At 38.4% G+C, this 64,364-nt stretch overlaps 3 protein-coding genes across 4 annotated transcripts; all 3 read left to right on the forward strand.

Annotated features, from left to right (window-relative positions):
- Positions 1-3,152: 3,152 nt before the first annotated feature.
- LOC121807218 (increased DNA methylation 1-like) lies at positions 3,153-13,468 on the forward strand. 2 transcript variants are annotated; one of them, XM_042207434.1, is made up of 9 exons: positions 3,153-3,717; positions 4,617-6,878; positions 8,800-8,923; positions 9,365-9,447; positions 9,969-10,213; positions 10,879-10,965; positions 12,055-12,154; positions 12,319-12,520; positions 12,831-13,468. In XM_042207434.1, the coding sequence occupies exons 2-9, from the start codon at positions 4,665-4,667 to the stop codon at positions 13,370-13,372; spliced, it is 3,597 nt and encodes a 1,198-aa protein (XP_042063368.1). In that variant the 5' UTR covers positions 3,153-3,717; positions 4,617-4,664; the 3' UTR covers positions 13,373-13,468. The 2 variants fall into 2 exon arrangements, with proteins under 2 accessions (XP_042063368.1, XP_042063369.1); XM_042207435.1 differs by having other exon boundaries at positions 3,153-3,549.
- A 952-nt stretch (positions 13,469-14,420) lies between these two features.
- LOC121806293 (probable beta-1,3-galactosyltransferase 13) lies at positions 14,421-22,249 on the forward strand. Its single transcript, XM_042206284.1, has 7 exons — positions 14,421-14,928; positions 15,326-15,478; positions 15,555-15,637; positions 15,725-15,824; positions 20,456-20,569; positions 21,675-21,817; positions 21,971-22,249. Exons 1-7 carry the CDS (start codon positions 14,597-14,599, stop codon positions 22,063-22,065), a joined length of 1,020 nt encoding a protein of 339 aa, XP_042062218.1. The 5' UTR covers positions 14,421-14,596; the 3' UTR covers positions 22,066-22,249.
- A 24,956-nt stretch (positions 22,250-47,205) lies between these two features.
- LOC121807200 (TPR repeat-containing thioredoxin TTL1-like) lies at positions 47,206-50,998 on the forward strand. The gene is made up of 7 exons (XM_042207418.1): positions 47,206-48,197; positions 48,329-48,524; positions 48,614-48,798; positions 49,205-49,538; positions 49,628-49,832; positions 49,915-50,021; positions 50,388-50,998. The coding sequence occupies exons 1-7, from the start codon at positions 47,425-47,427 to the stop codon at positions 50,538-50,540; spliced, it is 1,953 nt and encodes a 650-aa protein (XP_042063352.1). The 5' UTR covers positions 47,206-47,424; the 3' UTR covers positions 50,541-50,998.
- The last annotated feature ends 13,366 nt before the right edge of the window (positions 50,999-64,364 follow it).

Here is a 64,364-nt window from a genome sequence, read left to right on the forward strand (position 1 = left end):
AACACGAGTATTGTTTGATTTATATGAATGTCTACGGCTCTTGGCCAACGCACGGGTTTCACAATACATATCTTGACTGAATTTAGGAAAGAGGATTTTTAAATAACCCGTAGAAGGATGTCCCAAGCGTCGATGCCAGAGCCAGGCCTCTCTATCAGTAGTCCCGTGGGTTAGTAGAGCAGTTCCTCGTTGTGTAATTTCATCCACGTAATACAGCCTGTCCCGTTCAGTGCCACGTCCAATAATTTCCCCTGTCCTGATATCCTGTAACAGACAGAAGTTCGGTTGCATCAGTAAAGTACAATTTAATTCCTTTGTTACATGACTGATTGACAACAATTTATGTGACATGGACGGAACATATAAGCAGTTAGATAACGTCAGAGCGGATGAAATTGTGATTGTTCCTGCTCCTTCAACAGGTGTAAACTCGCCACTGGCTGTTTGGATATGACTTTTCGGTGCCCTATGCATATTAGATATATCAGAGATGTCATAGGTAATAGTGTCAGTGGCTCCGCAGTCAAAAATCCACTTATCATTTTTCTTTTCAGATGAGACGTTTAAGGCATAAGATTCGGGTAAACTGTCAAGTATTTGGAACTGATTTTTACAAAGTATAGAGGCTATTTCAGAATTTTCAGCAACTGTCGGGGGTTTATTTGGGAATTTCTGAAGTGGGGTGGCTATTTTGCAATTTCTGGGAACTTTAGGGTTTCCTTGCAAATTTCGGGGTCTAATCTGCAATATACCTGGATCTGGGGGGTCAGGATAAGATTTAAGGAAAGGGTAAGGGTTTGAGAATAAATTCTCAAACCCTAATTTACCATGTAATTGTTCCGCCTCCATTTCTTTCTCGGCAGTTCCCGAATTCGCGACTCCTCTGGCGATGGTTGCTACGCCGGTTGTCATCTCCTCCGTTTCTGGGTTGCCGCCTCGGTTGTAAGCGGCTCCCGAGTTGCTCCCGATGGTGGTGCCCGGTTCACCTTTGCCTATCGCCGTCGCTGCTCGGCCGGTTCCTCTAAATGAGGCTGGTGGCGGTGGTTTGATTTTCTTTTCTTGCCACCATTCTGGGTAGCCGTGGATTTCAAAGCATGTTTCCCTGCTGTGTTTCTTCTTCCCACAATGTGAACATACGAGCCTTGATTTGTCTTCTTCAGGCCGTTTGTTCCATCCACCGCCACTACCGCCGCCGCTCCGTTGAGGATGGCTTCGATGCTGCCATTGATGAGTTACTGCCAGGCCTGCCCCGACTCCTTGTGTACCGGAGTCCTCTGTCTGGAGAATGCTTGACCGGACGTCTTCTCGTCGGAGGATGGCATAGGCTGCCTCGGCTGAGGGAAGTGGTTCTGTCCTGAGAATCTCCTTCTTGGTGTTCTCGTATTTGCTGTTTAGGGCTACTAGTAATTGAAATAGCCTCTGTTCTTGCTTTTCTGTGTTGTATATGTCGATGTCCTCTGCATACTTCATTGGATTCGGATGTCGCCGATCTATGGAGATCCATATGTCGTTTAATCTGGTCCAGATCTCCTCTAGTGATTCCTCCTTCTGTTTTAATGTGATTGTCTTTGCATACAGTTCGTATACTTGAATTTTGTCGCTCCCGCTGGCATAGGTGACCTCGATGCTCACCAATATGTCTCTGGCCGTAGGTTCCACATTCTGGGTTAACCATGTGAACACACAATGGTCGGCTTATTGCCATTTTCCGAACGCTTGGTCGGTTTTGGCCGGGGGGTGGGACTCCAGTGATGTGAGACATCATCCCCCTTCCGCCATTCGCCGCTTTCATGAGGATAGACCATTGGGGGGTAATTGTCACCATTTAGCTTCTCTGCAATAACCAATGGTGAGGAATCAAGTCTGTAGGTTTCTGGTGGTGATTCTGGAGGCTTGGTGGTAATTATTTGGTTTTGATTTTGCGCGATACTTGTACGCATGAACTCGGCAAACATTCGAGCGAATTGCTCTGTTTCCGTTGGTTTTGGTGGGTCGTCGTTGTCTGACATGTTTTTGTTTCTGCAGGATCTGCCGGGTTTTGGCTAAAGGGTTGAGATTGGTCCGAGACAGTGATGAGACTACTCTGAGTCTCACCCATGCTCTAATACCATCTTGAATGGTGTATTAGGCATAGATTAGGGATAGGGAACGAACAAGAGAGATTGTAGAATTGATACTTTGATGATTTTCATTACTGCATAGACTACCCTTTAAATAGGGTTGATACATGTATAATTATGGTATGATATTAATCAAATATCAATCTTGCTATTCTATTCTTAGTGTAATATTGTGGAGTATAATTGGTGTTATTCTTTGATATCTTTTCCTTTCTTAACATATAGTTCAATAGTATAATATACTACTCTGTTCGTCACTTTATTCTATAAATGTATAAAGTTCAATAGTATAATATACTACTCTGTTCGTCACTTTATAGTTGAGTCGTACTTTTTTTAACTGTCTCATTATATTTATGTCATTTTTTAAAGCAAAAAACAACTCATTTTTTTCTCTTTTACTCATTATGTCTTACTTTATCCTCTCTTCATCTTTATGTATTTTCTTTCTAACTTTATGTTCCTTTCACTTTTAACACAAATTTTAAATTCCATACTGAAAAAACGCTTTCATTACAGAGGGACGAAGGGAATATGAAATGCGTAATATTACCCATAAAGAAAATACTACTCTCCCGTTCCTGAAAAATATGAACATTTAGTTCGATACGAGTTTTAATATATATTTCGTAAAATAAGATAGAGATAGGTAACGGCCTCCGAGCTCTCCAGATAGAGATAGAGATAGAGATAGAGATAGAGATAGATATAGAAAGAATAATTAAAATATTGATAATAGAGAATAAGTCTCACCTTATTAAAAATTGAAAATTCATACTTTTCGTCCGAACTAAATGAGTCAAAACTTTTGGGTACGAAAATTAAGAAACTGTGTTAAAAATAGAAGAGAAAAATAAAATTGAAAAGATAAAGAAAGAATAAAACATGTGATTGAACAAAATAAAAGTGATTATATATTTTATATTTTTATTAAAAAAATGAAAAAAAAACTCAATTTGGTCGAAACAAAAAGAAAGAGAGTATTAAAATAAGGACAAAAGAGGTTAGAGAGTGTGGGCTGCAGCTGTGGGTGCTGTTTCATCTCATTGCTTGACAACTGTGTGAAATGTTATTGCAGCACTATCCCGCCATCCCTGAGCCCCCTTTTTCTTTATTCTTTCTCTTACACTTATTTTGGCATGTATGTGCGTGTGAGAAAAGAGTGTGGGCGACCCAATTAAATCCACCCATTTCTTCCTCCGCGATTTTAAATTGTGGATTCATTCTACAGCATTTTCCTACCTGTCCAGATTCGGACGAACCCTAATTTTCACCGCGCCTGATGCAAATGCAGTGGCGAATTTTCTTATTTTGAGCTGATTTTCAGCTCGACGCGCCTCCGCGAGCTGGAATTTTGCTTGGCTGTGTTTATTTATGATCTTGGGGGATTGCATTTGTGTGCTCTGATTAGGGAAGTCGGAATCCTGAGGTGATGAACCCTAATTTTCACCGCGCCTGATGCAAATGCATAGGTGAATTCTCTTGTTTTGAGCTGATTTATAGCGCGACACGAGCTGGAAATTTTCCCAGCTTTGTTTATTTATGGTTTTGGGGGATTGCATTTGTGTGCTCTGATTAGGGAAGTCGGAATCCTGAGGTGAGACTTACTGGTTTTTTCCTTCTTTATGTGGTGCCATTTTGGTAGTTTTTTCTTAAAATTATCTTCGTTTTGTGTTTTTGTTTGTTTGATCTGATGGTTGATTGCGCTAGTGTATGCATGGAAAGCCGCTTGTTTTTTCCCTATAAGATAAAAGGGGGGAATTAGTGTTAATTAGCTTAAGAAGGTAAGCATTTCATGTTTTGGCAGTTCAGTTTTGCCGTTGTAAATTGGATTGTCTTCCCTGAATTCTTTAAATTTTTTAAATAAATGATCTTATATTTGAAATATTTGCGGTGGTGATGATGATTTTATTGGTGATTGGTTACTTTAGGATAAGAATCGAAGCACATTGTACAGTACATTGATGCGAGGGTCCTTCGAGTGCTAGAAAGTTTGTCACGGGTTCAAGCTTTCATTTCTAGCAGATTAGTTAAGCAGGTAGTTAGACATATATAAACACCGACCAGATACAGAAACCCAATAAGTATCATGATCTCTTCGGGGAGACAATGATTATGATTTGTAGCAAAGTGATTCTCTTGAGTCATAAAGTTCTCTGTTGTATAGTGGGATTGTGAGGATTTATGTTGGTTCCCCATTGGCAGCAGTCCGTCTAATTACTTTCGTATGCTGATTTAATTTTTCTGTCTGTATGGATAGGTTTTAGAATTTTCCACTTTTGTGATTTAACTAATCTCAATGAATAAGAAAATAGTACTGTCTTCTTTTCTTTTTATATAAATTTTTTACTCTGACTGTTCACATCCTCCACATTTTCTGATATTTTCAAAATTTTCCTATATAGCAAGAAAGATTCAATTTTTTTATGAAGTTATCAGTGTTGTTCAACATTCTTAGTTTGGTTAAATGTTAAGAGAGTTAATGTAATCTTGCAGTTAAGCAGCAGTTATTTATCTCCAAATAGCTATTTACTGGAGATAAGTATGATAGACAAGATGATGGTTGATTCCGCAACAATGTTATTCAGCAGAGAATTCGAGGATTTGCATGATGATGGTTTTGATGGATCTACAGATGAGCAAAAAATTTTCAGTGAGATCTTCTTCGGAAGCGATGGTAGTAGGAAGAAAGAATATATGGTTTCTGAGACTACTATCGTACATTGCGACTGTATTAAAGGAACAGATATGTCTCTTTGCTCAAACAGTGGAAAGTCATCATTAACCTGTCATAATGATTATGCAGAAGAGGAATTTTCTGGAAAATGTCCTTTGGAAGATTTATTATCAATGAAAAGTAACCATGAGGTGAAATCATCCGTTGAAGATCATCCATATGTGAAACGAGATTTGGGGGATACATTGTGCACTCCAGCTCCCTCAGAAAGAGTGGTTTCAGGCATATCTCTAGACAGCTCTATTTCTGCACGTGGCACAACATATAGTGTAGTCGAATCATCTGGTCAGGGTGTTACATCTGGTAGTTATCAGCTGAAGCTTTTTCCCCATCAAAGCAAAGTATTTGGAATTAGTGGTAGAGGTAGCTGTAAAAATAGGGTATCTAGCTTAGATCAAAGTGATCAGAAGGAAGCTGCAAATAGAACTGTTACTTCTCCTATTTCTCAAGAGAGCTATGCAAGCAGGCTCCTAGCTACCGATCCATCTACATCTGTTGCAATCAGAATTGGTACTCATCGATTTACTAAGCCTAAATGGAAGGATGCCTGCTTTTTGCAACTAGATGAAGATGAATTAGCTATGCCAAAGGACATAAAAAATGATCCTCGTCCCCTTCTTCGGTATCACATCTATCGTTTGCTTAGAGCAGCAGGATGGCTGATTGGGAGGCGTAGAAGGAACAGTAAATATAATGGGATTGGAGAATACGTCTATAAGTCTCCAGGAGGGAGACCGATTCGTGAATTTCATAGAGCTTGGAATATGTGTGGCGAGAGTCTATTGGCTGTTGCCAATTCGTGTGTTCAGACAAGTGATTGTATTCAGTGGGCTGATATGACTGAGTTGTGGGCTGATTTATCTTGTATAATACAACAAATTGACGATAAACTAAATATTTTAGAAGATACTTCTGCTATGGCTCATTTGTGGTGCCTTCTGGATCCTTTTGCGAATGTAGTTTTCATTGAGAAGACAATTCGTTTGCTGAAAGAAGGAATTACAGTAAAAGCAAATAGAAGTTCGGTAATTGCATCAGATGCCGGGTCCGTTGCCAAATACCGGAAAATCACCACATCAGAAAGAAGTTGTGTTGACCCAGTGCCCCTTCTTGATTATGATGAGAGTAATCAGAGTGATGTTGGTCTCTTTGATGTTCCAATAAGTTCTGGACAACTTCAATCACTTGAAGAGTTTGAGACTGTTTTCCCTCACCAAGATTGCAATGCAAGTTCCCCAGTGCTTGACCAAATAATAGATAAGGAAGAAGTTGTTTTTCGCCAAGTGAGAAAGAGTCACAAAAAATCTAGAAAACTATCTGAAATGAAACTGAATGGTTCTCTCTTAAGAGGTCAGCCTACGGATGAAATAAATAGTGTCCGATGTGGATCTAAGAAATCAAAAGCTTGTCACCTTAATGACAATGATCTCCTAATTTCTGCCATTATGAAAACTAAATTATGTCGAACCCCAAACAAATGGTCCACGCGAAAGTCTAAACCTCTGAAGAAACGCAAGACCCGCAAAGGCAGCTGCAGATTGCTGCCAAGGAGCCTCAAGAAGGATGCAAAGCATATTCTAGAAGGAAAGTGGTCTGCTGTTGGATCAAGAACAGTGTTATCATGGTTAATTTTCTCTGGTGTTGTTTCATTAAATGAGATAATCCAGTACAGGAATCTAAAAGATGATACCGTGATAAAAGATGGTCTAGTTACCAGGGATGGGATATTATGCAAATGTTGTGACATGATGTTTTCCATCTCAAAGTTCAAGATTCATGCTGGTTTCAGGTCAAATCGCCCTTGTGCCAATCTCTTCATGGAGTCTGGTAAGCCATTCACCTTATGCCAGCTCGAGGCATGGTCAGCTGAATACAAGGCAAGAAAAGTAGCTCCTCAAACGGAGCAAGTTGATGAGCTGGATCAAAATGATGACAGCTGTGGGCGCTGTGGTGATGTTGGTGAATTAATATGTTGCGATAACTGTCCATCAGCATTCCATCAGGCATGCTTGTTTGAACAGGTTTGTTTGCTTTTAATGACAATGTCTTAATACAATGAATATTGTCTTATTTATTTTAAATTTCTATAAATGTCATGTTTTGTTTCTTACGGACTGTGAAAATGTGCGATATTTTATTTCAGTAGTAATAATAAAATTTCATTTGTTTTTTGGAACTCAAAACATAAGTACTTCCATAATTGAAATGATTAGGTACAATTTCAGTAGTGATAATAAATTTTCAGTTGTTTTTTGGAACTCAAACATAAGTACTTCCATAACTTAAATGGTTAGGTACTGTCAAGCATCTTTAATGCCAAGTATCTTAGGTAATATAATTCCATATATATATAGATCTCTTTTTTCCAGGCCGTGAATGCAATTTCGATCCTTCATTATTTGAATATTTGGTCATATATTTTGCATTGACATTTTTTTGTTGACTTTTCTCTTCAATTAGCTATCATTTGAATTGAAATGGAACGTGAACTTTCATATCATCATGGTTTCCAGCCATGGAATTCAGGATTTGGCCTCTTATAAAATAAAATTAGTATTAAAAAGTAAACATATTGTCATGTAAATTTGTTGAGAACAAATGATGCATGCAATCTTTGAAATTGTTGGAGCTCTAGAGCTTTGCATTACTGGCATGCTTTAGGAGTCCTTTAGAAGTGTTATACCGATGACCTTTAGGATTTTCTCTCTTACCTGCTTAACTTCTTATTACTATCTCCTTGTAATATACTAGTACTTCTTAATTCCTCCCGATATGATGGCTTAGAAGAGCTCAACGTTGTGATGGGTGTCAATCTGCCAAAATAACCTTTCTACTCTTAAAATGATTATTGTTATTATGATCGTTGCACGCATAAATTAAAATGTGTATGAGCAAGAATTTTTAAATGCAACTTAGTTTAAAAGAGAAAAAACTTCGAACCAAGACTAAACAATGGATACACAAATTCAATAGTTAAAAAATGCCCTGGTTAAAGGAAGTTTTCACCCGGATCAGTCAATCAATTGTTGATGCAAAGATAACTCATTTGATGTGAATTGGTTTTATTGTCCAACGGCCTCTAAACAACAAAAAATCCAAGTCTTTTACGTATTGGGTTATCTGAGATTGATTGTCTATTATCTTGGTGCGGATTAGATAATTTGACGAGGTGATGAAATTATGTTAATTGCCACTTCATGAAATCTAACAGGCAATTGCATATTTCAAGCTTTAATTGGCTATAAATATAATAGGACTATCACATATTGACCAGGTACTTAAAACCATAGAATAATCGATACACATTAAATACAAGAAATTGATAAATGTCTAAGAATCATACAAGAATTGGAAAAACTACTAGATTTCCCACTGCGGTGAATAGACATCTCATAAATCCGTATAAATGGCAAAAAGAAATAGTTCCTAATTAATTCTTAAAATTCTTCTAGGCTTGTTTTTTCTATTTTCCTTGCTAGATATATTTTGAAAATGGATATTCCTTCAGCCTTTATTATCAACTAACACCCAAAGCCCAATGTATCTATCTTCTTCCAATCAACCATAACAATTGATTCTCCAATTATGATTCACATGACCCTGCTTTTAGCCCTAACTGTCCAACTTTGGAAGATATAAAAAAATATTGAAAAATGGGTTGATTAAGCGTTATAAAAATACAATAAATATTTGGGCAATTGATGATGAAATAAGCCAAAATGATGCATCGTGCTGTTTATTTCCTGAGATGTTTTTCTTTTTGGTTCATAGATATTTCAGTCATGCAAATTCTATCCCTCATTTTATAAGCATACCTCTTGGTTGTATAATTTGTCATCATTCTGCATAAGGAACTTCATTTATCCTTCTTTTGTGTGCTTGTTGTGCTAATGTAACTTACAATATAAACATGAGTAAGCTGACTGCTGCGCATTTCTTCAGGAGCTGCCTGAAGGAAATTGGTATTGTCCCCAATGTCGATGCCAAATTTGTACAGATGTAGTCAGAAATAAAGAATCTTCACAACTCCATGGGGATCTTAATTGCATTCAGTGTGAAGATAAATGTAATTTTCGTTGGATCTTGTGGGTTGTTTCTTTATAGATTAGCCTATGCAGATTTACTCAATGATGTTGTTGATATCCATCATTCAGCATAAACAAATTTGGAACTTCTTTAAATTGGCGGCTGTAGTTGCTGACACCTGTTTTTTTTTTCTTTTGCATTTCTTGATCTTTGGTTTGGAAGAGATTGCAATTATATGCTTGTTGGAATAGGTTTGTATATATGGTTATTTGTATAACACTTATGGGCTTTCCTAGTAGGACTCTTTTGTATATATAGGTGCATTGATCAGTTAATGAAAATACCGAAAAACTTTTTCACCGTAATGTTTCTACCTCTTTATCACATGTCTTTTGGTTGATCTGTTTCAATATGTACTTTTGTTTTTCTATTCGACTTCAGTTCAATTCTGAGAACATAATAGCTTAATGCTTCCAAACAGATCATGAAACTTGCATGAAGAGGAACGGTATTGAAATTGGATTGGTCTCAGACAACTGGTTTTGTGGAGATGGCTGTAGCCAGGTAAAAATATCTTCATTTAAATCATAGTCTGATGGTGGGTGGACATTGTGTTTGGAGTGAAGCTAGTAATAATAATTGATACTTTTTGCTTCACGAACAACAAATTGAGAATAACTAGACTATATGAAGGAGCCACTAGGTCGTATGGCCTGTAGACATATCAGACATGGTTTCTTTGTAACCAAGTATATTTTCATCCTCCTCATACTTTCCAATTCCATTAACATTAAACATTCACTTGGAAATCTCTTCAGAATTGCTGTAATAAAAACTAATTATTGTTAGCTATGAATGCATTCTATATGTGTCATTTTTTGACAGCCTGTTGAAATATCCATGCCTTATTTCTGGCTGAAGTTATCATAATTTTTAGCGTAAGATCGTATAGCATTTGTAAAGAAATTGAAAGTGTATTTAATGTACTTGAACTCTGACCCTGCTTGCTCAGACTATGTTTACCAAAGAAAGAAGCAAAGTTTTATATGGTACATCACTAATCCTGTTTTGATTGCTCAATGCAGGTCTACAATGGTCTCCAGTCACGTGTTGGGTTGGAAAATCTTCTCTCTGATGGCTTCTCTTGGACGCTTCTGCGATGCATTCCCAGTGACCAAAAGGTTCATTCTGCACAGCAAGTTATGGCTTTGAGGGCAGAATGCAACTCAAAGTTGGCTGTTGCAATCACGATCATGGAGGAATGCTTTCTCCCCATGGTGGATATAAAAACAGGGATTGACATGATACCTCAAGTAATATACAACTGGGGGTAAGCTCTAATATGGCCATGCACCCATCATCTGCAATCACACATTTTGTTTTGCTTTTTGTCCAGTTATCTGCACCTGCCTTAGCCACTCCTCTGGTATATAACTAGATTCGAGAATCTCATAATATTACAAGTGAACTGAAGAGTGAAGATAAATGAGTTTAATTATGTTACTATTATTGGTCCATCACTGCTACTATTACATCACGAGATGTTCTCAAAATTTTGTAGCACGTGCTATTTAAGATCTGTATCCTTAAACTAATTAGATCAGGCTGTCATGCTATAATGCACTGTAACCATTATTTTAGGTTGTTCTAGGTAATCTCAGACCTTAAAGATATCATCTTTGGGTGGTGCTCTTCCTTGAGTAAAAACATATACTCCCTCTGCTTCGTCCCACAAAATTAGTCCCCCTTCCATTTTCATATGGATTAAAAACTGTAGTATTTAATTTTCTTTGAAAATGTAATTTATATATGTTTGTTATATTTTCCCCTTATTTACTATTCCACACAACATTTTCATAAACAATGAGTAAGGTCATTTCAGTAAAAGCAAGTTTTAACGTGGACATGCCGAAAAAGAATCAGGGACTAGGTTGATGGGATGGAGGAAGTATTATCATTGAAGTTCAAACTGAAAACTATGACTTCTTCTTTCAGATCACAATTTGCACGTCTTAACTACAGCGGCTTCTTTACTGTGGTTTTGGAGAAAGATGATGCTGTCCTGTGTGTAGCATCCATCAGGTAAAACTCTCTGACTTCTTTGGTTCTGGCATTTTCCCACCTGAAATTTTAGCTTGGAGTGATTTTGACTGTATTTTAGGAATTTAGACTGTTCGGCAATGGTTATTCATGCAGCAGCAAAAATGATCTATTTCTCGGTCATCATTCCATTATGTGCTACTCCTTTGGAAACATAGTCTATTTCAATTACGTTTCTCATTCCCACTGACGTTAAACTATGGGATACCGATCGTATTTACATTAAATATTAGGTCCTGGGAAATTTGTCCATCTTTATCTTTAGGATATTTTATGTTTATCTTTATTTCCCTTAATGTTTATCTTTAGTAGATTTGATTTAACTTCTTGTAATATTAGGAGTCTTTGTAATTCTCTATGAATACCTCCTTGAGGATTAAAGAGAGGTATCCAAGAGATCATTATTTTGTCCGGCAAGTGCCGTAGTTAGGATTTTGTTCCTTTCTTGTTTAGGGTTCATCACTTCTTTTCTTTATCAATTTCTGTATCCATGGTTCAATATGTTTCAGTCAAACGCATTCGGTGCTTCCATCTTTCACTCCGTATCACTATGTCAACTTCCTGTATTTTGAGACAGCAGCTGCTGTTAGTTGCCTATACATGAATCCATTGCAATGCTTACACATTGATGAACTTCAACTTTTACGTTGTGTTTCAGTGCGATTCTTATTTCCATTCTGACGAAGTGAAACCAATATATACAAGCACCTAAAATATATGGCAAATGTAATTAGTAAAAGTATCTTGAGAATCTAAAACCTTCTTCCTTTCTGTCCCATCGTCAAATAAAAAAGATCAACCGTTGCATGATCAATTTGAATTCTTTCAGAAAGTGGATGCTCTAGAACATACCATTCCTGTTGTAGACATCGCTTTGGCTCCTGTGCTATCAGAGTTATAAAACAGTCATTTCCATATATTGTCTGCTCAATTAAGGGGGAAAATAATGCCATTTTTGATATTGTTTAGAACTCATCTTTGATACTTTGCTAATCATGCACTGATTAATATAGTTCTATTTTGTTTTTTACACTATGATCACAATTGCTATCTTGGACAACCATGGTGTAGAATCCATGGGGTGAAGGTTGCAGAACTGCCTCTAATTGCCACTTGCAGCAGATACCGTCGACAAGGATTGTGCCGCCGCCTAATCAATGCTATTGAAGAGGTAAGTTGGTGTATTCCACATTATTCTCAATGAAGTCCCCCACTAACTCAGACTTATATACCCAGCACTCAGCAGAGTTAACACACCTTGTGCACTCCAAAATCTTCATTTAGCACCTTGACTCGAACAAACATAGACTAACTGGACTCAATTTTGGGATTTAGATGCTAAAATCTTTGAAGGTTGAGAAGCTTGTAATATCTGCTATCCCCGATTTGGTGGATACTTGGACCCTGGGGTTTGGCTTCGAGCGTGTGGAAGAGGAAGAGATGCAAAGTCTCAGTAAAACCAACCTTATGGTGTTTCCTGGAGCAGTGTGGCTGAAGAAGATGTTGTATGACAACCACAGCACGGATGAAAGAAACGGTGAGTTATACTTCATCAAGTTCTCTAGAGTATTTTATCTGTCATTTGCTACGGGTAGTGCTAAAATGCAAATTCTATATATTGTACAAACTCCAAACTATGATCTGGATCATTAGAAAATGTCAAATTACAGCTACAAAAAATGTCAACACAACATCAACCGTTGACACTGCGTTGACATTTTTTGTTGCTGTTATTTTGTTGATATTTTCTAACTGTCCAGATTATAGTTTAGTGTTTGTACAATATTTAGAATTTGCGTTTGATTACATCCCCATCTGCAATTTGATTTCTCATTAATACAAATCAGGATCATGCGATGATTTGGATTCCATCGACGTGGGAGCTCATGAAAGCGGACCAAATGCAGAACAAGAACCTTCTGTTGATAGCTTTGCTACTATAGAAGACTGCGACACCACATCAGAGGCCTTGCAGTTTTGCAAGGGAAACATTCTAGACATTCTGCAGAATCCACTCTATTTCAAGCATCAAGATTCAAAGCCACCGGGCCATAATTCTCTTGTCGAAGGAACCAGCGATGAGGCTGGACCTAATCAGGAGACAGAGCGCTGCATCTTGCCCAATCAACCTTCGAGGCTCGATGAACTGGGTCATGAGCAGCAGCAACCAGATCACAACTCATGCCCTGAAGATGCGAATTCTGGATGGAGGCAGAAGCCGGTGGCTTTTCTTGATGAGTTGTCGTCGAGTAGCATTTTGGGTAATCCAGTTTTGAGAGTTTCGGCTGAGGATCCGGTGACCGTGCCGCCGGGTGGTAAAATAGATGTAGGTTTTGGGACAGAAGCTGAGGGAATTCATTCAGTTAGACAAAATATTGTCTTTTTGTAAAAAAAAGTAGTGCAGTAGAGGTTATCAAAGCAAAAAAAAGCCTATGAGTATTAAATTTTTTAAAAAATGGAATCTCCAAACAGTCAATTTCCTGGATTTATACTTTGTCGAGGCAAATCACTCGAATTCCTGTTCTGCATCACATTTCTGTTGCATATTTTCATTTGGAATCGGAAAATCCACTTAGATCTGACGTGGAAATACATGTATATTGCTACAAAACCTAATAATTTCGTATCTGATATTGGTTACTACTTTCCATAAAGTTTGAAAGTGGTCTTATAAATTACTCTCCTTTCCATCCTTTCCAAGGAAGAAGATGAGCTCTTCTTAGTACGGCACGAGATTTTATACTCCCTCCGTCCCCTAATAGGAGTCGCTCTTTGACCAGGCACGAATTTTAAGAAATATAGAGAAAAGTTGGTTGAAAAAGTTAGTGGAATGTGGGGCCTACTACCATTTATGGTAAAAATGAAGAGTGACTCTTGGGGGACGACCCAAAATGGAAATTAGCGACTCTTATTCGGGGACGGAGGGAGTATAATTTTATTTTGTGTGTTGGGTGGGGAGAATAAATTAAGCGGGAGGGAATAAAGTAGAGATAAATAAGTTTCTATTTTTAATAATGAATTATCTTAGATGAGACAAATTAAAAAAGAAAGTGGATCATCCTCGGTGAAACGGAAGGAGTATAAACTTTATGATTGGCGCCAATTTCCCATCAGACAGACGTACAAGACATATTTATCATGTTAGAAACGTCAAATTCAAGGATTAGAGCATCGAAACGACATCAATTCATGCATAATAACATAGATTTCTCGGCTAGTCACGTGAGAACAAAATTTGCCAAAATTTTTTTTATTTGGAATTAGCCCAAAGTTTATATGATTTTTACAACCAATATTCCATTTGGCTTTTGATTCGAGTAATTTACCTCATTAATCGGTCTATTGCGAAATATTTACGTTTTATCTTAAGTCGCTATTGAGTGAATGTGATTTTTACGTTTTATCTAAAGTCGCTCAACTTTTGAAAACGGTCTTGTCTTCTCTTCTCTTCTCTTCACTTCACTGCAATTTGCCATTTCCCTGAGTTTGTGATCCCAATTCACAGATCAGGGAAATCAGCAACTCAATCAACAAAATTCCACCATCAAAAACCCTCCCAAAACCTCCAACACACACAAATTCCCCTTCACTAGCTTCACCTTCGACCTCCAAAATGCCGTCGTCTCCCAAGGCATTCTACGCGCGCCCGTCTTCCAACCCCCGCAGATCGACGCTCGTCATCGTTCTCTGTCTGCTTCTCGGCCTCTCCACCGTTTTCGGAATTTACGGGATAATGCAATCGGTCCGGAGCAGTGGATGCGGCGATGTTAAGCCACTGTCAGTCTCTGTGGCGTGGGATAAATCTTCCTCCGCCGATAGCTCCCCACCTCAAAAGCGTCACAAGGTGATGGGATTCGTCGGTGTTCAAACCGGCTTCGGATCGGCGGGCCGGCGCCGGGCTCTGCGCCAGACCTGGTTTCCGTCTAATCACCAGGGGCTTCGACGGTATTGACTCTCATTCCTTTCTGTTTTTATCTTCGATTTGCATTTTTTCCTCTGCAATTGAATTCTTGGTGTTATGGATGAAGATCGGATCTGAGTAATTTTTAGCCAATTCTATGCAAATGTGGTGGAAGATATTAATCAACTCTGTTTTAGGGATTGATAAACCCTAATTGGATCTGAGTAATTTTTATGCATGAAGATCGGATCTGAGTAATTTTTAGCCAATTCTATGCAAATGTGGTGGAAGATGACTAATCAACTCTGTTTTAGGGATTGATAAACCCTAATTGGGATTGCCATTGGTGGAGAACACTCTGATTTTTCCTATTGAGAGTTGTTTGTCTTTATTTTAAGTATAAAATGATTGTTTTGTTACTCACTTGGGATTTAATGGTAGGTTAGAAGAAAGCACCGGTTTGGTTTTCAGATTTATTATTGGTAGAACCAATGATAGAGGGAGGATGTCAGCACTTAAGGAGGAGGTGACCAAGTATGATGATTTCTTGTTGATAGATATTGAAGAGGAGTACAGTAAGCTCCCGTACAAAACGTTAGTTCCGACTTGTTACAATGAATTTTGAGCTGGTCGACTGTATGATTGATCTGATTTGTCTTTATTTTTACAGTTTGGCTTTCTTCAAAGCTGCTTATGCTCTTTATGACTCTGATTTTTATGTCAAGGCTGACGATGACATATATTTACGACCAGGTGAGTAGTTTCAGGAAGCTGGGATAGACATTTCAACTCTTGACTTGGTGTAGACAAGTTCAACTATAGCTTTTGCTTTTCACGCAGATCGTCTTTCCTTGCTCCTAGCTAAAGAGCGGTCCCATTCACAAACATACCTCGGTTGCATGAAGAAGGGTCCTGTGTTTACTGATCCAAAGTTAAAATGGTTTGTTATATATTCCTTTTTTTGAATTAATATGAAATTTTTATTATCAGTTGCTCTTTTGATCTGAATGCTGCTCTTCTTAATAGTATTATAATACTGTTTCGTTGTTACTAATAGTAATGTATTGTGTTATTCAGAATATAATGCCCATACTAGCCTAGTTCTTTGGTTAAGTATCATAGTTAAATTTGATGAAGCTGCGTAGAGAAGAATATGAAAGTTGAACAACTATTGATTATTGAAGTGGCGTATCACTATGTGAATGTTCACTAACAACTATTGTTGTAAATAAGTTGGTGTGTTATGATAGAGATCAAGCTAATGATCTCCATTATCTCTTGAGATTATTTTCATTATTATGGAGATTGTTGAAAGATTACAATTGATAGAGATCAAGCTAATGATCTCCATTATCTCTTGAGATTATTTTCATTATTATGGAGATTGTTGAAAGATTACTTTAAATGTTGAGGATTTGTTTCATTGTTTATCTATAGGTTGATCCCTATAAATAGCTCCTCTTTAGAATAGCTAGATATCTCGGAAAATAGTGTATTAGGACGGTATCAACTGTAGGCCTCTTCGGAGGATTATCTTGGCCTCTTTGGAGGATTGTTCTTCTTTTATATTTATTGAATCCCAGTTATTGTTTTACTTCCGCCTTTCACTCCATATCAATTTGGTGCGGTGAACGTGGATCGCATCATGGTGAACACTCAGAGCACTGAAGAACGTCTTAACAGATTGGAGAAGGCGGTTGCGAACATCAAAGTGCAAATGAGCACATTCGAAGCCCGGATCTCTAACTGTATCAATGATGCCTTGGCACCATTCTTGCAGGATCTGCAGTCTCGTGGCTTCATTCGGGAGCGCAGGCAATAGATCGCATTCACTTTAGATGATCAACCTTTATCTCACACCAACAATACCAAGTCCCACAACTTCAACACTGAGCCAACGCCGTCCCTACTTCCTCTTGCACCTAATCCGCCCCCAACCAGCCCCCTTGTGCAGGAGATACAACCAGTCCAGCAACCAGTGACTCTCCCACGTTTGGATGCACCATCCATCCCTGCAAATCAACATCTCCATAAGTTGCCCATCACCCAACCTAATGTTGCACTTTCACCATCCATTTCACAATCAAAACTGCTTGCACTCTCTCCGCTCTTCACTGTACGTCCAGTTGGGGCTGGCCATCTCTCTTCACTCATGTTTTCCTCTCCCAATTCCACATGTGCATTCAGTGAAGCTAGTTGTAGGCGTATGACAACCAAACATCTTGAGTATGAATGGCTACTTGCAAGCCCAACAACAAGGATATCCAAGCAATGCATTAATGTTGTTGGTCGTTCTCTATTGTTTGGCAATCTGGATTCTCTTCGAAAGCACGAGTACGAGCCTCCACCGATCAAAGCAATGTGTTTATGTTTCAACTCCAGCCTTGTGGGCAAGGCTGTTTTGACAGCGAGACAATTGATAGAGATCAAGCTAATGATCTCCATTATCTCTTGAGATTATTTTCATTATTATGGAGATTGTTGAAGATTACAATTGATAGGGATCAAGCTAATGATCTCCATTATCTCTTGAGATTATTTTCATTATTGTGGAGATTGTTGAAAGGTTACTTTAAATGTTGAGGATTTGTTTCTTTGTTTATCTATAGGTTGATCCTTATAAATAGCTCCTCTTTAGAAGAGCTAGATATCTCGGAAAATAAAGTGTATTAGGACGGTATCAACCGTAGGCCTCTTCGGAGGATTATCTTGGCCTCTTTGGAGGATTGTTCTTCTTTTATATCTCAGAGCACTGAAGAACGTCTTGACAGATTGGAGAAGGCGGTCGCGAACATCAAAGTGCAAATGAGCACATTCGAAGCCTGGATCTCTAACTGTATCAATGATGCCTTGGCACCATTCTTGCAGGATCTGCAGTCTCGTGGCTTCATTCGGGAGCGCAGGCAACAGATCGCATTCACTTTAGATGATCAACCTTTATCTCACACCAACAATACCAAGTCCCACAACTTCAACACTGAGCCAACGCCGCCCCTACTTCCTCTTGCACCTAATCCTCCCCCAACCAGCCCCCTTGTGCAGGAGATACCACCAGTGACTCTCCCATGTTTGGATGCACCATCCATCCCTGCAAATCAGCATCTCCATAAGTTGCCCATCACCCAACCTAATGTTGCACTTTCACCTTCCATTTCACAATCAAAACTGCTTGCACTCTCTCCGCCCCTCACTGTACATCTAGTTGGGGCTGGCCATCTCTCTTCGCTCATGTTTTCCTCTCCCAATTCCACATGTGAATTCATTGAAGCTAGTTGTTGGTGTACCTTTGTGATGCATATGACTACCAAACATCTTGAGTATGAATGGTTACTTGCAAGCCCAACAACAAGGATACCCAAGCAATGCATTAATGTTGTTGGTCATTTTCTCTTGTTCGGCAATGTGGATTCTTTTCGAAAGCACGAGTACGAGCCTCCACCGATCAAAGCAATGTGTTTATGTTTCAACTCCAGCCTTGTGGGCAAGGCTGTTTTGACAGCGAGGCAATTGATAGAGATCAAGCTAATGATCTCCATTATCTCTTGAGATTATTTTCATTATTATGGAGATTGTTGAAAGATTACAATTGATAGAGATCAAGCTAATGATCTCCATTATCTCTTGAGATTATTTTCATTATTATGGAGATTGTTGAAAGATTACTTTAAATGTTGAGGATTTATTTCATTGTTTATCTATAGGTTGATCCCTATAAATAGCTTCTCTTTAGAAAAGCTAGATATCTCGGAAAATAAAGTGTATTAGGACGGTATCAACCGTAGGCCTCTTCGGAGGATTATCTTTGCCTCTTTGGAGGATTGTTCTTCTTTTATATTTATTGAATCCCAGTTCTTGTTTTACTTCCGCCTTTCACTCCATATCAGTTATGTCCGTTCCCCCAATTTCTGAGTCTTCTAGCTAAAGTGTCCCTTTTACCTATGAAGTTAATAATAAATAATAGTACATAGTATTTCATTATTTTTGTGTTTTTTAACTCCAGTGGTGATTATTAAGTTTTCCTGTTAGTATGACTTTCCTCTGAGTACAAAGACATATTCCTCTATGAATTGAAATCTTAATGAGGTTGGCTACATGTAAATCATAAAAGTCAGAGAATAAGCATGAGGGCTGGTGAAGGAAAAAATCCAGTGTTATTAATAGCGTATGGCGGCTTATGGCGGTCGGTCAAAAAACCGGCATAGGGATATGGCGGTCGGCATGGCGGTATTATGGCGTAAATGGCGGTCGATAAATTAACAAATAAATAAAATATAATACATAACATAAGATGCAAAAAAATTAGAATAGTTATAGGAAAATTAGAAAATTAAATGGTGGAAGACAATAATTATGGAGACGCTTTCATCAAGTAGAATAGTTATAGGAAAAGAGAGAGAATTATACAGTGGAATTAATCCATGCATCGAGTAGACCAGTTATAAGAAAAGAGAGAGAATTAAATAATGGAATTAATACAAACTGAGCATCCACAATAGTGGTTTAGTGCCCGCCCTAGCCACAGGCTAGCGGCTAGGGCAGGCGTCTAGTCCACTATTGCAATCGGCTAACGGTAAGGACGAGCGCGGAGCGGACGAGAGGTTGGGCATGGACTAACCGGCTAGCCGATCGCTGGCCGCCTAGTTTGCGGCAAGCAATAGGCTACCTGATTTATTTATTTATTTATATTTTTTTATTTATACTCTATATTTACAACTCATTCCAATTCATTTTTTTAATATTTGATAAACACCAATAATTAAAATGAATTAAATTGTATTTGTCAATTTATTTGTTGGGCTAGGGCATTGGCTAGGCTATTGTTAGCCTATTGCTAGGCTGTTACTTGGCTAGGACAGTGGCTAGGCTGTAGGAAGGGCATGATGATGTGGCAGGAAGAGTTTTTGGTTAGACTATGCTAGTCTGATGCTATTGTGGATGGTCCAAGTAGTAGTACATAAAAATTTTCAGTTATCTTGAATCGTGAATGAAAATCTAGAATCCGGAGCCTTGTGCGTGTGGAGACTGGAGAGACGATAACTTGGATTGACAGCAACGGTTATGGTTTTGAAGCCAGAAACTCCCATAAACCCTATAAATAGACTGTTTATAATGGCCAATGGGCTAGGTTACATGTCACGTGGGCCGGGTAAGTGGGGTAAGTGGGGTCGTTTTACAAGGCAAAAAGGCATCTCGACCGCCATGAAAGCCATATCCTGCCACGGCGCTTCGCGAATGGCGGCCGCCATTCAAAAAAGGGAGTAAACTGCCATATCACATGGTGGCGGTGGCGTTGAACCTAGAAACTGCCACCGCCATCCGCCACGGCGCCGCCATCTCCGCTTTTTAATAACATTGAAAAAATCTCAGTGTGTCAGTGATATGGAACTTTGCTAAGGAATACTCCTATTATTTACACATCCAAAGTCGCTATGCCTTTGTTGTGGACCTCGAATGGATTTGTATTTATACGACAGATTTACTTTTTTCACTACACTCGTAACATAGTTTTAAGGAAATAATTATAACTTTTTCACTGTCAATATGATTAGTTTGATCTCTTTGGTTTTACAGGTATGAACCTCTCGGGCATTTGCTTGGGCGGGAGTACTTTCTTCATGCTTATGGTCCAATTTATGCCCTTTCTGCAGATGTTGTTGCAAGCTTGGTTGCATTAAGAAATGACAGGTTAGTGCATTTCCAATTAATTTTCATTAATACTTTTTTTTTTCAGATAAGCTTCTAAATATTTAGTGATTAATGTCAAGGGGAGTGATCAATTGCTAACTCATTATTTAATTGCTAACTACAACTAATTTAAGACCATAGGATTTTAGAAATCTTGTGGTTTACAATTTGCCATGTGTAATTTCGTTTTTCATTTTTTAAGATTAAAAAGATAATAGCAACTATCAAATTTAAGGTTTAGAAACACAATGTCAATACAGTGTATGAAATATGTCAACACAAAGATATGACAATGTCAATACAATTTCATATTGACATATTACAAGCATTGTATTGACATATTATGTGGTGTGTATTGATATAAAGCTGTTAACGAAATTTATGAATATTTCCGAAAATTTTATCAAATTTTGACATCGAAACATATGCATGTTGGATTTCGTTGGAATCCTTATAAAGTTATCTTTAATTTGGTATATGTTATGCGGAAAAATAATTTAAATCGAGATAGTTATATGCATTTAAAGTTTTGGGATATTTTTCAAAAGTTAGTTATAACTAATTTGTTGTTAATTGACATTAATACCCTAATTGATTTTTTTTGTACATGATATTGATATTCAAGGTTGAATGATCTTGGCCTTTAATTTAAAAATCTAATGGCTATCATTTAGTTGTAGTTAGCAATTTAAAGATGAGTTAGCAATATAACACACCCCTTAATGTCAAAATATTTTCCATGTTTTCCTTTCTAGCATCTCTTTTACATGTAGCCGTAAGGATGGTTACGTGGTGTAGTGTGGCTTGCGAGATACGGGTATTGGAATAACAGAATTCACTTATAATCAAAAGGAAATTTGCTTAAAATTGTTGGTACTAGATGATTATCAACTACAGTACATTTTTGGATTTACCATGTTGTTTCATGTCTTGTCTCACTATAGTGGTTATTATACATCAGCCGTGTTGAGTTGAATCACTGAGTCTTAGTCCAGCAATTGAAGCCTACTTTGTCTTTTATATGTGGAGTTCATATATTAATTTGCTTTAGTTAATCCTTGTATGCCACAAAAGTTGACGTACACAAATTTATATGTGATTACAGTTTCCGAATGTTTAGCAATGAGGATGTGACCATCGGTTCGTGGATGCTTGCAATGAATGTCAATCATGAGGACAGTAAGCTACTATGCCAGGCAGAGTGCTCTGCCTCATCTATTGCGGTATGGGACATTCCCAAATGTTCAGGTGTGTACATTTTGCTACCTTCTCTTGAGTTCAATTACCCAGCTTTAGAGCTTCTTATTATGATTGTTGATGGTTTTGCTGATCATGCATCACATTTTACTTGCTCTTACGAGCACGTGCATTCTTGTTTATGGCCGTGATTCCTGTGTATAGGGCTGTGCAATCCTGAGAAGAAGATGTTGGAACTCCACAAGCTAGAGACTTGTTCAAAGAGTGCAACCCTCCCATCCGATGAAGACGAAGAGTGATGGATGCCCCCACATCCAAAGAGAGCTGTACCGATATAGCTTCTGGGCCGTTGATGAAAGATGACACAGGATTTTTAGTTTGTTAGAAGATGTAGGTGGTGGTGCCCAAAGCTTACAATTCTTGTATCATACTTCACTCTTTCTATGAAATACTACAGATTTTCTGGTAAAAAATCATCACTTTTTTCGTTTTTCACAAAGCTGAAACATACATAGTTCAAAGAGAAAAAATATGTGGCACATCAACAATCGAGAGGACAAACATCAACAATCGAGAGGACAAACTTACAAGATAAACTGCGTTTGCGTTCGCCTCAACTTTGTAACTCCATCCATGATCATATCTTATACTCCTTTCATCCGCTATCAATAATCTTAGTAATGGACCGACCACTTGTTTAATGCAATCTTAGTAAAATATTATAGCGAAAAATGAAATTCACCTCGTTAGAGATGAAGAAAAATTACTCTGCTACTTATAAAGTAAAGGTTATTTTTTATGGACCACTACAAAAAAAAAGTTGGATAGTAACGGAAATTAGTGACGGCGGCTGCTAGCTCAACAATTAGTGACAGAAAATGACTGAAAACATCAGTCGCTAAATAGTGACAGAATATTCCGTCACTAAAGCGGAGCAGTTGTCTATATTTTCGGTCATTTGGTGGGATTAATAGATATAGTGACGGACAAATCCGTCACTAATATTTTTTTATTGACAAGTTTTTTAATGACGGATCGGTCAAACTTACTATGTCACTAAAAAACTTGTCAATAAAAAATATTAGTGACGGATTTGTCCGTCACTAAAGGTATTAATCCCACCAAATGACGGAAAATATAGATGGCTGCTTCGCTTTAGTGACGGAATTATCTGTCACTATTTCGTGACTGACGCTTTTTCCGTCACTAGTTGTTAAGCTAGCAGCTGTCGTCACTATCTAGCGGTTTTTTTGTAGTGGACCGAGTCCGACTAAAGGGAACAACATATCTACTAGTTATTGACTCAACTTATTTTTAAGACAAGTATATCTGCAAGTGTACGAAGCTAATGTAGCAAACAGTAAGCAAGAGTATCGTATCCACGGAGACAATGAGTGTCAACCTAAGCACCACGAACCAACCTCAACTACTATCTAGATGAATCAGAAGGTTTTGTTTTTCTAAATCTACTTGAAAACAAAGTAAATACAATAATTAAAGCAATTGGGAATAACTTAGAGAACTAAAAGCAAATAAAAGGTAATGGACGTAGATCAAGAATGAGGCTCAACTATCCTATGCTCAACTAATTTCCAGACTATGCCACACAAAGGGTCTCAAGGGTTATTAAGATATCACTAAGGTAAAACTATATCTTCTCTCGAAGCATACAATTTGTAGATTGCTACCTAGAACCGAAGTCTCCTTCCTAGAACTAAGTCAACAACTCCTAATAGCTCCTAAGATGTTTAGCTTCATTCAAAGGCTCAAATCTCTCGATTATATTGGCAAAGACGTCAATTTTTTCTCTTTCAAATTAAATTACTCAGTTCTTGTAATAGAATCCACATGCATTTATAAGGTAATCAATCAAATAAATGTATAAGCACAGAAGAAATCAAAATAACCACATGAGCCAAGGCATAGAAAACGGAAATCAATTAAACATAAGGATCATTGTATCTCTCCCGTAGAACTCTACCGAAGATTTAGCTACTCATGTTCCTCACAAAAGTCAAAGAAACATTAAAAAACATTGTTTGAACAAGAATAAACTAAAGTATGAACTCCTAGAATTGGATTGGGCGAATTGGAGGCCTCGTCTTCAATCTTGCGATGAATACTCGTCGTCTGCTCGTTCTTCTCTTCTTTCTAGGTGAAAAACTGGTATTTTGAGAGTGGGGGCGTGTAGAATGGTGTTGGGAGGCGTTTCCTAGGCATATATATACCTAGGGTTGCCTTTGGGCGCGAAATAAACTGACGGTCGAAGCTGGCAAGTCGCCAGGTTGGTTGTGCATCGAAGCTAGTGAGTCCCCAGCTGCCTACAGCGTTTTTCGTGCGTTACTGGCGGATCGCTAGGTTCGTTTGCACGCGAACCCGACGGGTCGCCAGCTACGTCACTGCTCTACGCAGTCTTTGTAAAACGGCTATAACTTCTTCTACCTACCTCCGATTGAGACATTTAAGATGTCCACGTGAAGCTCTTTCGAAGTCGAAGAGAATGGTATGCGTTATGGATTGATTGAACTTCGAATTCTCCAGAAAAACTGTCTCGAACCAAAGTTGTTGCACATCCACACATTTTGTACATTTTTCTACACATTCTTCATAAAATGGTCAAAACACCAACATAATAGAGAAGTAGGTATAAACACGCCTAATAATAAATAAAATATGATTAAATTAATACAAAACTACCCTATAAAACCATGCAAAATCCAAGTGTATCAGTTATCATTCAAGCTTCTGTGGCATAACTATTTTTATCTTTTTAATTTATCTGAAACCTATAATATTAAGAAGAATATTTTTTATCTGATAGAATTTTTCATTAAATTTCATCAAGTGAAAACTTATACTTATCTCATTTAACGAGGGACCATAGTTATGTTATACTCCCTCTGTCCCGGATTAGGATTTCATTTAGTTATGACACGAGTTTTATGAAATGTAAAGAAAAGTGAGTAGAATAAGTTAGTGGAAGAGTTTCACTTATATATAAGTAGTTATATAGCAATAAAATGTGAGTGTAATAAGTTGATTAAATGTGAGACATACTTACCATTTATGGTAAAAGTAAAATACGACTCTTATTATGGGACGGGTCAAAATGACAAAATAAGACTCTTATTGTGGGCAGGGGGAGTAGATACTCTATTTTGGCAAATTTATTAGTTCACCAAGTAAAGTAGTTACAGAATATGGAATTTACGATTGACCTGAATTAGTTAATTGCATTAACTTCGTATACATCAAGCACCCTGTGTTCATATGCATATGCCCTACATGTGAACACGGTAATTTTCAATAAATTCACAAAATGCTCATTTAAAAAAAATGGAAAATTTCAATTTGACAAATTGCCAAGGTATAGTTGAGATCAATTGCTTATATAAGGATCGATATTTCAATTTGTAATTGGTTACCACTTTCTATTTTTGGTTAAATTTTTATTATTTTTTTTATCCACCCATCTTGCAACATGCCCTACATGATTATGTATGCTTTTTAATTAGTCTTAGCGATGTGATTACTTTTTTGAAAATTGCGATGCAAATATTTGGAAAGAGATCGATTAATAAAGAACTTAAAACTTAATTTTCTCCATTAATCATATTTCCTAGAACTAAAAAGTTCAGAAAATAAATGCTTAAGTATCATCTAATCATAAACACTGCAAATCACTTACAACTTCTAAATAATGTTGATATACAATGAGAGATGATTCGCTCAAACACTAAATGGGATTATTGTCAAAATAAACAATGTTAATCAGCCATGTTGCTCGGATTCAGGTTTATTCTATCGGATTGTCAACTATTCGGCTACGAGTCATTTAGGTTATAGACATTGAGTCATAAATTGTCAACCTTAACCCAAAACATTCAGGTTCGAACTTGGTTCGGGCTCGAAAATTTTTAGAATTTTTTATATTTTTATTGCTAATATTATATCTATGATGAACGGATATTATATACAAATGAATATTATTTCAATTCGAAACTAATATAGTACGAGTATGTAACTAAAAGAATACTTTTTCCTAAATAATTACTATAATTTTCTAAACTTCATATATGTTTTTAATAATAAATGTTATAGTGAAAAAAAATTAATGAGTATTAACTTTCATTTAATGAATCAAAATTATATTTTTATGTGCATTTAAAAATAAATATTTTACTAAATTTTGGAAGGTTTTATAAAAGCAATGGAAGTTGAAAAGTAAATAACAATAATTAACTCATTTTGGGTCTTATTGGGCCAGGTTAATTTCGAGTGAGTCAATCCTATCGTGTTGCGGTCTATTTGATGTAGTGTCATTCAAATTCTAGAGAAGATGATAATTAGAAGTTAGAGTTTTGATCTTCCAAAATTATAGACGAAATAATGTTAAAAAGTTAGGATTCTGGAATTATACAATTTTAAGGTTGAATATGCAGCTTTGCGGTGTTTGTTTGTTATCTCTTCTCTCCGCTTGTTGTGCTTTTGTCGTTGATGTTGTTTGTGGGGCGCTTTTGGTTATGGGCTCTTTTTTAGTTTTTTGGCTGTTTGGGCGGGTTTGCTAGCTTTTTGGCCGTTGACGTGTTTTGTTGGTGGTCTGTCGAGTAGCTTTGAGTGTTGTTGTTTGACGCTTCTTTTGTTTGGAAGTGTTGTACATTGGGCTTGCTTGCTTGCCAGTTTTTGGCATGAGCGTTTTGATATATCAAAAAAATATTTATAGGGCTTATTTTCTGGATTTGGGCCACAGGAGACCTGGATAAAATATCATCCACCAAATATCATAGTACTCATAGTCTTTATTCATATGAGGATAAAATCCATCAATATAATAAAATACAAAAAACATAAAATCTTCTGCACCCATATATTATATTTAAAGTAAATTATTTTATTTATCAGAAACAAAATAAACTAGCTAAAATTTGTTAACAAATAGGAATATTATGCATTCCCCAAAAAGATTGGATAATACCATATTTTGTTACATTATTTAATGTTTTATTAAATTATTTGAGCCTACTAATTTTCTTTAATTAATGTGGCATGAACTTTTCGATGACGTAATTTAGGATTGCTGATATTAGTAGAGAATGTTTTGTATGAATTCATAGAAGATCAAACGTTATGACAAAGAATTTATAGGATATTTTTTCCAGTATTATTGTACTATTTCAATAGAGCTAAAGAAGGATATAATTTATCATTGGCGATGTTAGCTTTTATACGATAAATACTAAAAAGATAATACTATTGGACCACCTCAGGTGTTCTGATGAAAGTTATTATTTTGCAGTAAATAGTAAGAATGTGAAATAATATTACTCCATTGAATTAATTTAATTAAATGATTGGCCCATTCATCCCCCACCTATATTCTTGTTGTTTCGGCAACTCAATTCATTTTTTTTTCACAAATAAGTACTATTAATATCACTTCTAATTAACTTGTGATTTGGATTTAATTTGATTTGCATATAAATACGACCTCACCAAAATGCATGTGTTGTCCATAACACTCTAACTTAGAACGCATTCATTAAAAAATAGTACTAACTATTTATTCTTATAAAATATCTCTAAAATAGAGGGATGGTCAAGGACGTGCATATATTAATATAAGCACATAATTGTCAAATAAAATAAATGAAAATTTCCGAGTCAGTTTGATACGAGCCATTGAGAATTTGGGATGATTCAAAATTTAATACCTAGCGATTAAGCATAATTTTTTAAGACAAAAATTGTCCTAAAAATTAAAATTTAAATGCATATATGATTATATTAAAAAATAATGATTGATATTTATTGAATATAAATTAGGGCATAATACTCACTCGAAAATACTCCTTAAGTAACATTTCGATATTTAATACCCTCACCGTCCCACAAGAATATGCACTCTTTCATTTTAGTCCGTCCCACAGGAATATACATTTTCTAATTTTAGAAAGTCTTTTTTTCTCTCTAATAAGGTGGGACTCATTCTTCACTACCAATACTTTAATTACCTTTTTCTCTCTACATCTCTCTTACTTTACCTATTTTACATTAAAACCAGTGTCGTCCTCAAAGTGCATATTCTTTGGGGCCGGAGAGAGTACGTACTTCCCTTCCAACCAAGATATGCCCCAGTGGTGCCACCTAATTTTAGTAAAGTGTTTTGAATATTGTCTCTATTCTGAAAAATAGTGTTAACAATAAGAGGGAATATTTTTTTTGGTCCACAAACTTTGTCAAAGTATCATTTTAGGTATGTGAACTTTGAAAATATCATTCTAGGTTCGCCAACTATGAGTTAATATCATTCTAAGTACATTTTTATTATTTCCAAGTTTTTCTGGACGAAAATACCCTCAATACCTTGAAGGGTATATATTTTTAATAAACTTATCATATACTCATATTTTTTATAAATATCTTTACTATATATTTTTTATGAATTTCTAAATATAATTGAACCTTCAATATTATCACTTAATTTTGTTACAGGCAAGAAATGTTCCTTATTCAACTTATAATTAAAGAATTTCAAAATATTTGTAAGATATGTATACTCATAAAATTAATGTTCCAGTCAATAGACGATACTTGAATACTGATATATTGATATTATTTTTAAATAATATATTAATATTCAAGTATCGTCTATTGACTGTGACATTAGTTTTACGAGTATACATATCTTAAAAATATTTTGAAATTCTTTAATTATAAAAAGTTGAATAAGGAACATTTCTTGCATGTTACAAAATTAAGTGATAATATTGAAGGCCAAATTATATTTAGAAAATTCGTTAAAAAATATGAGTATGTGATAAATTAATTAAAAATATATATCCTTCAAGGTATCGAGGGTATTTTCGTCCATAAAAACTTTGAAATAGTGAAAAAGTACTTCGAATGATAATAACTCATAGTTGACGGATCTCAAATGATATTTTCAAAGTTCACAGACCTAAAATGATATTTTGACAAAGTTCGTGGACCAAAAAAGATGTTCCCTCTAACAATAATAAAAGTGTATTGCTGGTTAATAAATAAGAGAATTATGTGATAAAAATAGTGAATAAGTTAAATACAGTATATTAATGGTACTAATCTATTGTCAAATTAGTTAATACTCTATTCATCAATAAAAATTAATCACATACATAAATCATACTCCATCTGTTCCACTATAAGTGATCAACTTTCCATTTTGAGTTATCCCATCACAAGTGATCAATTCCATTTTTTAACAAAAAACAAAACTTTAACTCGCTCTTACTTTATTCTCTATTTCTTACTTTGTTCTCTCTTTATCTCTCCTACTTTTTCCTCTATCATACTTTATTATTTTCATTTTAACTCAATATATATCATTTTCTTAAATCTTGTGCACAAAAGAAAGCCATCACTCGTGATTGGACGGAAGGAGTACAAGCATTAATGCACAATTAATTAAGTGTGGAAAATAGAGAAAAAGTGGTAATAAAATTTCCTTAAACAGAGGTAACTCTAATTTTGAGGTACAGATCAAAATAAAAAATTAAACATTTTTTTGGGATAAGACTCTCTCTGTCTCAACTAAGTTGAGTCATATTTTTTTGAGATGTCACAATTAAATTAAGTAATTTCCTTTTATGACAGAAAAATAAAATATCCAATTACTCTTACTTTTTTCCATCACTTATTTTACGTTCCCTTTTTCTTTCCTATTTTATTAATCTCTCTTACTTTTCAACGCAATTTCTTAATTTTCATGCTAAATTTTTTTTATATTAACTTAATTAAAACGGAAGGAGTATAAATTAAAAGAATCTATTTTTTTAGACAGACTAAAATGACAGAAAATACATATTTTATTCCAATTAAAATATCACATTTATAAATCACATCTTTTATTTAGCGATGGAGGTATTATTTCTTTCATCCTCTACTCAAGTGATACCTCTATAAATGAAATAATTTTTTATACTCTCAAAAATAAAACAAAATTAAAAACTTTGATGTAATTAAATTGAGAAGTAAAATAGAAAGATGATGATTGGCGGTGAGCTGGCAGGGAATATTTCCTACATCTTTCACGCACATGGCCAGCTGCCCTTCTGTCCCCACCTACTTTTACTACCCTCTTTTCCTCTTTTTCATACTCTACATATCTGGATTTTCTTTTTCGTCGGTAATACTCTAGGCTTATTTTATATTTTTGTTATTCTCATTATTACGTATACATTAATATACTCCCTGTATCAATACTTTTTAAATTATATATTATTATTATCAGAAATCATTGTCGAAATCACTAAATTTATAGTGCATTAAGGAGTTGAGCTCGATTTATTATTACTTTTTCTTCATAGCAGTTAATAGAAATAAATAAGGCTTTAAATGTTTATGTATCGGTAAATTTTTTTATTCCAATAATAATTTTGATATTATTTAATTATTTATGGACCATATGTTAATGGAGAGTCCTATTATATACAAATCCACTCCTTGAACATCATAACCATATCAAATTAGGGTTTTTAGATCTATTTTTTTATTGATGAGATGCGCAAATTTATAAATATAAATCTAACTCACTTGCCGAATTTGCCGTCTCACTTGCCGAATTTGCCGTCCTTCCTCCGCTGATGTAGCCGTATGGTCCGCCAATTGGGATTGGGCACTGGGGTCATCAACTTGGAAGAAGCCAAAGTTATGTGTTGGACCGGGAGGGGGTCTAGGTCTCGCTTGGTGAGTACTGTTGTACTTGGCTTCGTAATCGTGAAAGAGAGCCCGCAAGTCTAACTCAAAACTTCTTTGCAGGGTTGGGAGGTGGGGGAGGTTTATTTGGAATGTTTGGGCTAGGTTTATGTAGTTGTCGTCGTCCTTATCATTCGATTGCAAAGCTCAGAGTGGTTCAAGATCAATAGAAGCCAAATTGTTGTAATAAAATTCTAAAATTTTTAAAGTACCAACTAGTCTCCATTTTGGATCCAAAACTTTTGCAAGCAAAAAAACCGTTGGGATCTCATTGAAATACTTAAGCCATTTTTCAACCATATAATATAAAACACACATTAATTCAGGATTATTTGCGGAATTTTTCATTGCAGTTTTAAAACCAAGTGATATATACATGCAATGTTCTAAAACACGAACGGATGTGCAATAATACACACCCGATAACTCAACGGTGGCATTTCTAAAACCTTTGAATAATTTAAATAAACTCATGCTTTGATCCCAACAAGAAGAGGTTAGATATAAATCATCTACAGGGAAAGTTCTATAAAAATCAACCAATTATTATATATGATCTAATGTAGAATGCAACATATCATATGTAGAGTTCCATCTAGTAGACACATCTAAAGTAAAAGTTGTGTACCTTATTTTCTTTGAATGGCAATACTTCTTCCACGCCTTGCCAATATGAGGCTTCCAGTGGATTAAGGATACAGTTGTTGTAATATGTTGAATATGTCTTTGCTATAAAGACAAAGCATCTTGTACACATAAATTTAAAATATGACATACACATCGTTGGTGAAAATACTTACCACTTATCACTGGGGAGCAAACCACAATTAATTCGGGTATACTTGCAGTGTTAGCGGTTGCGTTATCAAAACCAACCGAAAATATTTTGTTGCATAAATCATAATCATTCAAAACTTGAATAATTAAAGATGCAATTTCTTGTGCGGGGTGTGGTGAAGGAAATTGTCTAAAATCAATTAAACGTTTATTTAAAGTCCAACTATTATCTATAAAATGACATGAAATTCTCATGTAAGAATTTCTCTAGAAAGAATCCGCTCACACATTAGAGCAAATATTAACTTTGTATCCCAAGTTAGATAAATATTTTCCTACTTCTATTTTTTTATCAAAAAACTGCCGATTGTTAGATCTTTGAGCAGTTGAGGGGGGAATTCTTTTTGTAGCAACATTAAATGCGGTTTGCATAGTAACTTCATATTTTTTGTCATTAAAAAAAATTAAACGGCAAATGCTTCATTGCCGCCGATCTTACCATAACATCGGTAACATTTTTGGGATCATATTTAAATAGAGGCGTACCTGTTTGAGACGATGAGCAGACAAGGAAGTTTATTTGGCTTTGGGACTTAGTATGCCCATACTCCACGGGATGTTTTACCTTCAAATGGCGATGGAGAGTACCATATCCCCCACCGGTTTCAAATGGATAGACTTTCTCGCAATAGTTACAATATGCTTTGAACTCACTTGTCTCTATGGTAGTGGTCGGATCATTAGGATTTGAAATTACCACCGGGACCTTCTTGTAATGTTTGGTGAAAATATCGGATTTCAACTTTGGAGGCATCTTCTTCTTTTGTCGTCCTGAAAGGAGGAGGAGCATCGGCCTCCTCATCATTTTCACCAACTTGGCCGGCTCTAGAAGGGGGGAATTGATGCGATACATCGTCGCCTTCGTCCGATGATAGATTCACATCGTATTCGAAATGCGATGCCGAATGTGAATGCCCCCCTTCTTGGTCGGTGTCGGCGAGGGCAAGTAACAAGGCCGCATTTCGATCTTCTTCCTCCTACGAAAAGTATACAATTAAGTAAAAATACTAACAAAAATAAAACACATAGACACATAAATGTTAAAAAATGAAATTATGAATTTAATACAAATGAATTAAAAAAACAAAAACATATTAGAACTTACTTGCGCTCGAAGAGCGGCTCGCCTTCCCACCTCCTCCGCAACTTGTGCTCTAGTAGGGGCACGTCGACGACGAGTATCACTTTGATCTTGGGCAATTCCCTTGCCCCGATCACCACCACGACGAGATGAAGACATGATATTTATAGAAATTGAAAGTGGAGAATAGAGACTAGAGAGTAGTGTGATTGTGTGAATATGATAACGTAAACAACGTGAGTAAATTATGAGCGCAAATAACGTAAACAACTTGAGCAATTAGAGAGAATGGTGGCTTGAGAATAGAGAAATTGAGATTGATAAGAGAAAGACTTGTTAACACAAGAATGGGGTGAGTAGAAATGAAGATGAAGGGAGTATTTATAGGGGAAAAAATGTGATTAAATTAAATAAAAAACAAAATTTCAAAATTTCAAATTTTTGAAAATCCGGCGGAACCGCCGGAACCGACGGTTTTTGGGTCGGAACTACCGGTTTCGTCAACGGTTTCTGACGAAAACCAGCGGTTTTTGAACTGGTTTCTGAAAAGGCTAGGGTGTAGGTCGGAAATAAGCCTGAAAAGTTATCGGGAACCGCCGAACCGGCGGTTCCGACGAAACCGGCAGTTACGGTTTGCATGAAATTGAAACCTGAATTGGCCCGGGGGAACCGGCGGTTTCGATTTCGGTTCGGAATCGCCGGTGACAGTTCCGGGCTGGGTCAGCCGGTTCGTTTAAGTTCGGGGACCTCTATCTAATCAAGCGCCAAAAGGAAAAGTTGAAAAAAGGAAAAAAGTAAAGAATGATAATAATTCTTCTGACACAAATATTATTCACAATATTTTATGTTCTTGTTCCCAAAGCATAGCAGGAACCAATAATAATCTGAAATAAAATTACTCAAAACGTCATCAAAAGTGATGATTGTGTAAGTTTATTAAATTATCAATGCAAATTTAAGCCGAACGAATACACTTGTCATTAGCGCAATTTTCTAATTTACCGGTTTATGAAAAATACACAATGGATCACTTATCACCATTTCTACTCCATCTCCTAAGAGCATCTCCAATCAGAATAGCCCAATCATAGCTCAATCATAGCCCAGCCACAAACTCCTCCTGCCACGTCATCAGCACTAAAACTCTTCCTGCCACATCATCAGGACAGACAACTGGACAAGCAATAGCCCAGCCACAATAAACAAAATTATTAAAAACAAATAATTAACAATCACACAAAATACGGAATTAAATTTACGACACATATACGGGAAAATTCAATAATAATATTAAAAATTTAAAAAGTACATTAATTAAAAAAAATACAATAACAAAAACAAATTACATAAATTAAATGAAAATGACGTCCAAATCGTTAAAACAAGTGGTGCAAATGAAAATGACGTCCAAATCGCGTATATATAGTATTTCGAAAATTAAATAAAATAAAAAATCCCTCTCGCCGATCTGGAGCCTGCAATGGAGGCCAGGAGATCGGCAAGCGCATCGCCGAGCGCTCGGGAATCGGCGTGCGCTCGCCGTTTTTCTCGTCTATTTGGTGCTCGTTGGCTGCAATGGTTCGGCGAGCGCCAAGAATCGGCTAGCCAGTGCGCTCGCCGCTATTGGAGATGCTCTAATACACACACAAATATGATAAGTGGTGGTGGGACCATCACTTATCATATTTGTGGATGTGTATTAGGAGTTGGAGTTGGAGTTGGAGTTGGAGTTGGAGTTGGAGTTATAGTAGGTGATCCTTATTGCGAAAAGTGACGTAATTAGAATCATTAGATCATTCCTAAAATTTGTCTCTCTTATCATCCCTTTATTCATAGTTTCATACTTCACGTTTATCATACCATTATTCACTTTAATTTCACATCACAATTTTATAAGTACCTCTTTTTACGGGTCATCGTTCAATTTTTTGTTTGAATTTTTATTCCTAAATTGAACTGAATCGAAAAAATAAACCATTATACTCTATGGCCATAACTCTCATAATTTTATACTACCTCTTCCTATCTCTCTAGTCATGCTTATCATATTAATTTGCGTTATTCATAGTTTTTAACTTCAAATGATTGTGACATCAAAATATATAAAAGAACAATATGTATAACAAAATTATTTCAAAAAACATTCATAAATACACATCCTAGAAATTTAAGAATTATAAGTCATAAAAAAATTTAAATTCCAAAAAACTATCAATCCTTAAAATACAAAGCTACTTCTTCGACCATAGAGCATCCACAATAACTCTGGACTAGCAATATCTTAGCATAAAACTTTTCCTGCCACACCATGTCCTTCCCACAGCCTAGCTAATGCCCTAACCTAGCAAATAAATTGACAAATAAGAAATTTAAATTGGACTAAAAATGGAGAAAGTGCAAACAAAAATCAATACAATAAACATAAAAAAACATACAACAATGAAAAAAAACGTCTACTACAATAAATAATAAAAAAATCCATCTAAAATCTTGAACACGTGGCCATCCCCAGTTCACTCGTCGGAGTCCTCTCGGCCATCCCCGACGACATCGGCATCCCCTGTGGAAGGCTCGTCGCTGTTGAGACTCATCCCCTCGGGAACCCCCCGAAGTGTTAGGTTTAGTATACTGAAAAGCATGTTTCGAGCAAATTCGCGCGAATATAATCTTGCTTGTATACGGAAAACTCTACAATCCACTTTTAATTCGATTCAATATTATTCGAGCAGTTTGCACGAATAGAATCATTATATTATTACATTGTGTTTGCTTGTGCGTTTATAAGATGTTTTATAAACATTTAAATGCATAAGAAGTAAACAAAGCCTAAGTCTTTTGCTTAGTAGACTGCTTGTGGGCGTCGTCCACTTTAAGATAACTACTGTCGGTTCTATGCAATGCTTTGCAAAAGAAAACGAAAAATTTCACAACCTAGATAGGCTTTGGCTACCTATCGCGAAAGGTTGCAATGCTAGTCCGATTATTTCTAAGCCTTATTGAAATAAGATGACGTTGGTGTGGTATAACACTGAATGGATCTAACAGCAAGACATGTCTTTATGCTATCTACTGAAATACTAGGTCTTGATAAAATACTATTTCTTAATCTACACACGTTAGCATTGAGCACACGGTATTGATTATGCACTACTTTGACTTATCAAAAGGTGCGGCTTTTTCGCAACCCAATAATCCTGATATATTGGGTAGTGGTGATTAATATCTAGCGGTGCTAGGATTGCTATTATGTTGAATCGTGCGCGAGGTGAGTCTCGTTTGATAATGTCCTCAAGAGGAGCTTGAACAAGGTTTTATTATTCGGAAACTGCTCAGTTGGAATTTAATTATTCCATGAATAATAAATAAGTGTTTCTTGCTAAGTCCACTCTTGGAATTGATAAGATGTTAATTAATTAAGTCCATAGTAGACTTTAATTAATTAATGAACATTTATATCTTAAGCGCGGAAAATAAATAATAAACAAAATGGAAACCCGGATTACTTGTAATTTCGGATTTGGATGGGGAGGTCAATATTACTTCTGTAGTGGCTAGCCGTAATATTCCAATATAAGCTTGTATTAAATTGTGGGTTCAATTTAATTAGTAAAAAGCTAATTGGGAGAATATGAACCCATAGATTCCTGACTTGGCCCAATATTCCTAAACCTTCCATAGATTCCTGACTTGGCCCAATATGAACTTAATATAAATAGGAGAATAAATGAGACAGAAAGCACAATTTTTAAAGATGAATTTTTCGTCCCTTCTCTTTTTAAAGGAGGACGAAATTTTCTAATTTTCTCCCCCGTGAGTTTTTCAGCTCCTCCTCTGTGAGAAAGTTCTATCTCTTTATTCGAGTCCTAGTATTTTGATAAGATCAGCCCACCCTGATATCGAGATACAGTTCGGGAACCAGTCAGAAGATCCGTGGTCTAGTATTGAAGATCATCGTGGAGAAGGCGCGAGCAATCGACGATTCTTTGGAGAATCAAATCAGTAACTCTAAACCATAGAATTCATGTTTTAGGATTTATATTCTTTAAGCATGGATTATTTGCGTTCTAGCTTGCAATTATGTGTTAACATGTGAATAGATTAATCTCATAATTTGTCAAATAGATCCTACGTCTGATTTAATTAATTTATACAAGTCTTCCGCTATGCAAGGGGCTCCAAACCCCAACACGAAGAACCCGGGAAATCCGCCCATACTGCTACCCATGTTGCCACCTGGGTTCCCCCATCCATATCCTATGTTGCCGCCCAAGCCACATATCCCGCCCATACCGCCGGAGTTTCCCATCCATCCATGTTGTCACCGCCCACACAGTTCCTCCATCCGCTCATGCTACTGGCGTTGTCGCCACCCATTTCGTCGGTGTTTCCTCCACCTCCGCTGGGTTATGAAGTTGGCGTTTGTGATTCGCCAGAGATGGGAGAGTCACTGTCGTGATTCATTTTATATCCCGAGAGAATGAGAAAAGAGGAAAAGATACTCGTTAAAACAGGTGGTGTGAATAAAATAAAATGCTACAAGCCATATATATAGAGTTGAAATAAATAATAAATAAATTTACGCGTTAGCCAATCGCTCGCCACACAGGCGGCTAGTGATCGGCTAACACCGCTAGTCCACGCCCGACGTCTCATCCGTTCTGCGCTCATCCGTAGCGTTAGCCTATTGCAATAGTGGACTAGCCGAGTGCCCTAGCCGCTCGGCAGAGGCTAGGGAGCTGGCTAATCCACTATTGTAGATGCTCTTTAGTTAATATGGAGAATGACGATCATGTCATTGCGAATTTTACGTTCCATCTACTACATCAACAATATATCCTCTTTCATCAATACCTCAAACTAACTGACCTGCATAGCGAGACTCATTTTGCCCATATATAAAGCAACTCAATTTGGAGTCGGGTTGGGTTAGGGGTAGTTCAGTGCCCAGACCCGCCGGATCCTTCCCCCTCGCTTTTCTCTTCGCCGCCTTAGTCCCCATTGAATGGCTCTTAGTGTTGGGAGACGACGTGGGTTTCTCCTTCATGCAGGGACGGAGCCAGGAAGTCTACATAGGTGGGGCAAAAATATACATAGAGATATTTTAATACATTAAGAAGGGGCAAAAATAAGGAAATTTAAAAAATTTTAAAATTAACTACTAAAAATAGCATACATGAATTTTTTTTAGGTGGGGCAATTGCCCCTTGTGAATGCCATATAGATCCGTCCCTGCCTTCATGTGTTGAGGTCGATAGACGGACCTCGCTTGTGGAATCATCGTTGCTTATCGAGAATTTTGTTCTCTTTGGTGCACCACTTGTAGTCTCGGCCCCATCACTAAATTTGAATATCCTTTGGAGAACTGTCTAGATGTCATGGAACTTGAAAACCATTTTCTTCTATTGGAAGCGTGTGGCAGCTAGGACCAATGCTTTCGTAGCATGTTGCGATTACGTTCGGGCGCATCATTCACCTTACCCGCGCTGTACTTTTTAGTAGCCTGTTCACAAAATACCCAACAAATGATTGGAGTATTAATAGTGGAGAATATAGTCCACCTTATTAGAGAGAACTTTTATTTCTCTAAAATAAAAGTTACTCCCTCCGTCCCCAATAATTGTCCACTTTGGTTCCAGCACGGGTTTTAAGAGATGTAAAGAATAATGAATTGAAAAAGTTGGTGGAATAGGAATCTCATTTTTATATATTAGTTTTATAATAAAATGTGAGTGAAACGAGTTAGCGGAATGTGAGGTCTACTTACCATATATGGTAAAAAGTGAAAGTGGACAATCAATGAGGTACATATGAAAATAACAAAAGTGATCAATTAATGGGGAAGAGAAGGAGTAATATTTTAATAAGACAAAACAAAATACTCAAAATGATCTATTTTAATAGCAACACCGTGCGCAGAAAATAGTGTCGTATGCACTCTTTCGTGCGCTTCATTGTTGAAATAAAAAAGAAATGTATTAAAATTTTTGGAGCCACGTTGAATTGAGCGTGTGCTAATTATGACATCAATATTAATGTATATAAAAATTTCAATAATATTTGGTAGCATTTAACACTAAGATCTTAAGCATAACTATTTACACGCTTTTGATAATATCCACTTCGAGTACAAAACAATTAAAAACTACTCTATTCACATATTTTTTTCTGTTTCAACTGTCGTATTTTAAAAATTATTTCTTACTTAAAAAAAACAAAAAAATTTAGTACATGAAAATTATATAATTAAATTTTTTTTACAAAAAGTACTATTGTTACTTAATCGTAACATAGCATCAACTTGAATTTAGTGATTTTCCTCGGCTACTTAGATATAAAGCTACTAAAGTTTAAACACAATAAAAATTATACATTAACTTTAGTGGTGTCATGTCTAAGTTAGTTCATAAATTGTATCCGACATAGTAGGAAACTATCCGACGTCAATTGTATCCGATATCAGTTGTAATTTCCTCCTATCTATAGTATAGGATTTTATTTGTAATTTCCTCCTGAACACCAGTTGTAATTTCCTCCTATCTATAATAGTGTACGAGATTTTTTTAAGGTAAGAATGTGAAAGTATGAATAAGAAGTGAAATATTTATAGATGAAAAAAATAGTATGACTTACTCCAGTTGGCTATTTATTTATTTTACAAAGTATTTAAAATTAAAGTTATGTCACGTACCGTCTTTTCATCGGGTTGCACAACTTCTGATTAATTACCACAAATAACTAAATTTTTTATTAATATAATAATAATAAGACCACCCGCAACGCGTTACGCGGGTGGCACGAGTCCCGTCCCTCCGTGACAAGACGTGCGCGGGACGCGTTGTAGCGTCCCGTCACGTCACCATCCCGCCGGATCCCCCGTTACGCCGAGACGCCGCGCGAGACGTCTCGCCACGCGCTCCCCCGACGTGGCGCGCTCTGGGGCCATGCGTGACGCCCACTCGCCGGCTAGCGAGTGGGTTTCGTCACGCTGATGCAATAATTTATTTTTTAAATTTAAATTTAATAAAAAAATAAAAAAATAAAAATTCAAAAACCGTTTTCGACCGTTTTCCTTTTTTTTATATATATATTTTTACTCTATAAATACTCATATTTCATCCTCATTTCACACACCAACACACATCTAATCCTCTCAAATCATCTCTCTTTCCTCTCCAATTTTCATATGAAATCATCTCTTTTATTCTTCCCCCAAATATAATCGATCTAATGAATCCATATGAGCAAATGCGTCCAATAATGGAAGAATCACTTGAAGAAGATCGACGCCGGGAGGCGGAGGAAGCCGCCCCGCCCCAAAGACGCTCCCGGACTTACATCCATCGTAACCGGGAGGAAGCCGCCGCAAGGTTAGTCCGCGACTACTTCTGCGATAACCCGGTGTGGGGAGATACCTACTCCCGTCGCCGTTTCCGCTTGCGGCGACCGCTATTTCTCCACATCGCAAATACATTGGCAGCCTGGGAAGAGTTCTTCCAAGAAAGGTTCGACGCCGTCGGCCGTCCCAGCCACACGACGCTGCAGAAATGTACTGCAACAATCCGTCAGCTTGCGACTGGACAAACGGCGGATGTGTTTGACGAATACCTCCACATTGGAGAAAGCACTGGAAGAATGTGCTTAATCCAATTCTGCGAAGGCGTCCGGGCAGCTTTCACCGACGAATTTCTCCGAAAGCCAAGCACGACAGATTGCCAGTTCCTGCTCCGCCTTCACGAAGAAGTGCACGGATTCCCCGGGATGCTTGGCAGCGTCGATTGCATGCACTGGCAATGGAAGAATTGCCCGGTGGCGTGGAGGGGGTCGTACACGAGCGGCCACAAAGGCACCCACCCCACCGTTATACTCGAGGCCGTCACCGACTACCGGCTATGGATCTGGCATGCGTACTTCGGGGTCCCCTGCTCGAACAATGACATAAACGTGCTCCACCAATCCGACCTCTTCGCCGAAGTTTTGGATGGTAAAGCGTCGGCCATCAACTTCACCGCTAACAACCGGCGCTATAAAATGGGGTACTATCTTGCCGACGGCATCTACCCGAAGTGGCCAACCTTCGTGAAGACGTGCACCGGGCCTGTGAACGCAAAGCAGGCTCTTTTTCAGCAGAAGCAGGAGACTGCTCGGAAGGATGTGGAGCGGGCGTTCGGGGTTCTCCAAGCGCGCTTCAACATTATCAAAGCCCCGGCTCGTACGTGGTTCATGGAGAGCATGGCCGACATCATGTATACGTGTATAATTTTGCACAACATGATTGTCCAAGACGAAGGACCCGAGGCGGGAAATTGGTTCGACCCTGAAGCCTCGAAAGCTCAACCGCAAGTAGTCCGCCTCGAAGTGGAGTGCATCCGTCTATACAAGAACGGTTGTCTATTCGGGTAAGGACACGTGACTCTACCGCCCATGCCCAACTCCAAGATGATCTAGTGGAGCACATTGGGGCAAAATTTGGTGGAAGAAATTAAATTATGTATTTTAATTTTTTTAGGATTTTTAATTATGTTTTGTTTTATTGTTTTAAGAATGTAATGTTGTAATTTTATTTTATTTAATGAAATGTGTTTTTATTAATTGAATTTGTTGGAAATAAAAATAAAAAATGAAAATGAATTTAGAGCATCAAATTATACAGAGTTGAATGATCTGACGTGAATTTAGAGCATCAAATTATACAGAGTTAAATTATGTCTTTTTTATTTATTTTGCCACGAATTTAATTATGTATTATTTTTAAGTTGTAATTTTATTTTATTTAAAAAGTGTGTTTTTATTAATTGAATTTGTTGGAAATAAAAATAAAAAAATGAAATTGAATGAATAGTAATTTAAAGAACGGTTAAGGGACGGACAAGAGATAGAGGGTTGCAGGTTCCGTCCCTTAATTAAGAGATGGAGTAAAAAAGTACAGGGGGGCCATAAATAGTAATTTAAGGGACGGTTAAAAGATGAAGAAGTGACAGCGTTGCGGATGGCCTAACAATAATCTTATAATCAATAATTTTAAAATTATATTAACACTTTCTAAATAAGTACTACTCCATAATATATTATTGCAATGCATAATTTGAGTAATTAGTTTATGATTTGCTTAATAAGTCACTAATTTATAACAATAATATTATAATAAGATAATAAGTAACAAACAGAGTTATTATTATAATTTCATTAAGACTTTTTTAATTAGATTAATTTATAATAAAATAATAAGAATAATTAATATATTTATTATTAATGTTATTTTTATTATTATTCATAATTTAATTAATAATAGGAGTAGCATAATTATCTTAATAAATTATATTAACAAATATAAATAATATAACAATTATATAAAACTGTAGTTATCATTGTTATTATAATTAAGTAGAATTTAAAATTTAAATGTATTAAGATTTTTTAATTGATCATTAAAATATACTTCATAATAATAATAATAATAATAATTATTAATATAATAGTTTCCTAAAATATAAAATTTATACAGAATACTAGTAGTACTAAATATCTAAATATGAGAATCCAAAAAACTAGGGAAAATATGTCTAGTTGGAGAGTCATTCTGAAAAATTATAGGAGTACTTGTTAAATCTAACAATATCAAAATCTAACAATCTTAAAATCTAATTTCAGAGTAACTATTTTCCCATATTAAATCTAGCAATATCAAATTTTAAAATTCAAAAATCAGATTATTTTTCGAATTTCGGCGAATAAACATGCACTATGAGTATAGCAAAGTAAAGGCAAGTTTTTATTTATTTATTTAGGAGTGATTGGTTTTGAATTGGATCATCCACATCCCCGTCTCAATACCGTCTCATCCCTCTATTCAGGCCATCCACACCCGTGTCCCCGTCTCAATACCGTCTCATCCATTAACTATTCAGGCCATCCACATCCGTGTCTCAATACTGTCTCTTAACTGTCTCATCCCTTCACTATTCATAGGCCCCACTGCACTTTTTACCCTATCTCTTAACTAAGAGACATCACCTGCATCGCTCCATCTCTTAACTATCTCATCCCTTAACTATTCATTCAATTTCATTTTTTATTTTTATTTCCAACAAATTCAATTAATAAAAACACACTTCATTAAATAAAAGAAAATTACAATTTAAAATCCTAAAAAAATAAAAAAAACACATAATTAAAATCCTAAGAAAATAAAAAAAAACACATAATTAAAATCCTAAAAAAATAAAAAAGACATAATTTATGGATGACGACCACCGTCCTCTCCGTCCGGCACCGCCTCTGGAGTGGGTTCCTCCGGAATATCCTCCATAATTTGGGATAATCCCTGCATTTGCGAGCTCCTCATCCCTAGGAGGACGATATGATGCATCAACTGGAAAAGATGGTGTTTGGTACACCGGCGTAGCCGAGCCTTGGGTGCTCGGCGACGAACCGGAACCGGAAGCACCCAAAACATTGTACATGCCCCCCAGTCGACAAACGCGTTCAAGTCGTAGCCGTCGGAGTTTCCTTCACCGGACATTTTTGCAGAAATCGGAGAGGAAAGAGAGATGATATAGTATTTGTAGAGTGTAGTGTTTGTGTGGAAAAAATGGTAGGGGAATTGTGTGTGTGTAGTGTTATTTACAGATGAACGTGGGAAAAAAAAGAAAAAAAGGTAAAAAATAACGGCAAAAAAAACGGTCGAAATATATATATTTTTATTATTATTCAGATATTTTTTTTAAAAAAATTAAAAATAGCCTAAATCGACGCTCACTCGCACAGCCTGCGAGTGGGCGTCACGCACCAACTGCTGCTCGCCACGTGGCCGATGTGCGTGGCGAGACAGCCCACGTCCCGCCCCTTCCCCATGAGCTACGCGACGAGACAGAGAGGCTGCATCGGCGTCTCGCTGCGGTCTCGTCCCGCCGGGACGAGACCAAGCCCGCAGCGAGACGCCGCTGCGGAAGCTCTCATGGTTCCACTGCACTTTTTACCCCATCTCTTAATTAAGAGACAACACCTGCAACACTCAATCTCTTAACCATCTCATCCCTTAACTATTCATTCAATTTCATTTTTTATTTTTATTTCCAACAAATTCAATTAATATTTCATTGAAATATTAAATTAATACTAATAATTCATTAAATCATTAAAAACCATGAAAATTACAGCATCCGAAAATACGAAAAATACATAATTAAAATCCTAATATTACAATCTGGGGAATTTTTTTTTCAATTTTTTTGGAATTAAAAAAAAACATTTTTCAACGGATATAAACGACGTCCACTCGCGGGCCGACGAGTGGGCGTCACGGCCGCACGGGAGCTCGCCACGTGGCCAACGCGCGTGGCGAGCCAGCTCGCCAACCTCCTCTTGGCGGAGGGACACGGGACGAGACGGAGCACCCGCATCGCTGTCTCGATGCGTCTCGCCTCGCCGAGACGAGACCGAGCCCGCATCGAGACGGCGATGCGGATGCTCTAAAGTTGAAAGTTGAAAGTTGAATTCAATTTAGCTTAATATGGTATAATCTAATAAAATATTGGTGTAATCATGATTAATCCTCTTGAATTTCGACCTGTTTGGGAAACACTAATTTCTAAATCTCTAGCAATTCTCAAGTTGAGATTGTAGGAAATCCATATTATAAGAGCCAAGTATTTAATTATGACATAGTAGTAGTATCATTTATATTTGTATATTGTCTAGTAATATTACGTCTATAGTTCCTAAATATACCTGAAATATTTGGCAGAAAAAACTATATATAGAATGTACACATTTTGAAATAGACAAATTACCAAATAAATAATAAAACACGGATGAATTATAGTCTGTCATATTTTTTCAAAATCTGAAAATTAAGTTAGGAAAGATTGAAAATTTCACAATTGTTTCATTGTTTTTTTTTCCTTGGCAAAATATGTGATTATAAATTAGTCAATTTTTAACATGTTAGCCGCCCCATACTTCATCTGTCTCGTAAGAATATGAACTCTTTTCTTTTTAGTACACCCTACAAGAATATACACTTTCCAATTTCAAAAACTTTTTTCTCTCTAATAAGATGAGACTTATTCTCCACTAACAATACTTTAATTACTCTTTCTTTTTACCTCTCTTACTTTACCAATTTTAGATTAAAATCTGTGACAAATCCAAAGTACATATTCTTTTGGAATAAAAGGATTAATAGATATTGGGGTTGGTTGAATATATTTATCCCATGTATTACCCTAATAAAGTGGCTTAACATAGTCATAACACTTAGAGCATCCACAATGGCGCCCGTCCCAGCGGACGTGCGGCCGGCGTGCCGGAGTTCCACGCGGGACGTCTGCCATCGTGCAGCGGTGACGCGGATACGAACGTCTGCTGCGGACACCGGAGTTCCGCGGCGTTCCCGGGACGTCCGTCGCGATGTCCTTGCGGACGTCCGCCATTGCGTTGACTCCACGGACGTCCCGATTATTTTATTTTATTTTATTTATTTCAAAAATTCTATAAATACGGCTCGTTGAACTTCATTTCATTCACACCACTTGTATTAACGAGTATCTCTCTCTCTCTCTCTAAATACTTTTTTTTCGAAGATAAATGGAGCACCACGAGCGAGTCACAGGGACCGATCTTTCCCGTTGGCGGAAGTACCCCAATGTCCGCAACGATGTCCGGAATGGCGGGGATGATGCCCCAACCCCAAATGATGGCGGGGATGATGCCCGGGTACTACAACATGTACCCGCCTTGGTATGGGATGATGCCCCAAATGCCTCAAATGCCCGGGGTGAGTGCCGGAATGACCCCAATGACGGGGATGATGCCGCCCCAGATGACCGGGATGATGATGCCGAGGATGATGCAGGGCTCGCCTGTCGCTGCGGGGGAGTAGGCAGGGGGTCCTGCAATCACCGGTGGACAATGTCTATCACCCATTATGGATTTACTGTCGACGGACAATCCCCCGAGTACTCCTCTCGAGACTCAGTTCACTGGCATCGAGACGTTCTCGCTTGAGGAGTTAGGGCTATCTCCGATTCGGGATTCTCCCACAGCTGCACCAACGACGACATAGAGGAGGGGGAGGACAAGAAGAGGGAGGGGCAGAGGACGAGGCACTACCTCGCATGCGGCGGGGTACGATGGTGAGACGGTGGCCGTTGAGTTGGGGGAGGGATACAGCTGGAAAAAGAGGACAGTCTGGAGCACAGAGGAGTGCATCGCGCTTGTGAAGGCGTGAATTAGTATAGTGGAGGATCCATATATCGAGGCTAACCAACATATCGACAGGATGTGGTGGCGCATTAGCCAAAGCTATCTCCAATTCAAACCGCCAGGGGGAAGCCTCACAACGGAGAGCAATGCCGGAAGTAGTGGGAGCGGCTGAAGAGGCAGCTCGGTCGATTCGCCGACATTTACACAAACAACCTCCGCTCGGTAACCAGCGGCATGTCTGCTGAGGATGTGAAGCTTCTGTGTCACCATCAATTCAAAGACGCTGCGGCGGGCTTCGGGGAATTCAAATATTGGGAGATGTATCTTGTGGTGCACACTTCGGCCAAGTTTACTGCGGGTGTTGAATCTGGCTGGCCGAAGCGGACGGAGATCAGTGCCTCCGGGGAGTATAGTAGCAGTGCTGGTTCGCACGAACTCCCCCCACCGAGGCAGAGTTCCCGACACCTTCATCGTCGGCCTGCCGCCGTCGCCCGGTGGGCAAAAGTCCGCGGTGCGGATGGCGAGTGGAAGCGCCAGCGGGTCCGCCGAGGCCCAATCGGCAGCTCCTACCCAAAACGATCCCGAGCTCCCCTCACTCGCCCGCGTCGCGCAACATGAAACCCTGTTACGTGCAATGGTTGAATGGCGGACATCGACCGATCGCCATTACAGGTCGTCGCTGAAGGATATCATCAACAATATGCGGCGCGATTTGGGGTTGGGAGACATGGCGGAGAGTGGCAACGAGGGGACTACCGGCGGGGACGACGAGAGTACTGGCGGCTGGGAATCCGAGGAGTGAGACAACGGTTTTTTTTTTTTAACTATGTAATTTTTTTTAATAATTATGTATGTTTTTTAAAATAAAGTGGTTGCAATTTCTCCGTATTTGTGTCGAAATTTTAATTCCGTAAATTGTTTAATTTCGTAAATTGTTTAATTTGGTGAATTTGAGAATTTTTATTATTGTGGGAAGTCCGTCGGGATGTCCTTGCGGATGTCTGCCACTGTGCAGTGAGATATCCTTATGACGTGGCAGTGCAGTGGGAAGTCCGTATGACGTGGCACGAAGTATTTTTGGGATGTCCGCCGGATGTCCCACTGTGGATGCTCTTACATGTTTAAAATCGATTCCACATCATCACATAATTTGCCAAAGAAGTAATGAGGCAGATGAAATAATTGAAATTTTTTCATGATTTGATCATCTATTCATGCATTGTGATTTATTTGACAATTTTATCTAGCACTCACAATTATCGATACAATACACATACCCACAAAATTAATAAATTTGAGTCAAACAAACCTTATGAATTCCTAAATTCCCCCTATTAGATTGGGTCTTTATTAAGTTAAACAATTTGCACTCAAAATTGAGATGGTGAATATTAATTGTAATTTTGTGAGTGGGAAGAGTAGAAACAAATGAAATAAATACAGCAATCTATAAATGAGAATGGGAATCCCCAAACACAAAACCATATAATTAACATAGTCAGTAATTATGAAATGTAGTGATTAATAAGCAGTATATATATAGAGAAGAGAGAAGAGAGAAGAGAGAAGAGAGAAGAGAGGCTTTGGTATACACTCTCCTCTTCTCTTTTCTTCTTTTCCTTGGTCAATTGAGTCTTGTTTCTCTCTCTACCACACTCTCTCATTCATTTATTCATCAACCATTTTAAATTCACGAGATCTCCGTCTCTCTTCCCCTCTTTCCCTCTCTACATTTCTCTTCTTCTTCCTTAACATTAATACACTCTACCACAATTTATTTACACACATATATATACACAAAAAAATGTCGTCATTTTCCGGTAAGCCTACGTCGGAGCTAGGTATTGAAACACTCTCCAACGGCCTCAGAAACTTATTTCCTATTTACAAAGACGAAAAAAACGGCGTCACTCTCAACAAACCCGACTTCCGAGAACTCGAAGCCGCCTCTCCAACCACCACCACCACCAGCTCCAGCTCGTCGGGCTCTGTCGGGCCCAACCCGAGAAAGCCCCATTCAACCCGCTCGGGCGAGCTCTCCGTCGAGAGCTCCCCCTTGCGGCCTGGCCACACGCGCTCACGCTCCTGCGGCTCCCACCACCTCATCTTCTCCGGCTCCGTCAGCTCCCCTCCCCCCGCCACCGTCGCCCCCACCGGAAACATTTGCCCCTCGGGCCGGATCTCGAAGACCGGGCTTCCGGGCCGGGTCTCCAAGCCCGAAGTCCTCGGCTCCGGCTCCGGCCGCTACGGACACGGCAGCATTATGCGCGGCGGCGACGGCGGGGCTCCGAGAGGCCTGATTGTTGGCGGCGGCGGAGTGCGGAGCGGCGTCGATCCCGAGGAATTGAAGAGATTGGGGAACGATTGCTACAAAAACGCCCAATTTTCCGAGGCATTGAGCCTCTACGACAGGGCAATCGCGATTTCGCCGGCCAATGCGGCCTACCGTTTCAACCGCGCCGCGGCGCTCATGGGCCTCCGCCGCCTCCTCGAGGCGGTGAGGGAATGCGAGGCCGCGATTAGGCTGGATCCAGCCTACGTCAAGGCCCATCACCGATTGGGATCTTTGCTTCTCAGGTAGATTTGCGAGATATGTTTTGTTGTATGAATCTACATTGATTTGCATTGTGCTTTTCAATTTGGTTAGATCTGCACGGGATCTGTTTGCTATGGTTTTTGTTTTTGAATCTAATTCGTCAGTAACACAGTTTAGGGCAGGTGGAGAGTGCTAGGGAGCACATTTGCTTTCCGGGGCACCAGCCTGATCCGGTTGAGATGCATAAGTTGCAGTTGGTGGAGAAGCATCTGGGCAAATGCGGTGAAGCCCGGAGGATTGGCGACTGGAGAGGGACGCTGAGCGAGGTTGACGCCGCCATTGCTGCTGGAGCTGATGCGTCGCCCCAGGTTGATGATTTGATGCTTGCTCGTTTTCGAAAGTGCGATTGGAAGAAGACTGTTGCTCGTTTATGCTGATTTGAATTTGAATTTTGCAGCTTTTCGCGTGTAGGGCAGAAGCTCTGTTGAAGCTCCACCAGCTAGATGATGCTTTCTCAGCTCAGTCGAACATTAGGATGTTTGAGGCGTCTGTCAGTCTCAGTCCGTCACTTAAGATTTTCGGGATGCTTGTTGAAGCTTACCTGTTCTTCGTTAGAGCTCAAGTTGAGTTGGCTAAGGGAAGGTGAGCTCCAATCATTTTCAGAACTTTTCGTCTACTTAATATTGAAATTGAATCCATTTATGGTGGTTGTGATTAATATATGATATTAGAATCCATCACATTATTGTGAATTAGCTTGTGTGAATTATAGTTTATGTCAGTCACAACACTTGTTGGTTCGATTTATTTTTGAAATAGTGGAGCTTTCGCAAAATAGATCGATTATGACTATGTTATGGCCCACGCCAAATACGCCCGTGCCAGAATCGCCCTAAAGCATGTTTTTCGAGCTGGAATGCTGTAAAAATGAATTTATGAGACGGAAAAACATGCTCGGAACTGGAATCCATTCGTTTCAAGTCCCGAAAATGAAAACAAATCACCAAAGATACGTTAACTAATGGACCAATGGATGAATGTTTTGCAGGTACGATAGTGCTCTTACAGCAATTGAGAAAGCTGGGAAGATAGACCCTCACAATGCTGAAACGTCAAAGCTTCTCAACACGGTGAGGTTGGTGTGTCGAGCTCGTGCTCGTGGGAATGATCTTTTTAAGTCGGAGAGGTTCACAGAGGCATGCTCAGCATACGGGGAAGGCCTCAGGCTTGATCCGTCTAATTCTGTACTCTGTTGCAATCGGGCAGCTTGTTGGTTCAAGCTCGGCCAGTGGGAACGATCAGTAGACGACTGCAATCAAGCTCTTCGTATCCAGCCGAATTACCTCAAAGCTTTACTACGCCGGGCTTTGTCTAACAGCAAGGTAAGATGGCCATTCCTTTGCTTCTATCACTGCACACAGACTAAAAATTTCATAATCTGAACTCGGTTGATCAACGCCACTGATTGTAGCTTGAACGCTGGAGCGAAGCTGTGAGGGATTACGAGGTCTTGAGAAGGGAACTCCCGGATGACAACGAGGTTGCAGAATCTCTATTTCACGCCCAAGTTGCATTGAAGAAATCACTCGGAGAAGATGTGTACAATGTGAAATTTGGTGGAGACGTGGAGTCCGTTTCTGGCCTGGAACAGTTCAGAGCTGCAATTTCATCATCTGGTAAGCGCTCACATTCACTCAACAGCATTATTTGTTGGTGGCCGTACGGTTATGTATTTATTGGAGATGGTAATAAATGCAGGTGCGTCCGTGGTCCATTTCAGATCCGGGACCAATCTACAATGCAAGCACATATCTCTGTTCGTAGATGCTTTGTGCAGCCGGTATCCGTCCATCAATTTTCTCCAGGCAAGCAACTTTTACTACTAATATAAATGTTTAATTACCTGAATTTTAAATTCTTGCTTGATTTATGATCTCTACTTTTAACTTATATTTTGAAATTTTTTGAATATGATGAACTTTGCAAAATTGTTTAGTTATAGCCCACATACAAAGTTCTTGCCTTGAAACATGTTTTTCTCGAGCTGGGGTGTCAATAGAACAAAGCTGCGGCCCAAGAAACATCTTTTACGTTGTGAGCGAACTTAGTTTTATAGCTGGAATTTCGACAAAACAATTTTGCTGTCTTAAAAATGAAAAGTCGAGATTATAAATCAAACGAGCTTAGGTCATGCCATAAAAACATGCTCTCACAATCCTCTCTGATTTCAGGTGGATATCGAAGAGGGCCATGCCATTGCACACGCGGAGAATGTTAGAATAGTCCCGACTTTCAAGATATACAAAAAGGGCAGCCGGGTGAAGGAAATGATCTGCCCGAGCCCAGAGGTTCTCGAATCATCAGTGAGGCATTACAGTATTTAGATGTTCATGGATACTCAACTTTTGTCTGCCTGTGTATCATCCGAAAACACGACCACTAGAGCCCGTTGCTAAATGAAAAAAGACTGGTAAGGTAAGAACCAAATGCCACCGGAATCCAGCCCAAAACAACGCATGGCATTGCTCCATTCTGTTTGTTTTCATTCATTCGTCTCGTTCCATCTTCCGCCACCATTCTCTTCCGTGCCGTATAAACTTGTTTGGAGATTGTGTCTAGCTATATAGTCCCTTAGGCTGGTGATTATTTGCTCAGGGAAGAAGAGAAATGTACATGCATATATGGATATATGGATATATATATATACACACAACATTGCAGGCGCCCATTGAAGGAAATGGATGTCTGGATTGGTATGGTATCTTTGGGAGATGACTCGATTTTTTAATTTCTTTTGAAACCATTAAATTAATAAAATTTGTTAAATTCTTCCTTTTTTCCAGCATTCTTCTTGTAATGAACTTGTTCAAGACCTCTTAGTGAAGTACTAAGTTTTCTTGCTCTTTTTTAAAATTGAAGTCCTAAGTTTATTGGATTATGTTTGGGATTTGATTAATGGTCTTATCAATTACTATTATGTTTTGAATATGTTGTAACTTGTAAGTATATTTCAGTATTTGTTACTGTTAAACGATGATGGCAACAAGGTAAATGTTGTGAGATTAACATTTTTTTCATTCTGAATTTCATTCACTAATTAGATTACAACTTCAACGAATTCAATGCTGCAAATAGTATTGTTCATAATTTGTTTGGTGTGCTATAACAAAAAGGCTAATATTTGACTCGTAATAATTAATACTCTATCCGTTCAGGCTAATATTTGACTCGTAATAATTAATACTCTATCCGTTCCTTAAATTTTGTCACGTTTTTCCCTTTCCGTCCATCCCATAAAATTTGTCACGTTTTACTTTTTCCTATTTTTGGTAGTGGACCCCATATTCCATTACTCATTACAACTCGCATTTTATTATAAAACTAATATATATAAGTAGAATCCACTTTTCACTAACTTTTTCAACTCACTTTCCATTCTCGTGTCCGGTCAAAGTGTGACAAAATTTAAGGGACGGAGGGAGTAAAAACTTGTGTACCGACACATTTTGTTTAGATGTCCCATTACAAATAACATATTTTTTAAAATGAAAACATATTTATTTTACTTTATTCTTTATTATTTTATTTTCTCTCTCATCAACATACAAAACAAAAATGCTTCACTTAGACTGGAACGATGGAGTAACAAAAAAACTGTTATATTCTATGTTGTAGACTTGTAGTATATCATTAAGTTGGATGTTTTAGAGAAACTCAAAATTTGCAATAGCAGAAAATAGTGCCGTTATGACTAACAATAACGTATGTATGTAACTACTAAAACTGATACGAGCTGTCGGTTTCAAGCAATTTATATCATGCCACATTGGGCATTACTTGCAGAAATAAGTAAGCTCTTCGGTTTTATTTGAAAGGATGCGTCAAAATACCGTGAAAGTTTATCCCATTTTTCTATTTCTGTCTGTCCCATAAAATTTGTTTTATTTCACTTTTTTTTTTTTATCATTTTTGGTAGTGGATCTATATTCCACTAACTCATTCCTACTCACATTTTATTATAAAACTAATATATAAAAACAGGATTCACATTCTACTAATTTTTCATTACATTTCTTAAAATCCGTACCGGGTCAAAGTGAGATAATATTTGGGGGACAGAAGAGTATTTTCTTGATTTTCTTTAAAGCATTCACAATCCGCCCCGAAAAATCTAACCTCAACCAAATTGTCTACTGCTACTTCAGTTTTTCCCATTGAAGCCCAACATCATCACAATGCTGCCCGTCCCAATTTTAGTCCAATGTTTAGCATAATTTTTGGTCATTTAAATAATTGAATTTTAATTAAAAACTACATTAATTGAAATAAAAAAATAAATACACACAGAAAATGCAATAACTGAAATACCATAGAAATACCAAAAATTTAGAAAATACAGTAGAGAGAGAGATATGTATTGAAATAATAATGGTTGTGAGCCTTTTGAAATGAAGAGATAGTGTGATTGATGGTCGAATTCAAGGAAGAAATGCAAAACATAATCACAAAGTACTTTTATAGTAATATAGAACAATTCAAACGAAGGTTTAAGCAGAGGACTGATACAAGATACTACTGGCTGGCTGAGAGAGCATTCATCAATCTTTCCAGATTTTCCATGTTCCTTTGATGTGCAGTAAAATACATTTGAGTTATTTGAGGAAACTCGGGTCCACGTCATTTTCATGCACCTGTGTAGAATTCGGTACAATCGTTCATTCTATTCACTTCATAATGTACAAGGATTATACACCTTTATATAGGCTACAATATCACAATATAAGATAACCCTAATTTACATTCATTGCATACTCTATCTATGGTAAACTATGATTGCATATCAATTGTGTATCAATCTCCCTGATTTCTTTCCTACACTCCCCCTCAAATTAAGTAACGTGATTCCCGATACTCAACTTGCCTAGTACTTCTCGGAATGACTTTGAGTTACCGCCTTTGTCAGAATGTCAGCCAATTGGTCTTCAGATTTGACATATGGCATCTCCACCACCTTAGCTTCAATGTTCTCCTTGATGAAGTATCTATCTACCTCCACATGTTTGGTTTGATCATGTTGAACCGGATTTTCGGATATACTGATTGCTGCTTTGTTGTCGCAGAACAACCTACATGGTTGAGTAGGACGAAGACCCAACTCTGTCATAAGCTCACATAGCCATAATATCTCTGTCAACCCACTTTTGATTCCTCGGAATTCTGCCTCTACACTAGAAAGCGCTACCACTTTCTGTTTCTTACTTTTCCATGTTACAAGATTACCTCCTACGAAGGTAAAATAGCCAGCGGTTGATTTTCTGTCATTCGGGTTGCCGGCCCAATCAACATCAGTGAAATCATGAATCTCCATGTGCCCATGCTTCTCAAACATAAGTCCGTGTTCAGCTGTCCCCTTCAAGTAGCGAACTATCCGCAAAGCCGCCTCCCAATGTTCTTCTTGAGGTGCATGCATGAACTGACTTACTATTCCCACGGCATAGGCAATGTCCGGCCTTGTGTGAGATAGGTAGATCAGTTTCCCCACTAATCTTTGATATCTCCCCCTGTCGGTATATCTTCCCCCTTCCTTCAATTGCAACCCGTGATTTTGAACTATCGAGATATCTGCTGGCTTGCAATCTATCATTCCAATTTCAGCCAATAAATCTAGTATGTATTTCCTCTGATTTATGAAGATTTCCTTCTTTGATCGGAGTACCTCTATTCCCAGAAAGTACTTGAGGAGTCCCAAATCTTTCATCTCAAATTCTCTGAACAAGTTCTTCCTCAACTTGCTAATTTCCTATTCGTCATCTCCTGTAATGATCATGTCGTCTACATATATGATAAGACATGTGATCTTGCCATCCTTTTTCTTGAGAAACAAGGTGTGATCTGAATTACTCTGTGTGCACCCATACTTCTTCATTACTTCTGTGAATCTTCCAAACCATGCTCTGGGGACTGTTTCAATCCGTAGGGAGTCTTCTTCAATTGACAGGCTTCACCATCTTGAAATTCTTCTATGAACCCAGGCGGAGGTTCCATAAAGACAGGTTTTGGTAGTTCTCCATGGAGGAAGGCATTGGTCACATCAAATTGATGCAGTGGCCAATCCTTGTTGGTTGCGATGGAAAACAGTACCCTTGCAGTGTTGATCTAGGCCACCGGGGAGAATGTTTCAGCGTAATCCACGCCATATGTCTGAGTGTATCCTTTCGCCATGAGTCGAGCCTTGTATCTTTCTATTGTACCGTCTGGCCTTCTTTTGATCGTGAATACCCATCTGCACCGAACAGTCTTTACTCCTTCGGGCAGCTTGCCCTTCACCCACGTGCTATTCTTCATCAAAGCCTTCATTTTAGTAATCATGGCCTCTGTCCAGTGTTTATGTTTCATTGCCTCTTCGGTTGACCGTGGAATTTCTTTATCTTCATATAATGCGGCCGCAAAAGCTCTAGCCATCTTTGTCAGATTCCCTTGCACGAAGTTCGCCACCCCATACTGGCCTTTCTTTCCTATCTTCTCTGGGGAGTATCTCTTTGGCGGTATCCCCCTTGTACTCCGAGGTGGAAGTACATATCGTCCAGTATCTCCGTCGATGCCATTTTCCTCCTCTAGAGCTCCTGTTTCAATTCTGTCATTGGGAATAGGTATAGACAAGGGTTCTGAGTCGGGAATTACCTCGGATATCGTCGGAGGGGAGACTTAAGTTAGTGGTTGAGATGACTCTTGTGGCGAGACTTGCTCGGCGGTAGTGACAACTAGTTCTGTTAGATCCTCAATCGAAGAGCTTGACGATGACACAACCCAACTTAGATAGTCGATGGTAGTACCTGGATCACTCTCCCCCTGACTACTAAGGTGAGTTTGGTAAAAGAACTCAGTTTCCAGAAAGTTACAGTTCATAGTGGTGACGACCTTTTTGGTGTGAGGATCGAAACATCGGTAACCCTTTTGGTTTGGCCCATACCCAAAAAATACACATTTAGTAGCACATGGGGAAATTTTGGTCCTTTCATGTTTTGGGATATGGACGTAAACGGTACAACCAAAGATTTTTGGTGGGAGGTTTAGGTACTCGGGGATTTTGGCTATCTTGGATAAGGTGTCAAGAGGAGTTTTCATGCGAAGGATTTTTGTGGGGAGTCGGTTCATGAGGAAGATAGAAGTAGCAACTGCTTCGGGCCAAAAGAAGTTTGGGACTTTGGATTCAATCATTAAGGCTCGGGTCATTTCTAGGATTTTTCTGTTCTTTCTTTCGGCTACCCCATTTTGTTCGGGTGTATAGGGGCAAGAAGTCTGGTGGATGACACCCTTTTCTTTGCAGAATTGGGTCATGGCATTGTTCACAAATTCCCTCCCATTATCAGATCTGAGGATTTTAATAGTGGTTTGGTATTGTGTTTGGATAAGTTTCAGAAAGGAGACAAATCTATCAAATACTTCAGATTTATGTTTCAAGAAATATACCCACGCCATCCTAGTGCAATCATCGACAAATATCACAAAATATCTAAAACCATTTCCACCCAAAAAGGGAGCAGGACCCCATACATCAGAATGTACTAAAGAAAACATGGAATTCATTCGAGTATTTGTAGGTTTAAAAGAATGTCTATGGCTCTTGGCCAAAACACAAATTGCACAAGAGAAATCAGCAGGAATAGAAAGGTTCGGATAAAGAAGTTTAAAGTAACCAGGGGAGGGGTGTCCTAGTCTTCGGTGCCAAAGCCAAGTTTCTTGTTTCGTGGATCCGTGAGCCAGCATCGCACTACCATGTTGAGCTATCTCATCCACGTAATAGAGTCCTTGCTTCTCAGTGCCACGCCCAAGAATCCTCCTCGTCTGAATATCCTGCAAGATACAGAAATCAAGGTTAGGAGAGTGCAGTTTAATTCCTTGGTGACATGACTAATAGACATTAGCCTTTAAGACAAGGTAGGAACATATAGGCAGTTCGTGAGACGAAGAGTAGGGGATATCTCAATAGTTCCAGATCCTACAACTGTAATTAGTTCCCCATTGGCAGTTCTAATATATGACTTATCGACTTCCCAACTTAGATTAATAAAATCATTTTTTTCTGGAGTCATCGTGTCGGTTGCCCCACAATAAAAAATCCATCCCTTAGTACATGTATCAGCCCTATTATCAGCATGAAATGCAACAGAAATATTCTGTAAGGGTGCAAAGGGGTTTTTTGACACATAATCACATGTATTGGGGTTCATTCGAATTTTCTGGGAGTATTTGGGGTTAATTTTATATTTCGGTAAGTCTGGGGGCGGTGTTTAATATGATAGGGCCCCATTTCTCATTAGGTTAAAAGGGAATATTTGAAACCCTTTACCTCCTTTTGGCATTGCCGCGCCCCTCCCGGCCCATTCAGCGAGATTCCCGGCGCCTCGTACGCTGCCGGTCTGACCCTCTTGGCGGTTTCCTGAGCCGCCACCAGTTGTTTCCCTCTGATTTCCGACCTCCATCTGTCGGTGCTGCCCCTCACCGCTTACTCCAGCGGTGAATTTCGCCTGTGCCGGCGCCGCCGCCCTCACCTTTTGCCGCTCCTCCCACCACTCCGGATACCCCCAGTCGCTTGAAACATGTTTCCCATGTGTGTTTTTATTTTCCACAGTGGGAACACCATAGTTTGGAGGTGTCGGGGCGGAGATTCCCCTGTCGGCCGGTGGTTGTGGTGGCTGCGGGGCGCTGTGGTGGCCCATTCCATTCCGTGCGGTGTGATGGCCCGCTCCAGTGCGGTGGTCGGTTGCTCTGTGCGGCTAATCCGTGGCCAATTTCCCCAAATGATGAAACGGTTTTCTCACCGTCGGCATCTATGGTGGGTATGCCGGATTTTGGTGGCATGATCCGGCGTCGAGCCGCCTCCGTCTTTACCCACCCGTAGGCTGCCTCCACTGATGGGTATGGTTCTTCTTTAAGGATTTCTCACCTTATTGGGCCGTATTCTTGATACAATCCCGCCAAGAACTTGATCATACACTTCTCGTTTGAGTGTATTCTGTACTGTTCGATCCCTTTGTCACAGCATGTCACGGGCTGCTTCTGGCAGCGGTCGATGTTGATCCATAATCCTTGGATCCTTCGGTAATAGGTCTCTAAATCCAAGTCTCCTTGTCTGATTGTAATTACTTTCTCTTCCAAATCGTAAATAAGATACTTATCTGCCTTGTTTTCGTATGTCACGGCGAGGCTCTCCCACAACGCCTTTGATGTTTGGTGGCGCGCAAAATCAGAGATGATGTCGTTTTCGATGTTATCTACGATCCACGAGAATACGATGAGATCGTTTTCTTCCCACTCCTCAAACCCCTTACTCCCGGATGTAAAAATAGGCTCGCTCCCCTGCCGCCTATCTTCACCTTCATCAGCCGTGACCACAACGGGTAGTTTCTCCCATTTAGTTTGAACGCTACAGTGATACCCTTATTGTTTTTCAAGCTTTTGACTTCATCTGGGTTGATTTTCTCGTCCTCTGTATCTGACATATTTTTGGCTGTAGGGTTTGATCTTGGTTGAAAAAGGGTCGAGAATTGGTAATTTGGCTATGATGAAAAGTTTCTGAGCCTAGGATCGGTTTTTTCGCTCTGGTACCATGTAGAATTCTATTCACTTGATAATGTACAAGGATTATACACCTTTATATAGGCTACAATATCACAATATAAGGTAACCCTAATTTACATTCATTGCATACTCTATCTATGGTAAACTATGATTGCATATCAATTGTGTATCAATCTCCCTAATTTCTTTCCTACAAGTTGCATACAAGCGCGTCCACTCTTTAGGTGCACAGCAATTCATAGCCGAATTTGATCGAGTAATCAAATTTAATAGCAGTAACTCATACGTGTATTTGAGGCATACCCGTTTCAACCTCGTTTGATTTCCAATGCTTGGCAATGTTTTCAGAGAGCGGGTCATCGGGATTAGGAGCGCTCAGAAGTGCTTGAATGCTAAAAACAAGCAACAAGAAAACGAACAAGTTAACATTTTCACCCAATCTGTTATCTCACTATAATAAGTTGCATTACCCTAAAAGCACAGTTCTAATTTGAAGAGCAGGACTCCATTTGTCCTTGAGAATATCCTTCCAAGCATGCAAATAATGGAAGAAAAACATTGGAAGCAAGAGAATGAAAACTTGGGATACAAACCTTATCAATGTTAGTGAGGGAGGAAGGGAACCTGTTGGGGGGATATATAGTGTGAAAACAGTCAGGCATGTAACATAGTCCTGTTTCAAACAAGCCTACTTTATTCCATCAGCATAACATGTCTGTAAAAATCTAAAAGCAGCAGACCTCGCAACTTGAGTTTAACAAAGAACTCTTGAAGAAGCTACAAAGTCTGAACACAGAAAACTCGTACACCTTGCTGACAGGCAGGCATTGAAGGTGTTTTTGTTCAGAATAAGTTACTTGATACAGTCTATACTTGAAACGGGTGGACCTTCCACTTGGGCATGTTAGAAATAAGGGAAGAAATTCCCAAGCCGTGTACAGGCGGTACTCTAACTATTACAATCGAAAGGAAACTTGCAACAAAAAGAGGAATGAAAATTACAACGGAAATAAAGCAAACCAAATTTATAAGTCGAGTCGAGGAAAGCCCTCTTTCCGCAAGACAAATTACGCCCCGGCTAGTGCTCACGGAATGGCGTATTGCCCCCAAAGATAAAACGACTTCCTCCTAGCGTGTAGAAGCACCTCAAACCCGCTAGGCACCGGCGAACTTGATGGAGTTCCGAGAATCGAGCTAGACAATGCTCCTAAAAAGCTAACTAGAATGCTTGAGAGCTAGAGAGAAGATAGAATGTTTTGTTTGTGTTCGTACTTTTCCATCTACCACTCCATGCCTTATATAGGCTAGAGATGTAGACATGAAAGATCAAGACATAAACACACTACATAAAGAATTTGGGGGTGAAAGGCCAAAGGACTTAGCCACATGAAAGGCCAAAAGTCTTGCCTTTATCACACGATTTTCCAACAATCCCCCACATTGGTTAGAGCGCTGCCAGCTCAAACCAACACAAGACATGTATGCATGCATGCAGACTCTTTGCTCAATTCTCGAGAAATAATATTGCATTTGGAATAATAGCTTGGGGCTTTGAAATTTCTTTAGCACTTTCTCAATATAATGAGATTCTGTCAGAGCAATTCCCTCATGATTCCTTTTAATTTTGATTCTGAGAATCACATCAGCTAAACCCATATCTTTCATGTCAAAATTTCTCTTCAACATATTTTTGGTTTCATTGATAATGGCACAATTGCTGCCCATAATCAACATATCATCTACATAAAGACACACAATAACAAAACCGTTAACTGTGTTCTTAATGTAAACACACTTATCACACTCATTGATAGTGAACCCGTTTGACAACATCACATTGTCAAACTTCAAGTGCCATTGTAACGACGCTTGCTTCAACCTATATAAAGATTTTATCAGTTTGCATACTTTACACTCTTGCCCAGGCACAATAAACCCTTCGAGTTGTTCCATATATATTTCTTCTTCCAGATCACCATTCAGAAACGCAGTTTTCACATCCATTTGGTGAATATCGAGATTGTGCAAAGCAGCAATCGCAAGAAGCACCCGAATGGAAGTGATTCTCGTAACAGGTGAATAGGTATCAAAAAAGTCATGCCCTTCTTTCTGCTTAAAGCCTTGGACAACTAGGCGAGCTTTGTACTTATCTATAGTACCATCGGGCTTATATTTCCTTTTCAGAATCCACTTGCACCCTAAAGCCTTACAGCCTTCAGGCAAGTCTACTAACACCCAAGTGTTATTTCTCATGATGGATTCAATTTCACTATTGATAGCTTCTTGCCACCACGCTGCGTCTGGGCCAGACAGAGCTTCCGCCAATGACTTTGGTTCGTCATCCAACATAAAAGTTATGAAGTCGGGACCAAATGTTTTAGCAACTTTAACTCTTTTACCACATCTTGGTTCAACATCCTCAGGAATTGACCTCATCATTTTTGGAGGATTAGAACTAGTGGATTCATCCATCATTCTTTCACTAGAACGATCCTCTTGCCTCTTGCAAGGGTAAACATTCTCAAAGAATATAGCATTCCTTGACTCAATCGTTGTTCCTTCAGCCACGCCAGGCACATCTGATCTATGGACTATGAAACGATAGGCACTACTATTAAGTGCATTGCCAATAAAGATGCAATCGACTGTTTTAGGGCCTATTGCAACTTGTTTCGGAGGTGGCACTTCTACCTTCGCTAAACACCCCCACACTTTGAGGTATGAATATGAAGGTTTCTTCCCTTTCCACAACTCATAAGGAGTCACATCCCTATTTTTTAGTGGAATTTTGTTCAGGATATGATTCGCTGTTAACACAGCCTCCCCCCACATGTTCTAGGGTAATCCTGAATTAATCAACAAGGCATTCATCATTTCTTTTACTGTTCGATTTTTGCGTTCAACAACACCATTTGATTGAGGAGAATATGGAGCTGTGGTTTGGTGAATTATACCACTTGCATGACATAATTCTGCAAACGGAGCTACATACTCACCACCTCTATCACTTCGAACACACTTAATTCGACAATTAAGTTGATTTTCAGCTTCATTTTTGAAGTCTTTAAACGCTTCAATTGCCTCATCTTTACTTCTTAATAAGTAAAGGTAACAATACCTTGTGCAATCATCTATAAATGTGATGAAGTACTTTTTACCACCTCTTGTTTGCACAAATTTTAAATCACATACGTCTGTATGGATCAATTCAAGAGGTTTTGTGCTTCGCTCTACCGAATGGAACGACAGTTTAGCCATTTTGGCTTCAACACACACTTCACATCTTTCTTGTGAGTTAAACTTATCTACTTTTAGTAAATTAAGATTTACTAGTCTTTTTTATAGCATTTAGATTTACATGTCCCAATCTATTATGTCATAAATCAGAGCTCTCAAGCAAATAAGAGAACGTGTCATCTTCCTTATTGCTTATTCCTTTTCCACGGAGAATGACCGTAACATTCAGCTCAAAAAGTCCATTCACTAGGTGGCCTTCACCTATGAACTTTCCATACTTGGTCAATACAACCTTTTCACACTCAAATTCTAGTGAAAATCCATGATTTACTAGAAGTGACCCTGACACCAAATTATTTCGGATGTCTGGGACATGCAGTACATCCTTAAGGATAAGAATTTTTCCAGATCCTAATTTTAGGAACACATTACCCACACCAACCACCTTAGAAGAGGCTTGGTTTCCCATATGTAATTTTCTACCTCCAACAGATTTGTAGGTAGAAAAAACGCTTCTCTCGGAGCACACATGACATGTGGCACCCGTATCAACAAACCATTCATTTGGATTGTTACCATGGTTCACGTCGGAGACCATTGCGACCACCTCGTGATCTTTGTAGTTTATAACAACACGTTCAAATAATTTGCACAATATTGTCTCCACCAATAAGTACGCAATTATATTGAACCATATGTGCATTGGTATATTCAACAACCCATGCATCCCAATTACTACTACCAAGTCTAAATTGGTCTTGCTTGTCAAATGACAAACGATAAACACAATTCTCAAGAGAGTAGATCTCAAGGAATTAACCATTTCGTAGCCCATGAACATTGGTACTGTTCGTTTCTTCATTCCAGCTTTGGAGCTCATGTTTCCTCCAACTTCAATTGGTATAATCCTGTCTTAGAAGAGTACACTAATTTGTCTTGCGATTGTTAGAAATAAGGGAAGAAATTCCCAAGCCGTGTACAGGCGGTACTCTAACTATTACAATCGAAAGGAAACTTGCAACAAAAAGAGGAATGAAAATTACAACGGAAATAAAGCAAACCAAATTTATAAGTCGAGTCGAGGAAAGCCCTCTTTCCGCAAGACAAATTACGCCCCGGCTAGTGCTCACGGAATGACGTATTGCCCCCAAAGATAAAACGACTTCCTCCTAGCGTGTAGAAGCACCTCAAACCCACTAGGCACCAGCGAACTTGATGGAGTTCCGAGAATCGAGCTAGACAATGCTCCTAAAAAGCTAACTAGAATGCTTGAGAGATAGAGAGAAGATAGAATGTTTTGTTTGTGTTCGTACTTTTCCATCTACCACTCCATTCCTTATATAGGCTAGAGATGTAGAAATGAAAGATCAAGACATAAACACACTACATAAAGAATTTGGGGGTGAAAGGCCAAAGGACTTAGCCACATGAATGGCCAAAAGTCTTGCCTTTATCACACATTTTTTCCAACATGGCTAGACATCACCAAACCGAACCGGCCCGGCTGAACCGGCCCGGAACCGTCACCGGCGGTTCCGAACCGGAACCGGAACCGTCGGCGGCGGTTCCGACGGGCCGGTTCAGGTTCATGAAATTTGCGAACCGTAACCGGCGGTTCCGAACCGCCGGTTTTCACCGGAACCGGCGGTTCCGAACCGCCGGTTCGCCGGTTCCGACACCTTTTCAGGCTACCACCGGCCTAGACGTAGCCTTTTCAGAAACCGGGTCAGAAACCGCCGGTTTTTGTCAGAAAACCGTTGACGAAACCGGCGGTTTCTGACCAAAAACCGGCGGTTCAACGAGTAAACCGGCGGTTCCGGTGGTAAACCGGTGGTTCCGCCGGATTTCAAAAATTTGAAATTTTTTCTTTTTTTAATCACATTTTTCCCCTATAAATACCCCCTCATCTTCATTTTCTACTTACCCCATTCTTGTGTTGATAAGAATTTCTCTCTCAATCTCAATTTCTCTATTCTCCATCCTCTTTCTCTCAAGTTGTTTACGTTATTTGCGCTCATAATTTACTCACGTTGTTCTTGTTTACGTTAATATCACATAAACACTACTCTCTATTCTCTACTTCCAATTTCCATAATATCATGTCTTCATCTCGTCGTGGTGGTGATCGGGGAAAGGGAATTGCCCAAGATCAAAGTGACTCTCGTCGTCGTCGTGCCCCTTCTAGAGCACAAGTTGCGGAGGAGGTGGGAAGGCGAGCCGCTCAAGTCCTTTTCCTTTATTTCTTTTTTCTCCCCTTTATTTCGAATATGTAATTTTGTAAATTGTAATGAAGACTTTAAGTCTTTTGTAATTTATAATTTTGAAGTTGTAATTTCTAATTTTTATGTTGTAATTTGTAAATTTTAACTTGTAATTTGTAATTTTAAAGTTGTAATTTGTAATTTTGAAGTTGTAATTTGTATCAATAAAATTACATTTGTACATCGCTTCATTCTAATGTTATTTACGCAAGTTTTTTTACATTTTAAACTTGAATTACAATTTACAAAATAAAAAAAAAAAAAAAATCAAAACGAACCGCCGAACCGGCCGAACCGGCCCGGAACCGGCCCGGAACCGGCCAATCACCGGCGGTTCCACGGTTCACTTGAACCGGCGGTTCCACGGTTCACGAACCGGAACCGCCACACCTTGGCCGGGCCGGTTCAGGTTCATCAATTTATTGAACCGGAACCGGCGGTTCCGAACCGTGAACCGCCGGTTCCGGAACCGTGGTGACGTCTAAACATGGCATACAATTCAACTGCCCAATCTGGTCAGGGATACTAAACCACCATCAACCATTGGCAGATTAACTTTTAACAGGTCAGGAATTACTACAATAAGACTGGTTTTCATTTAACAAAAGAAATAAAAATGAAGAGGCCTTATTCATTTTTTTGCAAGGGCTAGTTAGTAAAACCAGAATTCTAATCTCGCATGATTGTAAGGGTGGAAATAGATAAAAGCAGCATTGCAAACTAGAATGTAGCGCTTTGAGAATTGAGACCATCCGGCATGCCATACCAATTGACAAATTGTAACATCCCAAATTTTTGTGACTCTTCTTATATGTTATTCGAATTTTGGATTCTTGAAATTATGAATTTCAGCCCATTTTATCGAAAAATGAATTTTTAATAAATTTTTGAAGTTTACTGCGCAAATCTGCCGGAAACTCGTGTTCTCGCCAAGAATGTTTCGTTTTCTGTTTGACTGACCAAATGACCTCCGATTGATGTGATTCTTGAACTAGATGAAAATTTGAAGTGTCTTCTGAGTTGTGTTAAATTTTCAGCCTTTTTGGGCATTGGATGAATTTATGGTAAATTTTTCAAATGAACTGCGCAGTGCTGTCAGAAATTGTATGTTCTGATCAGAGAGTTTAA

Source organism: Salvia splendens, chromosome 6 (genome assembly GCF_004379255.2).
Source record: "Salvia splendens isolate huo1 chromosome 6, SspV2, whole genome shotgun sequence".
Taxonomy (NCBI): domain Eukaryota; kingdom Viridiplantae; phylum Streptophyta; class Magnoliopsida; order Lamiales; family Lamiaceae; genus Salvia; species Salvia splendens.

What these genes read in the sequence shown, in the direction of transcription:
- LOC121807200 (XM_042207418.1), top strand. Translation starts at nt 47,425, where the DNA reads ATGTCGTCATTTTCCGGTAAGCCTACGTCGGAGCTAGGTATTGAAACA. An exon ending in TTGGGATCTTTGCTTCTCAG is followed by an intron (nt 48,198 to 48,328) that starts GTAGATTTGCGA and finishes TCAGTAACACAG; the next exon opens with TTTAGGGCAGGTGGAGAGTG. An exon ending in GGGCTTTGTCTAACAGCAAG is followed by an intron (nt 49,539 to 49,627) that starts GTAAGATGGCCA and finishes CACTGATTGTAG; the next exon opens with CTTGAACGCTGGAGCGAAGC.
- LOC121807218 (XM_042207434.1), top strand. Translation starts at nt 4,665, where the DNA reads ATGATAGACAAGATGATGGTTGATTCCGCAACAATGTTATTCAGCAGA. An exon ending in AGGCATGCTTGTTTGAACAG is followed by an intron (nt 6,879 to 8,799) that starts GTTTGTTTGCTT and finishes GCATTTCTTCAG; the next exon opens with GAGCTGCCTGAAGGAAATTG. An exon ending in CAGCACGGATGAAAGAAACG is followed by an intron (nt 12,521 to 12,830) that starts GTGAGTTATACT and finishes AATACAAATCAG; the next exon opens with GATCATGCGATGATTTGGAT.
- LOC121806293 (XM_042206284.1), top strand. Translation starts at nt 14,597, where the DNA reads ATGCCGTCGTCTCCCAAGGCATTCTACGCGCGCCCGTCTTCCAACCCC. An exon ending in AGTAAGCTCCCGTACAAAAC is followed by an intron (nt 15,479 to 15,554) that starts GTTAGTTCCGAC and finishes TTATTTTTACAG; the next exon opens with TTTGGCTTTCTTCAAAGCTG. An exon ending in TGACATATATTTACGACCAG is followed by an intron (nt 15,638 to 15,724) that starts GTGAGTAGTTTC and finishes CTTTTCACGCAG; the next exon opens with ATCGTCTTTCCTTGCTCCTA.